This window comes from Heptranchias perlo, chromosome 24 (assembly GCF_035084215.1).
Source record: "Heptranchias perlo isolate sHepPer1 chromosome 24, sHepPer1.hap1, whole genome shotgun sequence".
NCBI lineage: Eukaryota > Metazoa > Chordata > Chondrichthyes > Hexanchiformes > Hexanchidae > Heptranchias > Heptranchias perlo.
In genome coordinates this window covers 48,114,059-48,186,147 of record NC_090348.1, presented here as the reverse complement: position 1 = coordinate 48,186,147, position 72,089 = coordinate 48,114,059, and the positions used below count along the sequence as shown (strand labels likewise).

The following is a 72,089-nucleotide window of genomic DNA, read 5'->3' as shown; positions in this document are numbered from 1 at the left end:
GGAGTCAGGGGCCAGGTAGCAGAATGGATTGAAAGAGGGCTACAAAACAGAGAACACAGGTTAGGAGTTCAGGGAAGTTTGTCGGATTGGCCGACAGTGGGAAGTGGCAGAAATTATTTGACTCAAATTTGGTGCTGAAATTTCCAGATGATACCAATTTGGGGAGTATAGTTAATAATGTGGAGACTGGATCAAAACACAGGAAGACATAACCAGGCTGGCAGAGTGGGCGGGTGAAGCTGTGTAAGAATTCCACACTGTAATGGTCCTGAACAGGTGACAGCAGAGGAGGGTGACATCACTGACTAACTGACCGAGACGGGACAGAAAGTTCTTTCACTCCTCAGTTCTCACTTGTTCAGAAACAGAAGGTGTGGAATTGTTGCAACTTTCAGTCATTGGCTTGAAGCAAACCAGGTCTGTCCAATAGATTGTGTGAGGGGAGTGACGGGAACTGAAATTCCAGATACGATTCCTGATCGTGGAAGGGAACACATTTTTTTATCTGTTCTCAGGATGTGGGTGATGCTGACAAGGCCGCATTTATTGCCCTGAAAAGGTGCAATCATCAGTGAACAGCCCCAGTCCTGACCGTATGGTGGAGAGAAGGTCACTAATGAAGGAGATGAAGATGGTTGGGCCGATGATGCTTCCTTGAGGAACTCCTGCAGTGATGTCCTGGGGCTGCGAGGATTGGTCCCTGACAACCATGACCATCATCCTTTGGGTCAGGTGTGACTCCAGTCACTGGAGGGGTTTCACTTTGAGCCCCATTGACCTCAGTATTGCTCGGGCTCCTTGGTGCCACACTCGGTCGAGTGCTGCCTCTATGTTGAGAGCAGCTCCTCTCACCTCTCTCCTGGCACTCGGCTCTTGTGTCCGTGCCTGGATCAAGGCTCTGACGAGGTCTGGGGCCTCTCAGTGTGAAAGTAGGTGGAGGTGCAGGACCTGCTGAACGATGTATCAGTTACCTGGTTAATGTATCTGTGGGCAGCAAACTGGCCGAGAATGCAGATGATCCCTATGCTGGTCTGGAGGCAGAAACGTTGAGAGGAGGTGACCTTGACTGCAGCTGGCAGTGCCATCCCTGTGGTGTCAGTGGGTTAAGAATTCATCGGATTAAGCAACAGTTATTTGTACAGTCGAGTGTGATGGCGACACAGTGAGAGCACGTGGAAAGGGTTAAAGGAAACTGCGGGGAATTTGAGTGGACAGATTCTGATACTCACATCCAACAACCCCACTCCCCAATACTCACACCCAACAATCCCTCTCCCCAATACTCACACCCAACAATCCCACTCCCCAATACTCACACCCAACAATCCCACTCCACAAAACTCACACCCAACAATCCCTCTCCTCAATACTCACACCCAACAATCCCACTCCCCAATACTCACACCCAACAATCCCTCTCCCCAATACTCACACCCAACAATCCCACTCCTCAATACTCACACCCAACAATCCCACTCCCCAATACTCACACCCAACAATCCCTCTCCCCAATACTCACACCCAACAATCCCACTCCTCAATACTCACACCCAACAATCCCACTCCTCAATACTCACACCCAACAATCCCTCTCCTCAATACTCACACCCAACAATCCCTCTCCCCAATACTCACACCCAACAATCCCACTCCTCAATACTCACACCCAACAATCCCACTCCTCAATACTCACACCCAACAATCCCACTCCTCAATACTCACACCCAACAATCCCTCTCCTCAATACTCACACCCAACAATCCCACTCCCCAATACTCACACCCAACAATCCCACTCCTCAATACTCACACCCAACAATCCCACTCCCCAATACTCACACCCAACAATCCCTCTCCCCAAAACTCACACCCAACAATCCCACTCCCCAATACTCACACCCAACAATCCCACTCCCCAATACTCACACCCAACAATCCCTCTCCTCAATACACACACCCAACAATCCCTCTCCCCAATACTCACACCCAACAATCCCTCTCCCCAATACTCACACCCAACAATCCCACTCCCCAATATTCGTTTGAGCCCCTCTACAATGGCTGAGTTTGTTTTGAGCAAAGATGTTGTTTCCCACTGACAAGTACAAAGACCAAGACAGATCTTTCTAATTAACTATGTTAGTAAAATCAGGTGACTCTCAGATGTTTATTTTCTTACTGCAATTAGTGTCATTGAACAATGACATTATTTACAGTTGCTTATTTCTCCCACTTGTCGATGTAATGTCCCTTAAGGACATATGAGATTCACAGGGATGATACGAAAGGGCAGAGATTTTGACCTCTCTGAGGTAAATGGAATGCATGCAATTCCAAGCTGTCAAGCACACCTGAGCCACTGGGTCTCCTTTAAATATGAAGATTATCAAGGGGTACGGAGCAAAGGAGATTGAGAAAACATTTCACTTACAACTGTGAGCAAACTTTCCCATGAGGGAAATTGCTGAAAATAACAGCACTGCTCATCTTTGTAGAGTTTTTTGGGATCTTTTGCACCCACCTGAGAGTGCAGACGGGGCCATGGTTTAACGTTACATCCGAAAGGCGGCAACTCCGACAGTCTCTCAGTACCCCGTCACCCAACAATCCCACTCCCCAATACTCACACCCAACAATCACTCTCCCCAATACTCACACCCGACAATCCCTCTCCCCAATACTCACACCCGACAATCCCACTCCCCAATACTCACACCCAACAATCCCACTCCCAATACTCACACCCAACAATCCCACTCCCCAATACTCACACCCGACAATCCCTCTCCTCAATACTCACACCCAACATTCCCTCTCCCCAATACTCACACCCAACAATCCCACTCCCCAATACTCACACCCAACATTCCCACTCCCCAATACTCACACCCAACAATCCCACTCCCCAATACTCACACCCAACAATCCCACTCCCCAATACTCACACCCAACAATCCCACTCCCCAATACTCACACCCAACAATCCCTCTCCTCAATACTCACACCCAACAATCCCACTCCACAAAACTCACACCCAACAATCCCTCTCCTCAATACTCACACCCAACAATCCCACTCCCCAATACTCACACCCAACAATCCCTCTCCCCAATACTCACACCCAACAATCCCACTCCTCAATACTCACACCCAACAATCCCACTCCCCAATACTCACACCCAACAATCCCTCTCTCCAATACTCACACCCAACAATCCCACTCCTCAATACTCACACCCAACAATCCCACTCCTCAATACTCACACCCAACAATCCCACTCCTCAATACTCACACCCAACAATCCCTCTCCTCAATACTCACACCCAACAATCCCTCTCCCCAATACTCACACCCAACAATCCCTCTCCTCAATACTCACACCCAACAATCCCTCTCCCCAATACTCACACCCAACAATCCCTCTCCTCAATACACACACCCAACAATCCCTCTCCCCAATACTCACACCCAACAATCCCTCTCCCCAATACTCACACCCAATAATCCCACTCCCCAATATTCGTTTGAGCCCCTCTACAATGGCTGAGTTTGTTTTGAGCAAAGATGTTGTTTCCCACTGACAAGTACAAAGACCAAGACAGATCTTTCTAATTAACTATGTTAGTAAAATCAGGTGACTCTCAGATGTTTATTTTCTTACTGCAATTAGTGTCATTGAACAATGACATTATTTACAGTTGCTTATTTCTCCCACTTGTCGATGTAATGTCCCTTAAGGACATATGAGATTCACAGGGATGATACGAAAGGGCAGAGATTTTGACCTCTCTGAGGTAAATGGAATGCATGCAATTCCAAGCTGTCAAGCACACCTGAGCCACTGGGTCTCCTTTAAATATGAAGATTATCAAGGGGTACGGAGCAAAGGAGATTGAGAAAACATTTCACTTACAACTGTGAGCAAACTTTCCCATGAGGGAAATTGCTGAAAATAACAGCACTGCTCATCTTTGTAGAGTTTTTTGGGATCTTTTGCACCCACCTGAGAGTGCAGACGGGGCCATGGTTTAACGTTACATCCGAAAGGCGGCAACTCCGACAGTCTCTCAGTACCCCGTCACCCAACAATCCCACTCCCCAATACTCACACCCAACAATCACTCTCCCCAATACTCACACCCGACAATCCCTCTCCCCAATACTCACACCCGACAATCCCACTCCCCAATACTCACACCCAACAATCCCACTCCCAATACTCACACCCAACAATCCCACTCCCCAATACTCACACCCGACAATCCCTCTCCTCAATACTCACACCCAACATTCCCTCTCCCCAATACTCACACCCAACAATCCCACTCCCCAATACTCACACCCAACATTCCCACTCCCCAATACTCACACCCAACAATCCCACTCCCCAATACTCACACCCAACAATCCCACTCCCAATACTCACACCCAACAATCCCACTCCCCAATACTCACACCCGACAATCCCTCTCCTCAATACTCACACCCAACATTCCCTCTCCCCAATACTCACACCCAACAATCCCACTCCCCAATACTCACACCCAACATTCCCACTCCCCAATACTCACACCCAACAATCCCACTCCCCAATACTCACACCCAACAATCCCACTCCCCAATACTCACACCCAACAATCCCACTCCCCAATACTCACACCCAACAATCCCTCTCCTCAATACTCACACCCAACAATCCCTCTCCTCAATACTCACACCCAACAATCCCACTCCCCAATACTCACACCCAACAATCCCACTCCCCAATACTCACACCCAACAATCCCTCTCCTCAATACTCACACCCAACAATCCCACTCCCCAATACTCACACCCAACAATCCCACTCCCCAATACTCACACCCAACAATCCCACTCCCCAGTACTCACACCCAACAATCCCACTCCCCAATACTCACACTCAACAATCCCACTCCCCAATACTCACACCCAACAATCCCTCTCCTCAATACTCACACCCAACAATCCCACTCCCCAATACTCACACCCAACATTCCCACTCCCCAATACTCACACCCAACAATCCCTCTCCCCAATACTCACACCCAACATTCCCACTCCCCAATACTCACACCCAACAATCCCACTCCCCAATACTCACACCCAACAATCACTCTCCTCAATACTCACACCCAACAATCCCTCTCCTCAATACTCACACCCAACAATCCCACTCCCCAATACTCACACCCAACAATCCCTCTCCTCAATACACACACCCAACAATCCCACTCCCCAATACTCACACCCAACAATCCCTCTCCCCAATACTCACACCCAACAATCCCTCTCCTCAATACTCACACCCAACAATCCCACTCCCCAATACTCACACCCAACAATCCCACTCCCCAATACTCACACCCAACAATCCCACTCCCCAATACTCACACCCAACAATCCCTCTCCCCAATACTCACACCCAACAATCCCACTCCCCAATACTCACACCCAACAATCCCACTCCCCAATACTCACACCCAACATTCCCACTCCCCAATACTCACACCCAACAATCCCACTCCCCAATACTCACACCCAACAATCCCACTCCCCAATACTCACACCCAACAATCCCACTCCCCAATACTCACACCCAACAATCCCTCTCCTCAATACTCACACCCAACAATCACTCTCCTCAATACTCACACCCAACAATCCCTCTCCTCAATACTCACACCCAACAATCCCACTCCCCAATACTCACACCCAACAATCCCTCTCCTCAATACACACACCCAACAATCCCACTCCCCAATACTCACACCCAACAATCCCTCTCCTCAATACTCACACCCAACAATCCCACTCCCCAATACTCACACCCAACATTCCCACTCCCCAATACTCACACCCAACAATCCCTCTCCCCAATACTCACACCCAACATTCCCACTCCCCAATACTCACACCCAACAATCCCACTCCTCAATACTCACACCCAACAATCCCACTCCCCAATACTCACACCCAACAATCCCACTCCCCAATACTCACACCCAACAATCCCTCTCCCCAATACTCACACCCAACAATCCCACTCCCCAATACTCACACCCAACAATCCCACTCCCCAATACTCACACCCAACAACCTCTCTGGTCAAGCCTCTCACATGCTCCCACCACCCCCTCCCCAACCCGACTCAATTAAAACCACTTCACCCTCCTCCCCAGTCCTTCTTCTCACCCCCTACCCCGCTGCAACCGAGTGCCCCTCCATCCCCCACCATCTTCATTTAGAATGTGAACTTATAAAGAAAATAATATCTCGAGTTGATTGTCTGTGTAAACAGGTTTATTTTTATGATCATAGCCACAGGATTTGTCATCACCATTAACATGTCGGCATAAGGGCACACTTTGAACTGCTATTAATCCCATAATGCCTTGTAATTAACGTGCAATGCAGCTCGTCGTGTTACTGTGAGGCAGTGATAATATAGTGTACCTCACACAGCTAAAGCAAGAGTCCTCAGGCACCATGAGCATTGCCATGGGAAATTGGCAGGTGTGATGGGAAAATCTCAAGTTGCCTGACCACACACACTAAGATCTTCTTTTACTCTTAGACACAGCTTTACACATTAAAGGGCCAAAACTTTCCAGCTGTTCCAGCGGTTTCTTGCTGGCTGTCCTCTGGAAGGGCCAGAAGCTACACTTGCCCTCTGCCTATCCTCCTTCAGGGAGAGCAGCTTAAAGGAGAGGGACAATAACTCTGAGCATCAGACGGTCCTGCGCCCATCCTGCTCAGGGACCAGTCAGGGTTCCACTCTGGAACCCTGACTGGTCAACCGATGAGAAGTTGGTGCCTCCTGGGGTCCAAACTGGGATCGTGGCCTGGGACCCTGAAGATTAAGACAGTTCAATTTGTGTTTTTTTTAAGGCAGTCCCTTTAGTACGGGGCCCCTGCAACACCCGTTGGTGCTGCATATAGAGGGGAGCTTAGTAATGAGCAGAAGAGATGGAGGGGGTTGTACAAGAGACTGGAGATTTTTGGGGGCTGTAATGGTGGAGGAGATTACAGATATAGTGAGGCACTGGGCGAGGGGCAGGAACCAATATAGGTCGGTGAGTGAGACTTGGGGCAGGTCAGAGAGTTTTAGATGAGCTGGGGTTTAGATTGGATGGAGGATGGGCAGGACAGCATTAGAATAGTCAAGAAATGGATGAGGTTTTCTGTGGCGGGTGTGTTGAGACAAGGGCGGAGGTGGGCAATGTTACAGAGGTGGAAGTCGGCAGCTTTTGTGATGGAGAGGATATGGGGCCAGAAATTCAGTATGGGGTCAAATAGGAAGCTGAGGTTTGAGGTCCAGGTAAGGGTATGGAGTTTGTGGCGGGGGCTTAAGATAATGGTTTTGGTGCCCCCAGTGTTGAGCTGGACAGAGGTGGTGATGTGGTAGAGCTGGGTGTCATCAGTCTATCACTGTGTCTGTGGATGATGTCGCCATGGGACAACATGTAATGAGGACAAGGGACAGGCAAAGGGTAGATCTTTGGGGGATGTCGTAGGTGACAGTGCGGGGGTGGGGTTGGGGGGGGCGGGGGGAGATGGTCTGCCTGTGATCAAAGGCAGTCCCACCAAACTGGGCAATGGAGGAGAGTGGGGTTAACGGTGTCAAAGGCAGCAGGGAGGTCGGGGAGGGAGAGGGCACCAAGATCGCAGTCACAGAGAATGTTGATTGTGGATTCGGCAGGTGTTACTGGTGCTGTGGAAGGGTCAGGCACCGGTTTGGAGAGGTTCAAACAGAGAATAGCATCATGAGGGAGACTGCAGAGCACTTCACCGACTGCTGATCTTTGTAAACACGCAAGGAATATTCATTGTTTCCGTTTCGACCGGTGTATCCGGGTCCTGGCCTGATTCCCAGCCCTTCTCCCCAACATTCCTGCTGGGAATGTGCTGGAAGAGCGGTGGATTTTCAGGAGCAGGGTCCCTCACAGCTGAGAGCTGACACATTCACATCTGGTTGGTGTGGAGAGAACCCTGTGTGGTTTGAAGAACTGTGTGAACTCCCGCTGGTGTCATAGAATCATAGAATCATAGAAGTTACAACATGGAAACAGGCCCTTCGGCCCAACATGTCCATGTCGCCCAGTTTATACCACTAAGCTAGTCCCAATTGCCTGCACTTGGCCCATATCCCTCTATATCCATCTTACACATGTAACTGTCCAAATGCTTTTTAAAAGACAAAATTGTACCCGCCTCTACTACTGCCTCTGGCAGCTCGTTCCAGACACTCACCACCCTTTGAGTGAAAACATTGCCCCTCTGGACCCTTTTGTATCTCTCCCCTCTCACCTTAAATCTATGTCCCCTCGTTATAGACTCCCCTACCTTTGGGAAAAGATTTTGACTATCTACCTTATCTATGCCCCTCATTATTTTATAGACTTCTATAAGATCACCCCTTAACCTCCGACTCTCCAGGGAAAAAAGTCCCAGTCTATCTAAACTCTCCCTATCAGTCAAACCATCAAGTCCCGGTAGCATCCTAGTAAATCTTTTCTGCACTCTTTCTAGTTTAATAATATCCTTTCTATAATAGGGTGACCAGAACTGTACACAGTATTCCAAGTGTGGCCTCACCAATGCCCTGTACAACTTCTACAAGACATCCCAACTCCTGTATTCAATGTTCTGACCAGTGAAACCAAGCATGCCGAATGCCTTCTTCACCACCCTATCCACCTGTGACTCCACTTTCAAGGAGCTATGAACCTGTACTCCTAGATCTCTTTGTTCTATAACTCTCCCCAACGCCCTACCATTAACGGAGTCGGTCCTGGCCCGATTTGATCTACCAAAATGCATCACCTCACATTTATCTAAATTAAACTCCATCTGCCATTCATCGGCCCACTGGCCCAATTTATCAAGGTCCCGCTGCAATCCTAGATAACCTTCTTCACTGTCCACAATGCCACCAATCTTGGTGTCATCTGCAAACTTACTAACCATGCCTCCTAAATTCTCATCCAAATCATTAATATAAATAACAAATAACAGCGGACCCAGCACCGATCCCTGAGGCACACCGCTGGTCACAGGCCTCCAGTTTGAAAAACAACCCTCTACAACCACCCTCTGTCTCTGTCGTCAAGCCAATTTTGTATCCAATTGGCTACCTCACCTTGGATCCCATGAGATTTAACCTTATGTAACAACCTACCATGCGGTACCTTGTCAAAGGCTTTGCTGAAGTCCATGTAGACCACGTCTACTGCACAGCCCTCATCTATCTTCTTGGTTACCCCTTCAAAAAACTCAATCAAATTCCTCTCACAAAACCATGCTGACTGTTCCTAATCAGTCCCTGCCTCTCCAAATGCCTGTAGATCCTGTCCCTCAGAATACCCTCTAACAACTTACTCACTACAGATGTCAGGCTCACCGGTCTGTAGTTCCCAGGCTTTTCCCTGCCGCCCTTCTTAAACAAAGGCACAACATTTGCTACCCTCCAATCTTCAGGCACCTCACCTGTAGCTGTCGATGATTCAAATATCTCTGCTAGGGGACCCGCAATTTCCTCCCTAACCTCCCATAACGTCCTGGGATACATTTCATCAGGTCCCGGAGATTTATCTACCTTGATGCGCGTTAAGACTTCCAGCACCTCCCTCTCTGTAATATGTACACTCCTCAAGACATCACTATTTATTTCCCCAAGTTCCCTAACATCCATGGCTTTCTCAACCATAAATACCGATGTGAAATATTAATTCAGGATCTCACCCATCTCTTGTGGTTCCGCACATAGATGACCTTGTTGATCCTTAAGAGGCCCTACTCTCTCCCTAGTTACTCTTTTGCCCTTTATGTACTTGTAGAAGCTCTTTGGATTCTCCTTTGCCTTATCTGCCAAAGCAATCTCATGTCCCCTTTTTGCCCTCCTGATTTCTCTCTTAACTCTACTCCGGCAATCTCTATACTCTTCAAGGGATCCACTTGATCCCAGCTGCCTATGCATGTCATATGCCTCCTTCTTCTTTTTGACTAGGGCCTCAATCTCCCGAGTCATCCAAGGTTCCCTTCTTCTACCAGCCTTGCCCTTCACTTTATAAGGATTGTGCTTACCCTGAACCCTGGTTAACACACTTTTGAAAGCCTCCCACTTACCAGACGTCCCTTTGCCTGCCAACAGACTCTCCCAATCAACTTCTGAAAGTTCCTGTCTAATACCATCAAAATTGGCCTTTCCCCAATTTAGAATTTTAACTTTTGGGCCAGACCTATCATTCTCCATAGCTATCTTAAAACTAATGGAATTATGATCACTGGTCCCAAAGTGATCCCTCACTAACACTTCTGTCACCTGCCCTTCCTTATTTCCCAAGAGGAGGTCAAGTTTTGCCCCCTCTCTAGTCGGGCCATCCACATACTGAATGAGAAATTCCTCCTGAATACACTCAACAAATTTCTCTCCATCCAAGCCCCTAATGCTATGGCTGTCCCAGTCAATGTTGGGAAAGTTAAAGTCCCCTACTATTACCACCCTATTTTTCTTGCAGCTGTCTGTAATCTCCTTACATATTTGCTCCTCAATTTCCCGTTGACTATTTGGGGGTCTGTAGTACAATCCTATCAAAGTGATCTCTCCCTTCTTATTTTTCAGTTCTACCCATATAGACTCAGTGGGCGAACCCTCGGATATATCCCCTCTCACTACTGCCGTGATGTTCTCCCTAATCAAGAACGCAACTCCCCCTCCTCTCTTACCTCCTGCTCTATCTTTCCTATAGCATCTGTACCCTGGAACATTGAGCTGCCAGTCCTGCCCCTCCCTTAGCCATGTTTCAGTAATAGCTATAACATCCCAGTCCCATGTACCCATCCATGCCCTGAGTTCATCTGCCTTGCCCATCAGACTTCTTGCATTGAAATAAATGCAGTTTAATCTAGACTTCCCTTGGTCTTTGCCCTGCTTTCTCAGACCACCTGTCCGGTCATGTTCTGTACACTCTCCCTTACTGCCTTTTGTTTCTGTCACCACTTTACTTCCCACTGACTTCCTGCATCGGTTCCTGGGCACCGTGTAACTCCCGCTGGTGTCCTGGGCACCGTGTAACTCCCGCTGGTGTCCTGGGCACCGTGTAACTCCCGCTGGTGTCCTGGGCACCGTGTAACTCCCGCTGGTGTCCTGGGCACCATGTAACTCCCGCTGGTGTCCTGGGCACCGTGTAACTCCCGCTGGTGTCCTGGGCACCGTGTAACTCCCGCTGGTGTCCTGGGCACCGTGTAACTCCCGCTGGTGTCCTGGGCACCGTGTAACTCCCGCTGGTGTCCTGGGCACCGTGTAACTCCCGCTGGTGTCCTGGGCACCGTGTAACTCCCGCTGGTGTCCTGGGCACCGTGTAACTCCCGCTGGTGTCCTGGGCACCGTGTAACTCCCGCTGGTGTCCTGGGCACCGTGTAACTCCCGCTGGTGTCCTGGGCACCGTGTAACTCCCGCTGGTGTCCTGGGCACCGTGTAACTCCCGCTGGTGTCCTGGGCACCGTGTAACTCCCGCTGGTGTCCTGGGCACCGTGTAACTCCCGCTGGTGTCCTGGGCACCGTGTAACTCCCGCTGGTGTCCTGGGCACCGTGTAACTCCCGCTGGTGTCCTGGGCACCGTGTAACTCCCGCTGGTGTCCTGGGCACCGTGTAACTCCCGCTGGTGTCCTGGGCACCGTGTAACTCCCGCTGGTGTCCTGGGCACCGTGTAACTCCCGCTGGTGTCCTGGGCACCGTGTAACTCCCGCTGGTGTCCTGGGCACCGTGTAACTCCCGCTGGTGTCCTGGGCACCGTGTAACTCCTGCTGGTGTCCTGGGCACCGTGTAACTCCCACTGGTGTCCTGGGCACCGTGTAACAGCTCAGCTCCTCTTTCTTACATGTGTCCCCTTTAAATCTGTTTCCAGAAGAAGGCTGCACACAACAGGAGGCAGTGCTGGTGGACGGGACTGGTGCCCACTAACGAGCGGGAACCCTGACACCTGGGCGTGGAGTCAGTAGAGGGGGGAAGACGCTGGAGCTCTCTAACATGGAGCTCTCACACACAGCTCAGCAGCACCGTGCGTTGCCCACAGTACCTGGTACTTGAGACTGGACCCATTTATCGAGCTACAGGAGGGAACAATGTGCTTAGAGTAAAGAGCCATTGTATATTGGAAATAAATACTGCCGCAGAGAGATTCAGTGGCATGTTTAAAGTTCACCCCCACAGAGTCCTGGGGCTGCTCAATACCCAGCCTCTCAGTGACAGGAGAGGAGCCAAGTGTCCTGGACACGCTGCACAGAGAGAAATGGACACCGCAACTCAGAGCAGCCTGGGGAGCAATCTGGAGCCGGCTGAGCTGGAGGGACACACTCACAACTGAGAGAGAGAGGGAGAGAGAGAGAGAGAGAAAGAGAGAGAAACACAGAGAGAGAGGAGAGAGAAATAGGGACAGAGAGGGAAAGAGAAAGAAAGAGAAATAGAGAGAGAGAAACACAGAGAGAGAGGGATAGAGAAATAGAGACAGAGAAATAGAGACAGAGAGGGAGAGAGAAATATATATAGAGAGAAATAGAGAGAGAGGAGAGGGAGAAATAGAGAGAGAGAGGGAGAAAGAAATATAGAGAGTGAGAAATAGAGACAGAGAGAGGGAGAGAGAAATAGAGACAGAGAGGGAGAGAGGGAGAGGGAGAGAGAGAGAAATAGAGACAGAGAGGGAGAGGGAGAGGGAGAGAGAAATAGAGAGAAACAGAGAAATAGTGAGAGAAACAGTGAGAGAGAGAGAAATAGAGACAGAGAGAGAGAGAAACAGAGAAAGCGAGAGAGACAGAGAGAAGTGAGAGGGAAACAGAGAGAAAAAAATGTTGAAATGCATATGATGAGAGAAGTGAAGGAAAATAATAAAGAAGTTTTTTAGTTATATTAAGAGAAAAAGAAAAACGAGGGATGGAGTGGGGCCACTGAAAGTGGGATTGGGATTGGGATTGGGCAATGACAATTGATACTACACAGGTTGCTAAAGTGCTAATTAAGTTTTCTGCCTTACTTTTTACCAAGGAACAGGATTGGAACGGGATTGAGGGGGTGTTGCGGTAGTGAGTTGTGTGCAACCTTAAGGTGAAGAAATCTCGGGCCGGATAAGATGCATCTGAGGATCCTTAAAGAACTAAGGGAGGAAATTGCAGGAACTCTGAATGCTGGAGAGATCCCTGGGGACTGGAGAAAGGCCGATGTTATTCTTATTATTATAAAAGGTTAGCAAAAGTGACCCAAGAAACTACAGACCAGTGAGTTTGACGTCCATTGTGGGTAAAGTTATGAAAACCCTTCTTAAAGATAAGATCATGCAGCATCCGGATAGAAATAAAATTATTACAGATAACCAATATGGGTTCATGAAGGGGCCGTCTTGTCAATCTATTTGACTGGTTTCTTTGAGGCTGTGATAAAGAAGTTTGGTAGGGGTAAGGCAGTGGATGTGGTTACTTGGATTTCAGTAAGGCCTTTGACACAGTTCCTCTGGAAAGGCTGGTACTGAAAATAAAGAAAGCAGGAATCAGTGGAAATATTTTACAATGGATATGTAATTGGTTGACCAACAGGACCCAGAGGGGAGTAGTACAGGAATTGTCTTCAATCTGGGAGAATGTTACCAGTGGGGTCACAAAGGGGTCTGTTTTTGAATCTCTTTTGTTTAATATCTTCATAAATGATCTGGAACTATGATTCACAAGCACAGTGGCTAAATTTGCAGATGATACAAAGCTAATGAAGGTGGTAGACTCCAAAGCTGAACAGGATGGAGCTTGGGAATTGGACAGACAGGTGGCAGATGGAATTCAATGTAGAGAAATGCAAAGTGCTTCAAATGGTGACAAAAAATCCAGGAAGAGAATATTACTTAAATGGAAAGAAAATAATGTGGAAGGAAAATGCAAGAGATCTGAGGGCCCTGATAGACAATAAATTGAAGCTATTGTAACAATGCTTGGTGGTAGTGAGTAAAGAAAATCAGATGTTGAAATATATATCTCCTGCTGCTCATCGCGGGACAATCAATGCTTTTTCTACGAGCTTCCCACTAAGGTGGACAGTTGTGTCCTTTCTCTCCCTGTGACTGTACGTCGATGATCTCAACAATCAAGGGGTCGACTTGGATCTTTTCTCCGATGACCAGTGAGTGTTGGAGACGAGACTTCTGTTCGTCACTGAGGGAATGGTCTTCATAATGGATCCTAATCCAGGGATCCCCTGCAATGTGAAAATCGAAAAATTAATAAATTGTGGTCCCCAGTCCCTGGGGCGTAAAGGCCCTTTAATATCCCACCCAGTCTAATCCCACTCTCCCCCTCACTCCCCATACCCTTTAATATCCCCCCCAGTCTAATCCCACTCTCCCCCTCACTCCCCATACCCTTTAATATCCCACCCAGTCTAATCCCACTCTCCCCCTCACTCCCCATACCCTTTAATATCCCACCCAGTCTAATCCCACTCTCCCCCTCACTCCCCATACCCTTTAATATCCCCCCCAGTCTAATCCCACTCTCCCCCTCACTCCACATACCCTTTAATATCCCACCCAGTCTAATCCCACTCTCCCTCTCACTCCCCATACCCTTTAATATCCCACCCAGTCTAATCCCACTCTCCCCTCACTCCCCATACCCTTTAATATCCCACCCAGTCTAATCCCACTCTCCCCTCACTCCCCATACCCTTTAATATCCCACCCAGTCTAATCCCACTCTCCCCCTCACTCCCCATACCCTTTAATATCCCACCCAGTCTAATCCCACTCTCCCCCTCACTCCCCATACCCTTTAATATCCCCCCCAGTCTAATCCCACTCTCCCCCTCACTCCCCATACCCTTTAATATCCCACCCAGTCTAATCCCACTCTCCCTCTCACTCCCCATACCCTTTAATATCCCACCCAGTCTAATCCCACTCTCCCCCTCACTCCCCATACCCTTTAATATCCCACCCAGTCTAATCCCACTCTCCCCCCTCACTCCTCATACCCTTTAATATCCCACCCAGTCTAATCCCACTCTCCCCCTCACTCCCCATACCCCTTAATATCCCACCCAGTCTAATCCCACTCTCTCCCTCACTCCCCGTACCCTTTAATATCCCACCCAGTCTAATCCCACTCTCCCCCCTCACTCCTCATACCCTTTAATATCCCACCCAGTCTAATCCCACTCTCCCCCTCCCTCCCCATACCCTTTAATATCCCACCCAGTCTAATCCCACTCTCCCCCTCACTCCCCATACCCCTTAATATCCCACCCAGTCTAATCCCACTCTCTCCCTCACTCCCCGTACCCTTTAATATCCCACCCAGTCTAATCCCACTCTCCCCCCTCACTCCCCATACCCTTTAATATCCCACCCAGTCTAATCCCACTCTCCTCTCACTCCCCGTACCCTTTAATATCCCACCCAGTCTAATCCCACTCTCCTCTCACTCCCCGTACCCTTTAATATCCCACCCAGTCTAATCCCTCTCCCCCCTCACTCCCCGTACCCTTTAATATCCCACCCAGTCTAATCCCACTCTCCTCTCACTCCCCATACCCTTTAATATCCCACCCAGTCTAATCCCACTCTCCCCCTCACTCCCCATACCCTTTAATATCCCACCCAGTCTAATCCCACTCTCCTCTCACTCCCCATACCCTTTAATATCCCACCCAGTCTAATCCCACTCTCCCTCTCACTCCCCATACCCTTTAATATCCCACCCAGTCTAATCCCACTCTCCCCCTCACTCCCCGTACCCTTTAATATCCCACCCAGTCTAATCCCACTCTCCTCTCACTCCCCGTACCCTTTAATATCCCACCCAGTCTAATCCCACTCTCCCCCTCACTCCCCGTACCCTTTAATATCCCACCCAGTCTAATCCCACTCTCCCCCCTCACTCCCCGTACCCTTTAATATCCCACCCAGTCTAATCCCACTCTCCCCCTCACTCCCCATACCCTTTAATATCCCACCCAGTCTAATCCCACTCTCCCCCTCACTCCCCATACCCTTTAATACCCCACCCAGTCTAATCCCACTCTCCCCCTCACTCCCCATACCCTTTAATATCCCACCCAGTCTAATCCCACTCTCCCCCTCACTCCCCATACCCTTTAATATCCCACCCAGTCTAATCCCACTCTCCCCCTCACTCCCCATACCCTTTAATATCCCACCCAGTCTAATCCCACTCTCCCCTCACTCCCCGTACCCTTTAATATCCCACCCAGTCTAATCCCACTCTCCCCCTCACTCCCCATACCCTTTAATATCCCACCCAGTCTAATCCCACTCTCTCCCTCACTCCCCATACCCTTTAATATCCCACCCAGTCTAATCCCACTCTCCCCCTCACTCCCCATACCCTTTAATATCCCACCCAGTCTAATCCCACTCTCCCCTCACTCCCCATACCCTTTAATATCCCACCCAGTCTAATCCCACTCTCCCCTCACTCCCCGTACCCTTTAATATCCCACCCAGTCTAATCCCACTCTCCCCCTCACTCCCCATACCCTTTAATATCCCACCCAGTCTAATCCCACTCTCCCCTCACTCCCCATACCCTTTAATATCCCACCCAGTCTAATCCCACTCTCCCCTCACTCCCCATACCCTTTAATATTCCACCCAGTCTAATCCCACTCTCCCCCCTCACTCCCCATACCCTTTAATATCCCACCCAGTCTAATCCCACTCTCCCCCTCACTCCCCATACCCTTTAATATCCCACCCAGTCTAATCCCACTCTCCCCCTCACTCCCCATACCCTTTAATATCCCACCCAGTCTAATCCCTCTCCCCCCTCACTCCTCATACCCTTTAATATCCCACCCAGTCTAATCCCTCTCCCCCCTCACTCCCCATACCCTTTAATATCCCACCCAGTCTAATCCCTCTCCCCCCTCACTCCCCATACCCTTTAATATCCCACCCAGTCTAATCCCACTCTCCCCCTCACTCCCCATACCCTTTAATATCCCACCCAGTCTAATCCCTCTCCCCCCTCACTCCCCATACCCTTTAATATCCCACCCAGTCTAATCCCACTCTCCCCCTCACTCCCCATACCCTTTAATATCACACCCAGTCTAATCCCACTCTCCCCCTCACTCCCCATACCCTTTAATATCCCACCCAGTCTAATCCCACTCTCCCCCTCACTCCCCATACCCTTTAATATCCCACTCAGTCTAATCCCTCTCCCTCTCACTCCCCGTACCCTTTAATATCCCACCCAGTCTAATCCCACTCTCCCCCTCACTCCCCATACCCTTTAATATCCCACTCAGTCTAATCCCACTCTCCCCCCTCACTCCCCATACCCTTTAATATCCCACCCAGTCTAATCCCACTCTCCCCTCACTCCCCATACCCTTTAATATCCCACCCAGTCTAATCCCACTCTCCCCTCACTCCCCATACCCTTTAATATCCCACCCAGTCTAATCCCACTCTCCCCCTCACTCCCCATACCCTTTAATATCCCACCCAGTCTAATCCCACTCTCCCCTCACTCCCCATACCCTTTAATATCCCACCCAGTCTAATCCCACTCTCCCCCTCACTCCCCATACCCTTTAATATCCCACTCAGTCTAATCCCACTCTCCCCCCTCACTCCCCATACCCCTTAATATCCCACCCAGTCTAATCCCACTCTCCCCCCTCACTCCCCATACCCTTTAATATCCCACCCAGTCTAATCCCACTCTCCCCCTCACTCCCCATACCCTTTAATATCCCACCCAGTCTAATCCCTCTCCCCCCTCACTCCTCATACCCTTTAATATCCCACCCAGTCTAATCCCACTCTCCCCCCTCAATCCCCATACCCTTTAATATCCCACCCAGTCTAATCCCACTCTCCCCTCACTCCCCATACCCTTTAATATCCCACCCAGTCTAATCCCACTCTCCCCCTCACTCCCCATACCCTTTAATATCCCACTCAGTCTAATCCCACTCTCCCCCCTCACTCCCCATACCCCTTAATATCCCACCCAGTCTAATCCCACTCTCCCCCCTCACTCCCCATACCCTTTAATATCCCACCCAGTCTAATCCCACTCTCCCCCTCACTCCCCATACCCTTTAATATCCCACCCAGTCTAATCCCTCTCCCCCCTCACTCCTCATACCCTTTAATATCCCACCCAGTCTAATCCCACTCTCCCCCCTCAATCCCCATACCCTTTAATATCCCACCCAGTCTAATCCCACTCTCCCCTCACTCCCCATACCCTTTAATATCCCACCCAGTCTAATCCCACTCTCCCCCCTCACTCCCCGTACCCTTTAATATCCCACCCAGTCTAATCCCTCTCCCCCCTCACTCCTCATACCCTTTAATATCCCACCCAGTCTAATCCCACTCTCCCCCCTCACTCCCCATACCCTTTAATATCCCACCCAGTCTAATCCCACACTCCAGGCAGGGATTTTCCTGATGGAAGTTCCAATAAAGGAGATGTCACCTTTGTTCAGAGTCTCGCCCACAGTTTTCAGGAGTTCGATTCCAACACTCCAGTTAATCGACTCATCAGGTTGTGTCCGTCCTGCTCCCAGTTCATGGAGCACCTTGGCTAACGGCAAGGCATGAATAGCCTGCACGGCCCCTGAAACAGCGAGTGCAGTTTGAGCCTGTTAGAGTCTGAGGCTTCACAGTGTCGGAGGGCGGGGGAGGGGTGTTCAGGGGGGACAAACCCCACCCCCCCACCCCACCCCCAACAATTACTGTCACCTTTAAAGTCGGACCCACTTTCGAAAGTTCGTGCCTCAGATCACTCGATAGAAACACAGAAACAACATGTTCTTCCAGAGATGGTCAGTTCCGCAATTGGACCAGTGAAAAGCCATTCGTTGGGTTTGGGCTTCTAAATGTTCACTGGGATATTACAGTGAATCGTAGCAAAGTTATTGATAGGCCAGAGCTTGGACTGCAGGCTTAGAGTTTTTATCTGACAAAACTTTGTTTTATTTGAATTGTTCGATTAATGGAAGTGATTTTGGACTGGATTTTGCAGTGAGTGTCAGCTGTGGCTCAGTGGTAGCACTCCAGCCTCTGAGTCGGACGATCCTGGGCCGGATTTTGCTGTGAGTGGCACCGTTCGTTATACTTGCACTTGCTCATAGACTTTCTATGGGGTTTTGCACGGCAAAATTCTATCAACGGGACAGAACAAATGGCATGGCGCTCTCTACAGGGCATCTGGGACCTGTGTGAACAGGGCGAGCAACTGAGTGCCTCCTTAACCAATCAGATTGAAGAATCGCAGAGTCTGAACCAGGAAGTGTGAGTTAGATTAGTGAATTCAAAGTCAAGTCAGGCACAGCAAGCAAAATAAAGAGAGGGAAAGAAAGATTCGATTAAGAGACAGAGATAAAAGAGACAGAAAGAAAAAGTAAGAAAAAAAACGTTACTTAAATATTTTTTTTAAATGTCCAATAATAATTAAAAGCTGAAGGAATGAGACTCCACACTTGTAAAAGTTAATTTTCAGTACCAGAGAGGTTGTTTGGCAGTAACTAAGACTGACCACGCCGTTAAAAGGGGACTTACACTGGAATGGACAAGCCCGATCTTTTCTTGGCGAGTTTAATCCATATCTACGACGTCAGTACAGGAGCTTCACGCCATTTGATACACTTAATCGGTGAGCCAGACGGTGAGATGCTGCATTCGTGCAGCTTACGGAGGGCAGCACATCTGGGACAGCAACGTCTGGATTTTCGCGTTTAGCTGTGCAGGTGTGGTCGCTGGAAGTTACTCTCCGATTTGCACAGAAACAACGGCGAGTGCTGTTAATCTCACCATTATTTTCACAGCAAAATCCAGCCCAAAGTTTCAATTTTAACCTTATTGTGAAATTCCTAATTCAAAAATAGATCTTTTGAAGTATTTTTCTCATTCATTCTCAGGATGTGGGCGTCGCTGGCAAGGCCGGCATTTATTGCCCATCCCTAATTGCCCTGAGAAGATGGTGATGAGCCGCCTTCTTAAAAGCAGTTTAGATGCAACTGAGGGACTCGCTCAGTCACTTCGGAGGGTAGTTAATGGTCAACCACGACGGTGTGGGACTGGAGTCACATATAGGCCCAGACTGGGTAAGGACGGCAGGTTTCCTTCCCTAAAGGTCCTTATTGAACCAGTTGGGTTTTTACGACAATCCGACAGCTTCACGGTCACTTTTACTGAGACCAGATTTTTATAACTGAATTCAAATTCTCAAACTATCAGGGTGAGATTTGAACTCACGTTCTCTGCATTATTAGTCCAGGCCTCTGGATTAATAAGTCGTTTTGTTTGGTCAGGCAACTCATATCCAAACACCCTCCAAAGAAAGTTGTGTCTTAGTCACTGGGTCTTTAGGAATGTCAACATGGAAAGGAAGGTGAAAGAAATCCTGAAAAACTTTCCTCGAGGAGTGGGGAGAAATGATCCAGGTTCTTTTTAAGAGATGAGATAAATGGATACTAGGGATTGGGACACGATGCTTTCTTTAACCAAGGACTGAGGGCGTGCTACAAAGTCCACCCAGCTTCAAACCAGAACAGAGGATGCTTTTCCCATAGCCGAGTGTCCCTACACACTGGCCTCACAGGGACAGCACCGAGAGGCCGATTGTCCTTTACATCGAGTTACATCGAAACTACAGCACAGGAACAGGCCATTCGGCCCAACAGGTCCATGCCGGTGTTTATGCTCCACACGAGCCTCCTCCCTCCCCTCTTCTTCTCACCTTATCAACATATTCCTTTCTCCCTCATGTGTTTATCTAACTGCCCCTTAAATCCATCCACACTATTCACCTCAACCACTCCTTGTGGGAGTGAGTTCCACATTCTCACCACTCTCTGGGGAAAGAAATTTCTCCTGAATTCCCTTTTGGATTTATTAGCGTTACAATCCGGGCGTGGAGTCTCTTTGGGGATCAAGTCCTGTCAATTATGGGCGAATGGAAGGAGTAAGAATGCAGATAAATCCTTTCAGGTACAGTACTCGGCCCACAGCTTATCACCTCTTTTGCCTTCTCCTCGAGCCTGGGAGTCAGGTTTGATCGGCAGTCTTCAGGTACCACGCCCAGGGGGCCATGTCTGGACAGCGAGTGATGAGTGACCACTCAACCACACCAAATGTGGTCACTCAGGGGTCAGTGAGCAGCGATCAGGAGCAATGGCCTCATCTGATAACCTTTCCACTGTCTAACCCGGGGGTCACTGGCTGCACCAGGAGTACCCCCACTGGTGCCTTAACTCACATCAGGAGGGTTTGGACAAGAGGCCTTTCTTGCTGCGTACAGCCCAGTACCCCAACATTGGATAGCATATCTCGGCCAATCACCACGATATTATTCATTACAATCAGCTGGGGTTTGTGCTGTCGATCTCTAACACAACGTAAAAAAAATATACCTCCAGCCTCGGCCTTCAGCTCTTCCTGTTTCTCCGCACGTTTGAGGACTTGAAAGTAACCCTCTCCTCCCTGACACAGTGTCTTGGCCGCGTCAGCGTTCACTCCTTGTGCCACCAGCATGGCTTGGAACTTGCCCAGAGCGCAGCCGTTCTGCAACACGTCCTTGATGCACTTCTCTCCGTCCTTTAAACTCCCGGCCTTGCCGCACATATACAGCAGGTGGCCTCCTATTGAAGGTGGAAAGAAACGTGTTAGTGAAAGTTGTCTGTGTGTTGTGTTTCCACGCGTGCCTTTAAGTGTATATGAACATGTGCCTTTGAGTCTGTATGTGTGAGTGTCCATAGGGGCCTGCCGATGAGGTCCATGTTCTTTCCCAAACCACCTCCCTCTCCCTCGCTCCACTCAGTACAGATGGTGGAGTTTGCTGGCACTATGTGAGTGTTCCAGGTTACAGAGATACTCACCTACACCAGGGGAGTCTCACTCCAAAAACACCCACAGTTCCCAGCTGGGTCATCGCTGAGCAAACGGGAGCAGGAACTCCAGCTAATCAATCTCTCCCTACCCCAGGCCAACTGTACCAATCCCAGCACCATCCAGCTAGCCCAGCACAGGCCAGGAATGAGCCTGGGACTTTCCTGGTCTCTGTGACTCAGTATCATAATGTGTGGCACCTTCACTCACTGGCCCAACCTTCCAACCCTTAATGGGACTGTTGCATTCAGCCCCACAATGTCCACATTGGGCCAAATCCAACCATTCAGCAAATTAACAGACATGGTCAATCCGTAATTTTGGAATGTGGTTCCCACTTGTCCCTATGAAGCACAATAAGGGCCAGAGGCTTCATTTGATGTCCCTTCTCATTGTCTAAGTGACACTGAACAAATGTCATTCCCAAACTGGGCTCAGGATTGTGCTGAGTCCTTGTGGGGTCCCCACTGGCTTCAAGAGCATTGAACTCGAGGAGACAATTCGAAAACCCACAAACCTCAAACAAGATGGGAGATTGGAAGAATTTCTCCCACGGGACAGTGGACATGTATCACAGGTTACCAGAAAAAGTGTTCAATCTGAATCAATTGATGCCTTCACAAAGAAACTAGATCCATAACTGAGGACCGGGGACATTAATAAACCTATCTGATTGGCATGGGAGCTAGGAGAGAGTGTGGAGATCTTGGGTTGGAGGAGAGAGTGTCCATGATTGAGGTGGTCCTCCATGGATTGCAGAAGGAGTGGGACTTATGGCCTAAATGGCCTTTCTCATTCCAAGCTTCCTTGTGTTCTTAGGTTAGCCATGCTATCCATCACTCACACACTGAATGCAGTTCTTGGCGAATGACTGACCTAAGCAGGTGACCAGGCCCTCCAAGTCCTCAGGCCCCTTGCCCTTCAGGCATTCAATGGACTCGATGACTTCTAGAGAGTTTCCAATACATCTCCCGATTGGGTTGTCCATCTTAGAGAGGGCAGCAGCTGTACGAATCCCCAAACGATTCCCAACATCTACCTAAAGGTTTAAAACAAGATATATTGATCCCTCACTGGGGCTCTCACAACAGGAAATGATACATTCACTGCGCCAATGCAAGATCAGTTGTGGCAAAGCTCGTTTGGCAATGGGAAGCCACCATTCGCTAGGAAAGAACCAGGGTCAGGAAGTTTCAGGGGTCCTTTCTCCATTAGGTGAGTGAGTTCATCGCTAGTGCTCCTGAGATTGAAACTGCAATCACAAGCACATAGGATATATAATCTGAGGGAGCGACTAAATCCCCAGCAAACTTTAAGCCGTGCAGTTGAAAGCTTCAAACTTTGAGGCTCATGGTTTCTAGAATTTTCCATCTCCTAAGTTCTACATGTTCTGTCCTTGAATGCGACTCTTTCGTGGGGATAGAAATTCCTTCCCTTTCCTCCCCAGTTCCCTGGTCTCCAATAGGGTGGGAAAGCCCATTTATAGCCCGAGGTGTTGCTGGCCAGCCTGCTCATGGGCCTGCGCCAATACCAACAGGGGTAACTCTCACTCCAATTTATTCCCCTCCTCTGTGCTCTGTTACTCTCTCACCGTAGTGTAATTGAGTTTGTGTGGGGGGTTTTGGAATGGTGTGTGGCTTTCTCCTGGCTACTGACCAGATACTGTGCCAGCTCTCTGGCACCGTTGATGTCCTTGTACAATGCTCCTTCACCAAATTTCACATCCAGAATGAGAGCAGCCAGAGACTCAGCTCCTTTCTTCGATATGATCGAAGCTGAAAATCAGAAACTGAAAGTTACTGAAAAAGCCGACCTTTTATCATTGATTCCATCCCCGAACGGTGATATGGGAACCTCCTCTCCTACAATAACTGCTTATAATCCAAGATCCTTGGAACCGATTGTTCTAACCTGATTTGGTAAATTTGACAATGACATTTTTTCCCCTTGGACCGTTTGGAAAACATTAGACAAATAAAACAAAATGGCAGTAGAGATTGAGGCCAGAAAAAATGTGATGAGAAAGTCTAATGTGACGATGAACTTGAACACAAGAGGCTCAGAATATAAAATCAGGAGATCCGACTGCAGTTATACAGGGCACTGGGCAGGGCTTGTTTGGAACACTGTGTTCAGTTTTCAGTAACCCAACTTAGGAAGGAGATTCTGGGCTCGGAGAAAGTCGGGCAACGATTCACCGGGACGGTACCTGGGATTGGGGGGTGGGGGTGAGCGATGACAATGCTTAAAATAATGAAGGGAATTGACAGGGTCGATAGGGAAGGATTCTTCTCTCCAGTAGTGAATCCAGAACAAGGGGACAGTCTTCGAATTGGAGCTAACCTGAGCCGAGGTAAGATTTTGTCACACAGAGGGTGTGTGAACGTGGAACGCACCGTCCCAGGAGAGAAGGGGTACAGAATCAACTGAGGTGTCTAAAAGGGAGTGGGATATTTACGTGGGGGGTAAGGGGATTAAGGGATTGGAGAGAGGGTAGGGGATGAAGTGGAAAGATATGCAGCTACCATGGGTCACAAGATGGTGAAACAGGCATGATGGGCCGAATGGCCGACTCCTGTTCCTATACGAAGACGTAGCCCGAGAGATACCAGGCACAGTTTCTGTTCATACAGCACCTTCCATGTAATGGCCCTCGCGGAGGGATGCATACCACACAGGAAGTAGGAGACAAGTTAGAGGAAGTGAACCAGAGCTGTGAGAGTTGGAGGCTTATTGGAAGCTTCTGAAAGTGGGGAGAGAGGTCGGAGGTGAGAAGACGGCCCACAGGTTCCTGCTGTGCGGGCCGGGCTGTCAGAGTTTAAGATTAGTGTCTCTCCCTCACCGAATGGAAAACTGTACCACTAACCACCCATCACTGTTCCACTAACCTCCCATCACTGTTCCACTAAACACCCATCACTGTTCCACTAACCTCCCATCACTGTTCCACTAAACACCCATCACTGTTCCACTAAACTCCCATCACTGTTCCACTAAACACCCATCACTGTTCCACTAACCTCCCATCACTGTTCCACTAAACACCCATCACTGTTCCACTAAACTCCCATCACTGTTCCACTAAACACCCATCACTGTTCCACTAAACACCCATCACTGTTCCACTAAACACCCATCACTGTTCCACTAACCTCCCATCACTGTTCCACTAAACACCCATCACTGTTCCACTAAACACCCATCACTGTTCCACTAAACACCCATCACTGTTCCACTAAACACCCATCACTGTTCCACTAAACACCCATCACTGTTCCACTAAACACCCATCACTGTTCCACTAAACACCCATCACTGTTCCACTAAACACCCATCACTGTTCCACTAAACACCCATCACTGTTCCACTAACCTCCCATCACTGTTCCACTAAACACCCATCACTGTTCCACTAAACACCCATCACTGTTCCACTAAACACCCATCACCGTTCCACTAACCTCCCATCACTGTTCCACTAACCTCCCATCACTGTTCCACTAAACACCCATCACTGTTCCACTAAACACCCATCACTGTTCCATTAAACACCCATCACCGTTCCACTAACCTCCCATCACTGTTCCACTAACCTCCCATCACTGTTCCACTAAACACCCATCACTGTTCCACTAAACACCCATCACTGTTCCATTAAACACCCATCACTGTTCCACTAAACACCCATCACTGTTCCACTAACCTCCCATCACTGTTCCACTAAACACCCATCACTGTTCCACTAACCTCCCATCACTGTTCCACTAACCTCCCATCACTGTTCCACTAAACACCCATCACTGTTCCACTAACCTCCCATCACTGTTCCACTAAACACCCATCACTGTTCCACTAACCTCCCATCACTGTTCCACTAAACACCCATCACTGTTCCACTAAACTCCCATCACTGTTCCACTAAACACCCATCACTGTTCCACTAAACACCCATCACTGTTCCATTAAACACCCATCACTGTTCCACTAAACACCCATCACTGTTCCACTAAACACCCATCACCGTTCCACTAAACTCCCATCACTGTTCCATTAAACTCCCATCACTGTTCCACTAAACACCCATCATTGTTCCGTTAAACACCCATCACTGTTCCACTAAACACCCATCACTGTTCCACTAAACTCCCATCACTGTTCCATTAAACACCCATCACTGTTCCACTAAACACCCATCACTGTTCCACTAAACACCCATCACTGTTCCACTAAACTCCCATCACTGTTCCACTAAACACCCATCACTGTTCCATTAAACACCCATCACTGTTCCTCTAAACACCCATCACTGTTCCATTAAACACCCATCACTGTTCCATTAAACACCCATCACTGTTCCACTAAACTCCCATCACTGTTCCATTAAACTCCCATCACTGTTCCACTAAACACCCATCACTGTTCCACTAAACACCCATCACTGTTCCACTAAACTCCCATTACTGTTCCATTAAACACCCATCACTGTTCCACTAAACTCCCATCACTGTTCCACTAAACTCCCATTACTGTTCCATTAAACACCCATCACTGTTCCACTAAACTCCCATCACTGTTCCACTAAACTCCCATCACTGTTCCACTAAACTCCCATCACTGTTCCACTAAACACCCATCACTGTTCCACTAAACACCCATCACTGTTCCACTAAACTCCCATCACTGTTCCATTAAACACCCATCACTGTTCCACTAAACTCCCATCACTGTTCCACTAAACTCCCATCACTGTTCCATTAAACTCCCATCACTGTTCCACTAAACACCCATCACTGTTCCACTAAACTCCCATCACTGTTCCACTAAACTCCCATCACTGTTCCATTAAACTCCCATCACTGTTCCACTAAACACCCATCACTGTTCCACTAAACTCCCATCACTGTTCCATTAAACTCCCATCACTGTTCCATTAAACTCCCATCACTGTTCCACTAAACACCCATCACTGTTCCACTAAACACCCATCACTGTTCCACTAAACTCCCATCACTGTTCCATTAAACTCCCATCACTGTTCCACTAAACATCCATCACTGTTCCACTAACCTCCCATCACTGTTCCACTAAACACCCATCACTGTTCCACTAACCTCCCATCACTGTTCCACTAACCTCCCATCACTGTTCCACTAACCTCTCATCACTGTTCCACTAAACACCCATCACTGTTCCACTAAACTCCCATCACTGTTCCACTAAACACCCATCACTGTTCCACTAAACACCCATCACTGTTCCACTAACCTCCCATCACTGTTCCACTAACCTCCCATCACTGTTCCACTAAACACCCATCACTGTTCCACTAAACACCCATCACTGTTCCACTAAACACCCATCACTGTTCCATTAAACACCCATCACTGTTCCATTAAACACCCATCACTGTTCCACTAAACACCCATCACTGTTCCATTAAACACCCATCACTGTTCCACTAACCTCCCATCACTGTTCCACTGAACACCCATCACTGTTCCACTAAACACCCATCACTGTTCCACTAAACACCCATCACTGTTCCACTAAACTCCCATCACTGTTCCACTAAACTCCCATCACTGTTCCACTAAACACCCATCACTGTTCCACTAAACACCCATCACTGTTCCACTAAACACCCATCACTGTTCCACTAAACACCCATCACTGTTCCACTAAACACCCATCACTGTTCCACTAAACTCCCATCACTGTTCCACTAAACACCCATCACTGTTCCACCAACCTGCTATGAGTGGCAAGCTGTCGACGGTTGCTGTCGCGTCCCTGATAGCATACAGCTTCTTATCGGCTGGCACCAGCTCGGCTGTCTGCCCCACAATACAACAGCCAACGTTAGCCAAGAGCTGCTTCACCTAAAGACATATGAAAGACACTACGAGTAACTCTGTTCAAACACAGCCCCTTCACCACAGGCTCAGCTCAGCCATCTGGGAAAAGCTCACTGTTTATTCAGGGTAAGGGTATCTTACTGTGTAACTGTACAGAGTCCCTGTTTATTCAGGGTAAGGGTCACTCACTGTGTAACTGTACAGAGTCCCTGTTTATTCAGGGTGAGGGTCACTCACTGTAACTGTACAGAGTCCCTGTTTATTCAGGGTAAGGGTCACTCACTATAACTGTACAGAGTCCCTGTTTATTCAGGGTGAGGGTCACTCACTGTGTAACTGTACAGAGTCCCTGTTTATTCAGGGTGAGGGTCACTCACTGTGTAACTGTACAGAGTCCCTGTTTATTCAGGGTGAGGGTCACTCACTGTGTAACTGTACAGAGTCCCTGTTTATTCAGGGTAAGGGTCACTCACTGTAACTGTACAGAGTCCCTTTTTATTCAGGGTAAGGTAACATCTCCATGACGACAAACTCTATCCAACAATGTCTCCAACTTTATTCCCTGGATTCGACATGACTTTAAATTCTTTTTATAGGGGTTCTTGCTTTCAATAAATCTGAAAGATCGTGGATTGGAACCAGAAAAATTACCATGAAAATTGCCGAAATAATTTTAAAACTGGGTGACTGGTGTCCTCAGGGAATGCTGGCGAGGTCGGCATTTATTGCCCATCCCTAATTGCCCTTGAGAAGGTGGTGGTGAGCCGCCTTCTTGAACCGCTGCAGTCCGTGTGGTGACGGTTCTCCCACAGTGCTGTTAGGAAGGGAGTTCCAGGATTTTGACCCAGTGACGATGAAGGAACGGCGATATATTTCCAAGTCAGGATGGTGAGTGACTTGGAGGGGAACGTGCAGGTGGTGTTGTTCCCATGCGCCTGCTGCTCTTGTCCTTCTAGGTGGTAGAGGTCGTGGGTTTGGGAGGTGCTGTCGAAGAAGCCTTGGCGAGTTGCTGCAGTGCATCCTGTGGATGGTGCACACTGCAGCCACAGTGCGCCAGTGGTGAAGGGAGTGAATGTTTAGGGTGGTGGATGGGGTGCCAATCAAGTGGGCTGCTTTGTCCTGGATGGTGTCGAGCTTTTTGAGTGTTGTTGGAGCTGCACTCATCCAAGCAAGTGGAGAGTATTCCATCACACTCCTGACTTGTGCCTTGTAGATGGTGGAAAGGCTTTGGGGAGTCAGGAGGTGAGTCACTCGCCGCAGAATACCCAGCCTCTGACCTGCTGTTGTAGCCACAGTATTTATATGGCTGGTCCAGTTAAGTTTCTGGTCAATGGTGACCCCCAGGATGTTGATGGTGGGGGATTCGGCAATGGTAATGCCGTTGGATGTCAAGGGGAGGTGGTTAGACTTTCTCTTGTTGGAGATGGTCATTGCCTGGCACTTATCTGGCGCGAATGTTACTTACCACTTATGAGCCCAAGCCTGGATGTTGTCCAGGTCTTGTTGCATGCGGGCTCGGACTCCTTCATTATCTGAGGGGTTGCGAATGGAACTGAACACTGTGCATTCAACAGCGAACATTCCCATTTCTGACCTTATGATGGAGGGAAGGTCATTGATGAAGCAGCTGAAGATGGTTGGGACTAGGACACTGCTCTGACGAACTCCTGCAGCAATGCCCTGGGGCTGAGGAGATTGGCCTCCAACAACCACTACCACCTTCCTTTGTGCTAGGTATGACTCCAGTCACTGGAGAGTTTTCCCCCGATTCCCATTGACTTCAATTTTACTAGGGCTCCTTGGTGCCACACTCGGTCAAATGCTGCCTTGATGTCAAGGGCAGTCACTCTCACCTCACCTCTGGAATTCAGCTCTTTTGTCCATTTTTGGACCAAGGATGTAATGAGGTCAGGAGCCGAGTGGTCCTGGCGGAACCCAAACTGAGCATCAGTGAGCAGGTTATTGGTGAGTAAGTGCCGCTTGATAGCACTGTCGACGACACCTTCCATCACTTTGCTGATGATTGAGAGTAGACTGATGGGGCGGTAATTAGCCGGATTGGATTTGTCCTGCTTTTTGTGGACAAGACATACCTGGGCAATTTTTCACATTGTCGGGTAGATGCCAGTGTTGTAGCCGTACTGGAACAGCTTGGCTAGAGGCGCAGCTAGTTCTGGAGCACAAGACTTCAGCACTACAGCTGGGATGTTGTCGGGGCCCATAGCCTTTGCTGTATCCAGTGCACTCAGCCGTTTCTTGATATCACGTGGAGTGAATCAAATTGGCTGAAGACTGGCTTCCGTGATGGTGGGGATATCGGGAGGAGGCCGAGATGGATCATCCACTCGGCACTTCTGGCTGAAGATGGTTGTAAACGCTTCAGCCTTGTCTTTTGCACTCACGTGCTGGACTCCGCCATCATTGAGGATAGGGATGTTTACAGAGCCTCCTCCTCCCGTTAGTTGTTTAATTGTCCACCACCATTCACGACTGGATGTGGCAGGACTGCAGAGCTTTGATCTGATCCATTGGTTGTGGAATCGCTTAGCTCTGTCTATAGCATGTTGCTTCCGCTGTTTGGCATGCATGTAGTCCTGAGTTGTAGCTTCACCAGGTTGGCACCTCATTTTTAGATACGCCTGCTGCTGCTCCTGGCATGCTCTTCTACACTCCTCATTGAACCAGGGTTGATCCCCTGGCTTGTTGGTAATGGTAGAGTGAGGAATATGCCAGGCCACGAGGTTACAGATTGTGCTGGAATACAATTCTGCTGCTGCTGATGGCCCACAGCACCTCATGGATGCCCAGTTTTGAGCTGCTAGATCTGTTCTGAATCTATCCCATTTAGCACGGTGGTAGTGCCACACAACACGTTGGATGGTGTCCTCAGTGTGAAGACAGGACTTCGTCTCCACAAGGACTGTGCAGTGGTCACTCCTACCAATACTGTCATGGACAGATGCATTTGCGACAGGTCGATTGGTGAGGACGAGGTCAAGTAAGATTTTACCTCTTGGTTCGCTCACCACCTGCCGCAGGCCCAGTCTGGCAGCTATGTCCTTCAGGACTCGGCCAGCTCGGTCAGTAGTGGTGCTACCGAGCCACTCTTGGTGATGGACATTGAAGTCCCCCATCCAGAGTACATTTTGTGCCCTTGCTGCCCTCAGTGCTTCCTCCAAGTGGTGTTCAACATGGAGGAGGACTGATTCATCAGCTGAGGGAGGACGGTAGGTGGTAATCAGCAGGAGGTTTCCTTGCCCATGTTTGACCTGATGCCATGAGATTTCATGGGGTCCAGAGTCAATGTTGAGGACTCCCAGGGCCACTCCCTCCTGACTGTATATCACTGTACCGCCACCTCTGGTGGGTCTGTCCTGCCGGTGGGACAGGACATACCCAGGGATGGTGATGGAAGAGTCTGGGACGTTGGCTGAAAGGTATGATTCTGTGAGTATGGCTATGTCAGGCTGTTGCTTGACTGGTCTGTGGGACAGCTCTCCCAATTTTGGCACAAGTCCCCAGATGTTAGTGAGGAGGACTTTGCAGGGTCGACTGGGCTTGGTTTGCCTTTGTCGTGTCTGGTGCCTAGTGGTCCGATGCCGGGTGGTCCGTCCGGTTTTATTCTTATTATGACTTTTTTTAGCGAGATTGTACAACTGAGTGACTTGCTAGGCCATTTCAGAGGACAATTAAGAATCAACCACATTGCTGTGGGTCTGGAGTCACATATAGGCCAGACCGGGTAAGGACGGCAGGTTTCCTTCCCTAAAGGACATTAGTGAACCAGATGGGTTTTTACGACAATCCGTTAGTTTCATGGCCATCATCACTGATACTAGTATTTTAATTCCAGATTTTATCTAAGTGCTCATATCGGGCATCCCTAATGATTCTCTCGAGCATCTTCCCTATTACTGACGTCAAATATAACCACCATGAGATTACACCGCCTCTTGGTAACTCACAGCAATGACGTTAACCTCTCCAAACATCTCTTACCTCCTCCGGGCTCTTCTTAATGTTGAATCCCGGGATGGACTCCAGCTTGTCCAGAGTTCCCCCAGTGTGCCCCAGCCCTCTGCCACTGATCATCGGAACCTACAGAAAAACAACATCAGCTTGGACACTAAGTAAAGAGAAAAATAAAGGACTTTCATCACCTCAGGATGTCCCAAAGCGCTTTACAGCCAATGAAGTACTTTTGAAGTGCAGTCACTGTTGTAATGTAGGAAACGCAGCAACCAATTTACGCACAGCAAGATCCCACAAACAGCGATATGATAACGGCCAGATAATCTGGGGGGTTTTATAGGATAAATATTGGCCAGGACACCGGGGAGAACTCCCCCTGCTCTTCTTTAAAATAGGGCCATGGAATCTTTTACATCCATCTAAGAGGGTAGACAGGGCCTTGGTTTAACGTCTCATCTGAAAGACGGCACCTCCAACAGTGTAGCACTCCCTCGGTACTGCACTGAAGTATCAGCTTGGATTATGTGTTCAAGTCTCTGGAGTGGAACTTGAACCCACGACCTCTCGGGCTCAGAGGCGAGAGGGTTACCTGCTGAGCCACACAAGCTAACACAAGTTGCAGGGAAGTCACTCCTTGGACAGCCAAGTCCTCTTTAAGACTTTTGCGGAGAGTGTGGATTATTTTCATGCAGTGTTTACATCATTCTCCTCTCCCCCTTTACATCCCAAGTCCCAGTAATTGTTTTATTGTTTTTTTCCCCTTCACCTTCCGGAAGTCTCTCGCTCCGGTCCTGAGGACAGGCTGGTCCCAAACCTGCTCCATATCCTTGGAGCTTCACGGGAGGAGCCCGTATCTCTGATTTCCCCTCCCTGTGGGGGGAAACAATTTGCCTCTGACCTGTGCCTCGACATGGCAATGTGCCCGAGATCGGGATCTCACCGTGCTCGGAATCATGTCCCATCATTCCCGCTCACAGCATCCGGCACAATCCACCACAGACTGGAGGTTTCCCCCCGGTCTGCATGACTCGAAGGGCCCTCTACCTGACCGGTCCTAAGGTTCCAAAATATCCCACACTTTACACTCTATCTCTCGGAACCCCCTCGATTCCTTTCTCTACCCAAGTATCTACCCAGCATCCTTATCAAGTCGCTGGCATTACCCGCAGCCTGGCTAGAGTCTGTCCCATTCCCCTCTGGGTGAAATAGTTCAATCAGAATTGTTCACCTTCCACTCCCTGAGTTCGAGCCCATGCCCCCTGGTTGCACAGTTTGTGATTGTGTCAAACAATTGTGTGCGAGAGGGCACAACTGGGAACCTGGTCCCAGGCCTAGCCGATGTTCCCTTGCCAAGAAGCTCATGGTTTCTCGGTCACCAAGACACAGACGATTCATTCAGCTGCCTCTGCTGCCTTCCCCTTCCCCAGCCCACCAAAACTAATCTCCCCCGATCCCCTGCCCTAGCCCTGAACTCCCATCTCTCTCCAGTTTCTCTCCTACCTCCCCTCATGCCCTCTCACAGCTTGTCCCTGGGTCCTTCAACGTGTTGTCGCCTCCCAAATCCGTGCCCATCTTTCCCACAACTCCATGTTTGAATCCCTCCATCAGGTCTCCGTCCCTGCCCCTCCATATCTCTGTAACCTCCTCCAGTCCTACAAGCCCCCGCCCCCCCATAAGCTTTCCGTATCTCTAATTCCTGTCTTTTACACGTCCCCCACTCCCTTTGCCCCACCATTGGCGGCCGTGCCTTCAGCCGCCTAGGCCCTAAGCTCAGGGATTCCCTCCACAAACCACTCCACCACCTTCTCATCTTTTCACACCCTCCTTAAAACCTGCCTCAAACTAAACCTTGCAGAGCAGGAAGATCCCCGGTCAGTGCTGAGACATCTCATTCAACCGGGACAGCAGGAAGGTGTTACAATCAGCCCTGGTGCACCTGGGCCAAGCTTCTCGCTCCTGAGGGCCATCTACCGCCCTCTGCTGAAAGGTGCGTGTTTAGATGTCGGGGTGAGCCCAGGGTTAGGCTTGGATTTGAGGTACCCCATGGTTAAATAGCTTGGCGACATTTACATGGTTATGCTGGCACTTGAAGATTGGTCACTTGGAGGGTAGCAGAAGGAGGCTGGGATGGTGCATTCCAGCCTGAGGCAGCACTTTCAGGGGCACTGGAGAGAAGGTTGGAGGAGAAGAATTCATTACACCCCTTGAGCATCGATGATCAACGAGTCTCGAGTCTCTACATTCCTTACCTTGCAGCCACAGGCAGCCAATGCTGGTGCCAGAGAGAGGCTGACCTTGTCCCCGACTCCTCCTGTCGAGTGCTTGTCAACTACGAACCCAGACCACTCCTTTGGCCATTGCAGGACGACACCAGAGACTTTTATCTCTTTAGTCAGGTGCATGGTCTCCTCCTGGGTCATCCCCTGCAGGCAGATCGCCATTAGCATTGCACCTGACAAAAAGAATCATTGGGTTAAAGGCAGCACAACCAGCCTCTTCTAACGATGGGACACGATTCGTCCTTCGGGTCTGGTGGATTGAGGAGTAATGCAGGTTAGAGACATGCTCTGCTCAGCCCCAGACCTGGGCAGAGTTGGGGTTCAGCACAGTGTAAAGCTGCAGGGCGGTCAGCTCTATGAAACAGGCGGGTTGCCAATGTCTCCAACAACACCAGCCTGATCTCCAGACATCCAGCACACTCCAAGTTCTGGAAATTTTTACAGCCAGGGCCCTGCCTCAGCTTGATAAACCAAGGTAGGTGCAAATTTGAGGATCGCAGGTCAGACAGCAGAAGCCATCAAAGTCAGGACCGGGTCTGTGACAGGACACAACACACCATGGTCCTCCCCAGGCCCCGTCCTCCCCAGGCCCCGTACTCCCCAGGCCCCGTCCTCCCCAGGCCCCGTCCTCCCCAGGCCCCGTACTCCCCAGGCCCCGTCCTCCCCAGGCCCCGTACTCCCCAGGCCCCGTACTCCCCAGGCCCCGTACACCCCAGGCCCCGTCCTCCCCAGGCCCCGTACTCCCCAGGCTCCGTACTCCCCAGGCCCCGTACACCCCACGTCCTCCCCAGGCCCCGTCCTCCCCAGGCCCCGTCCTCCCCAGGCCCCGTCCTCCCCAGGCCCCGTACTCCCCAGGCCCCGTCCTCCCCAGGCCCCGTCCTCCCCAGGCCCCGTACTCCCCAGGCCCCGTCCTCCCCAGGCCCCGTCCTCCCCAGGCCCCGTACTCCCCAGGCCCCGTACTCCCCAGGCCCCGTACACCCCAGGCCCCGTCCTCCCCAGGCAGGGTGGAAGAGGAAGGCTCTGCAAGTCAATCTAGGAATAATGGAATGAGCAGAAATGCCATATACCGGTTGTATACAGTAAGTTAGTGTACACTGGGTTTGTGTACAGTGGGTTAGTGCATATTAGTAGGTTAGTGTACAGTGGGTTAGTGTACAGTGGGTTAGTGTACAGTGGGTTAGTGTACAGTGGGTTAGTGTACAGTGGGTTAGTGTACAGTGGGTTAGTGTACTGTGGGTTAGTGTACAGTGAAGTATAGAACAAGGACACAGGACACTGACACAGTGACCAGACTGAGAGTCCACTGAAGAGTGAGGTCATCAATCAAAGGCTGACTCAGGCCAGTCGGCAAGACATTGTAAAAGGAGAGTCCGAGAGGTGAGCACAGTGTAAAAGGAGAGTCCGAGAGGTGAGCACGGTGTAAAAGGAGAGTCCGAGAGGTGAGCACGGTGTAAAAGGAGAGTCCGAGAGGTGAGCACGGTGTAAAAGGAGAGTCCGAGAGCAGGAGGAGAGTCCGAGAGGTGAGCACAGTGTAAAAGGAGAGTCCGAGAGGTGAGCACGGTGTAAAAGGAGAGTCCGAGAGCGGGAGGAGAGTCCGAGAGGTGAGCACAGTGTAAAAGGAGAGTCCGAGAGGTGAGCACGGTATAAAAGGAGAGTCCGAGAGGTGAGCACGGTGCAAAAGGAGTGTCCGAGAGGTGAGCACGGTGTAAAAGGAGAGTCCGAGAGGTGAGCGCGGTGTAAAAGGAGAGTCCGAGAGCGGGAGGAGAGTCTGAGAGTCTAAGGCAAGTCATGGCAGCACAGCTCACACCTGTGATATGCTCCTCCTGCACTATGTGGGAAGTCATGGACACTACCAGTGCCCCTGGCGACCATGTGTGCAGGAAGTGTGTCCAGCTGCAGCTACTGGCAAACCGTATCTCGGAGCTGGAGCTGCGGGTGGATTCACTGTGGAGCATCCGCGATGCTGAGACTATCGTGGATAGCACGTTCAGTGAGGTGGTCACACCGCAGGTATAGATTACGCAGGCAGAAAGGAAATGGGTGACCGCCAGGCAGAGTAAAAGGACTAGGCAGGTAGAGCAGTCCTCTGTGGCCATCTCCCTCTCAAACAGATATCCCGCTTTGGATACTGTTGGGGGAGATGGCTTATCAGGGGAAAGCAGCAAGAGCCAGGTTCGGGGCACCACGGGTGGCTCTGCTGCACAAGAGGGAAGGAAGAAGAGTGGCAGGGCTATAGTGATAGGGGACTCAATTGTCAGGGCAACAGATAGGCGTTTCTGGGGCCGCAAACGTGACTCCAGGATGGTTTGTTGCCTCCCTGGTGCTAGGGTCAAGGATGTCACAGAGCGGCTGCAGGGCATTCTGGAGGGGGAGGGTGAACAGCCAGTAGTCGTGCTCCATATCGGTACCAACGACATCGGTAAAAAAAGGGATGGGGTCCTACAAGGTGAATTTAAGGAGTTAGGAGATAAATTAAAAAGCAGGACCTCAAAGGTAGTGATCTCAGGATTACTACCAGTGCAATGTGCTAGTGAGTATAGGAACAGGAGAATAGACAGGATGAATGCGTGGCTGCAGGGATGGTGTAGGAGGGAGGGATTTAGATTCCTGGGACATTGGGACCGGTTCTGGGGAAGGTGGGACCTGTACAAGTGGGACGGGTTACACCCGAGCAGGACCGGGACCAATGTCCTCGCGGGGGTGTTTGCTCGTGCTGTTGGGGAAGGTTTAAACTAGAGTGGCAGGGGGATGGGAACCTGAGCAGGGAGACAGAGGAGGGGGGAACAAGGATAGAAACAAAAGACAGAAAGGGAAGAAGCAATAGTGGAAGGCAGAGAAAACAAGGGCAAAAAACAAATAGGGCCATAGTGCAAAATAAAACTCAGATGACTGGCAATCTTAAAAAGACAAGTCTAAAGGCATTGTGTCTTTATGCGCGGAGCATTCACAATAAGGTAGATGAATTAACAGCGCAGATAGATATTAACGGTTATGATATAGTTGCGATTACGGAGACTTGGCTGCAGGGTGACCAAGGATGGGAACTGAACATCCAGGGATATTCAATATTTAGGAAGGACAAGCAAAAAGGGAAAGGAGGAAATCAATGCAATAGTGAGGAAGGATATTGGCTCGGAAAATCACGATGTGGAATCTGTATTGGTGGAGCTAAGAAATGCCAAGGGGCAGAAAACGTTAGTGGGGGTTGTCTATAGGCCCCCAAACAGTAGTGGAGATGTAGGGGAGGGCATTAAACAGGAAATTAGAGACGCATGCAAGACGGGTACAACTATAATCATGGGTGACTTTAATCTACATATAGATTGGTCAAACCAAATTAGCAATAATACTGTGGGGGAGGAATTCCTGGAGTGTGTGTATGTGACGGTTTTCTGGACCAATACGTTGAGGAACCAACTAGAGAACAGGCGATCCCAGACTGGGTATTGTGCAATGAGAAAGGATTAATTAACAATCTTGTTGTGTGGGGTCCCTTAGGGAAGAGTGACCATAACATGATAGAATTCCTCATTAAGATGGAGAGTGAAATAGTTGAATCTGAAACTAGGGTCCTGAATCTAAATAAAGGAAATTATGAAAGTATGAGGTGTGAGTTGGCGATGATAGATTGGGGAACTTTACTAAAAGGGATGACGGTGGATAGGCAATGGCTAATATTTAAAGAACGTGTGCAGGAATTACAACAATTATTCATTCCTGTCTGGCACAAAAATAAAACAGGAAAGGTGGCTCAACCGTGGCTTACAAAAGAAATTAGGGATAGTATTAGATCCAAAGAGGAGACATATAAAATTGCCAGAAAAAGCAGCAAGCCTGAGGATTGGGAGCAGTTTAGAATTCAGCAAAGGAGGACAAAGAGATTGATTAAGAGGGGAAAAATAGAGTATGAGAGTAAACTAGCAGGGAACATAAAAACTGACTGTAAAACCTTCCATAAATATGTCAAGAGATAAAGATTAGTGAAGACAAATGTAGGTCCCGTACAGTCAGAAATGGGGGAAATTATAATGGGGAACAAAGAAATGGCAGAACAATTAAACACATACTTTGGTTCTGTCTTCACAAAGGACACAAATAACCTGCCAGAAATGTTAGGGAACCAAGGGTCTAGTGAGAGGGAGGAACTGAAGGAAATCAGTACTCGTAAAAAAAATAGTGCTAGGGAAATTAATGGGGCTAAAGGCTGACAAATCCCCAGGGCCTGATAATCTACATCCCAGAGTAATAAAGGAAGTGGCCCTGGAAATAGTGGATGTATTGGGGATCATCTTCCAAAATTCTATCGACTCCGGAACAGTTCCTACAGATTGGAGGGTGGCAAATGTAACCCCACTATTTAAAAAAGGAGGGAGAGAAAAAACAGGGAATTACAGACCAGTTAGCCGAACATCAGTAGTGGGGAAAATGCTAGAGTCTATTATAAAGGATGTGATAACAGAACACTTGGAAGGCATTAACGGGATTGGACAACGTCAGCATGGGTTTATGAAAGGGAAATCATGCTTAACAAATCTACTGGAGTTTTTTGAGGATGTAACTAGTAGAATAGATAGGGGAGAACCAGTGGATGTGGTGTATTTGGATTTTGAGAAGGCTTTTGATAAGGTCCCACACAAGAGGATAGTGTGCAAAATTAAAGCACATGAGATTGGGGGGAATATACTGGCATGGATTGAGAATTGGTTGACAGACAGGAAAGAGAGAGTGGGAATAAACGGGTCTTTTTCTGGGTGGCGGGCAGTGACTAGTGGGGTACCGCAGGGATCAGTGCTTGGGCCCCAGCTATTCACAATATATATCAATGATTTGGATGAGGGAACTAAATGTAACATTTCCAAGTTTGCAGACGACACAAAGCTGGGGTGGAATGTGAGCTGTGAGGAGGATGCAAAGAGGCTCCAATGTGATTTAGACAAGTTGGGTGAGTGGGTAAGAACATGGCAGATGCAGTATAACGTGGATAAATGTGAAGTTATCCACTTTGGTTGTAAAAATAGAAAGGCAGATTATTATCTGAATGGTGATAGATTGGGAAAAGGGGAGGTGCAACGAGACCTGGGTGTCCTTGTACACCAGTCGCTGAAAGTGAGCATTCAGGTGCAGCAAGCAGTTAGGAAGGCGAATGGTATGTTGGCCTTCATTGCAAGAGGATTTGAGTACAGGAACAGGGATGTCTTACTGCAGTTATACAGGGCCTTGGTGAGACCACATCTGGAGTATTGTGTGCAGTTTTGGTCTCCTTATCTGAGGAAGGATGTCCTTGCCATGGAGGGAGTGCAACGAAGGTTTACCTGACTGATTCCTGGGATGGCAGGGCTGACGAATGAGGAGAGATTGGGTCGACTAGGCCTATATTCACTAGAGTTTAGAAGAATGAGAGGTGATCTCATCGAAACAAAGAAGTCTAACAGGACCAGACAGACTAGATGCAGGGAGGATGTTCCCGATGGCTGGGGAGTCCAGAACCAGGGGTCACAGTCTCAGGATACGGGGTATGCCATTTAGAACCGAGATGAGGAGAAATTTCTTCACTCAGAGGGTGGTGAACCTGTGGAATTCTCTACCACAGAAGGCAGTGGAGGCCAAGTCATTAGATGTGTTCAAGAAGGAGATAGATATATTTCTTAATGCTAAAGGGATCAAGGGATATGGGGAAAAAGCGGGAACAGGGAACTGAGTTAGACGATCAGCCATGATCATTTTGAATGGCGGAGCAGGCCCGAAGGGCCGAATGGCCTACTCTTGCTCCTATTTTCTTCCCCCCGTGTAGAGTCTCCAGCATTTTTTATTATCCCACCATCATAGTGGCAGATAATTTATTGGAGCCACAAAAATAAACAATAGTTCATCAATTATCCTAATTTAAAAACTCTCAGGTGTTAATTGAGAGTCTGATGGTGAGGCCCTGCAAACTGGTGTCCGCAAACTATGTAAATAACTGCCGTTTCTCATTTAGTTTAACGGTGACTTTTTAAGTCTCTTGCTTGTTTTCTTGCGTTTAATGTTCTAAATTAAAGCTGTGTTTACTGATTTTCACCAAATTAACCTGTTTCTTTTGGCTCCAAATTTTCCTCCTGATTTTCTCTCATTTTTTTAAACACTGAAAATAAAGCCTGAAAAACTCCAAGTTTTAATTTGCCAAAAACCCCTGAATTTACAGATCCTTATAAATAAACAGTTGTGTAAACGCTTGTACTTTAATAGACAACATATCATGTGACTTAATGTGATCCACTGGTGATTTATGTTTACAGAGTCACTGAGTAATAAAGAGTCCATCCTCGGGCATTTATTATAATATCCATATTCAGATCTTAATCCCAGCATCACACATAAATATTAAATGCAATCTGCAAGGACAATGTAACTCTTCCAGTTGTGAGCCAGATTTCCCTTTCTGTTTCACCAAGCCCCTCGCAAATAATTAGTGATTAATTAGTCATTAATCGAGGCGATTAATCGAGATTTGATGGCTCTCAATATAACCACCTGGTAGTTATACCACCAAATGGCCAACCTTCATTTGTGAGCCTGGACAGTGAGTGTCACATGTTTGCCAGCCACCGGGGGTATCACATCTGTGCCTGAAGCGACCTCCATATGCCGACTTTCCATACGGAGAAACTATTTCCTCTGGTGGGAGAATCCCGAACAAGGGGGCATAATCTTAAAATTCGGGCTCGGCCGTTCAGAGTGAAATCAGGAAGCACTTTTTCACACAAAGGGTGGTGGAAATCTGGAACTCTCTTCCCCCAAAAGGCTGTGGATGCAGAGGGTCAATTAAACTTTTCAAGACTGAGATCGATGGATTTATTATTAGGAAAGGGAACCAAGGGACATGGAGCAAAGGCAGGTGAAGGGAGTTGAGGGTCAGATCTGCCATGATCTAAATGAATGGCGGAACAGGCTCGAGGGGCTGAATGGCCTCCTCCTGTCCCTATGTAACAGGATTGAGGGGCTGAATGGCCTCCTTCTGTTCCTATGTTCCAGCAGGGACCCATTGAATGGGCTTTAAGAGTGGGTACCCTGGTTGATTTTCCCGCTCACAACCCACAGATTCTGATGACAATTGTGGATGACGCTATTTTCCTGGTTGAGATCAGCACAAATTGAGAATTGATCAGATCCAGGACTGGACTAGACTGGACTAGACTGGACTGGACTAGACTAGACTAGACTGGACTAGACTAGACTGGACTGGACTAGACTAGACTAGACTAGACTGGACTGGACTGGACTAGACTAGACTGGACTGGAATGCTCAGTTTGTCTCAGTACCGCACTAGACAGTACATTTAAACAAGACATCAGACGAACGCCAATGTGACCTTGCATCAGGCACACACTTGTCATACTACAGATGTCACACTTACAGATTTAAGACAATTAAAAAAGAAAGACAAAGACCGTTTTGAAGTGTTACCTATCTGGCTGTCTTGGATGGTTTGTTTCGTTACACTCTGCGCAAAGTAACGGATTTCTTCCGCCTTCAAAGCCTGTTTGTCTCGTTTCTTCCGAATCATTTCAGTGACATTAACGTGCGGTTCGGTCGTGAACATTTTCTGTGTTTGTCTGAAGAGGAAGAGAAGTCAATTCATTGAGGAACAGGAAGGCTGAACCCAAAGGAGCAGGGGTCAAACATAGAGTAACACACGTCAATCAGGAGTGTGGGGATTAAATGACCCGGTGAGTTTGTGCCCAGTGTAACGACCATGGGTAATTGGAAACATTCCCGCACTTCATTAAAGTGCCAGCTTTTCATCTCAGTTTGAGTTTATAATTTAGAATCTTTCCCTTAACAAACAGTATCTGACAATTAGACGACAGGTTAGATCCGAAATGCAACAGCCAGGTGTCTGCAAGATAGAGATTGGATAGAGTTGCTGCTGTAGATAAATTTATTTCTCATTCAATCTTACATAGAATTACATCGAGTCTACAGCACAGAAACAGGCCATTCGGCCCAACAGGTCTATGCCGGTGTTTATTCTCCACACGAGCCTCCTCCCTCCCTACTTCATCTCACCCTATCCCCCTATCCTTCTATTCCTTTCTCCCTCATGTGTTTATCCAGCTTCCCCTTAAATCCATCCACACTATTCACCTCAACCACTCCTTGTGGGAGTGAGTTCCACATTCTCACCACTCTCTGGGGAAAGAAGTTTCTCCTGAATTCTTTATTGAATTTATTGGTGATTGTTTTATATTTATGATCCTTATTTGGTCTCCCCCACAAGTGGAAACATTTTCAATCAGAATAAACCCTGAAACAAGATCAGAGAAGAAGTGTAGACTTGTGATCTGCCACACAGTGAGTTCCCTATCTCAGTCAAGCTATCCAGGCTTGAAGTGTAAACACAGGAGACCCTTCGACCCGTCGCACAATTGAGCTCCTGCGAGGGGATTGATTTTACACCATGCCATTTTCTGTCTTGCTCTTCAAAATAACCCCATTTTCCTGATTTCTCTCCAGACTCCTTATATTCTCCTGTCAATAATTATCCGCAGCTTTTTTGAATCCTGTAATTGATTTTTAACATCGATCCCCACTTGTGCCAACACGCCCCACATTCAGATAACTCACTGGGAGAAAAGGTTTCTTCGAATCGTCCCCTTTATGTATCCAGTGCTGATCTTGAGATTGTGGCCTTTTGTCTTTACTGAGCCGATCACAGTAGGTACAGCACAGGAGGAGGCCATTCAGCCCATCGTGCCTGTGCTGGCTCTTTGAAAGAGCTATCCAATCAGTCCCATTCCCCTGCCATTTCCCCAGAGCCCTGTACATTTTTTCCCTTCAAGTATTTGTCCAATTCCCTTTTGAAAGTTATTATTGAATCTGCTTCCACCGCCCTTTCAGGCAGCGCATTCCAGATCAGAACAACTCGCTGCATAAAAAAAACTCTCCTCATCTCCCCCTCTGGCTCTTTTGTCGATCACCTTAAATCTGTGTCCTCTGGTCACTGAATCTTCTGCCACTGGAAACAGTTTCTCCTTATTTACTCTGTCAAACCCCCTCATGATTTTGAACACCTCGATCAAATCTCCCCTTAACCTTCTCTGTTTGAAGCAGAACAATCCCAGCTTCTCCAGTCTCTCCACATAACTGAAGTCCCTCATCCCTGGTACCATTCTAGTAAATCTCCTCTGCACCCTCTCTAAGGCCTTCACATCCTTCCTAAAGAGCGGTGACCAGGATTGGACACAATCCTCCAGCTGAGGCCGAACCAGCGTTTTATAAAGGTTTAGCATAACTTCCTTGTTTTTGTACTCTATGCCTCTATTAATAAAGTAAGAATGGGATATGATGCTCGACTCATCGATCGACAGTTCCGATGGGCCACAGCAAAAAAACGCGTAGACCTCCTCAGAAGACTAACACGGGACGCAACCAACAGAGTACCCTTCGTCGTCCAGTACTTCCCCGGAGCGGAGAAACTACGCCATGTTCTCCGCAGCCTTCAACATGTCATCAATGATGACGAACACCTCGCTATGGCCATCCCCACACCTCCACTACTCGCCTTTAAACAGCCACCCAACCTCAAACAGACTATCGTTCGCAGCAAATTACCCAGCTTTCAGGAGAACAGCGTCCACGACACCACACAACCCTGCCACGGCAACCTCTGCAAGACATGCCAGATCATCGACACAGATACCACCATCACACGAGAGGACACCACCCACCAGGTGCACGGTTCATACTCCTGTGACTCGGCCAACGTTGTCTACCTCATACGTTGCAGGAAAGGATGCCCCAGAGCATGGTACATTGGCGAGACCATGCAGACGCTGCGACAACGGATGAACGGACACCGCGCAACAATCGCCAAACAGGAGGGTTCTCTCCCTGTCGGGGAACACTTCAGCAGTCGTGGACATTCAGCCACCGACCTTCGGGTAAGCATACTCCTAGGCGGCCTTCGAGACACACGACAACGCAAAATCGTCGAGCAGAAAATTGATAGCTAAGTTCCGCACCCATGAGGACGGCCTCAACCGGGATCTTGGGTTCATGTCACACTACACGTTACCCCACCAGCGAACAAATGTTATCTGTTTTTAATATAACGGGTCATTGACTGTCTTCCTTCTCTCTCTCTCTTTTTTTTTGGGGGTTTGTATATTCGGTGGCCTTTTAGGTGACACCTTTCTGTCTGCTCACTGTGATTGCCTTGGCAACGGGCAGTAATCACCAGGCATTGTTCTGTGATTTTCAAATGCGAAGGATTCGAAAATTTCATTTCTACACCACCTGAGGAAGGAGGAAGCCTCCGAAAGCTTGTGGAATTTAAAATAAATTTGTTGGACTATAACTTGGTGTTGTAAAATTGTTTACAATCTATTAATAAAGCCCAGGATCCTGTACGCTTTTTAACAGCCTTCTCAAATAGTCCTGCCTCCTTCAAAGATTCGCGTATATGCAAAGGAGATTTTAATAGTTTTTTTATTATTCATTCATGGGATGTGGGCGTCGCTGGCGAGGCCGGCATTTATTGCCCATCCCTAATTGCCCTTGAGAAGGTGGTGGTGAGCCGCCTTCTTGAACCGCTGCAGTCCGTGTGGTGAAGGTTCTCCCACAGTGCTGTTAGGAAGGGAGTTCCAGGATTTTGACCCAGCGACAATGAAGGAACGGCGATATATTTCCAAGTCGGGATGATGTGTGACTTGGAGGGGATCGTGCAGGTGGTGTTGTTCCCATGTACCTGCTGCCCTTGTCCTTCTAGATGGTAGAGGTTGCAGGTTTGGGAGGTGCTGTCAAAGAAGCCTTAGCGAGTTGCTGCAGTGCATCCTGTGGATGGTGCACACTGCAGCCACTGTGCGCCGGTGGTGAAGGGAGTGAATGTTTAGGGTGGTGGATGGGGTGCCAATCAAGCGGGCTGCTTTGTCCTGGATGGTGTCAAGCTTCTTGAGTGTTGTTGGAGCTGCACTCATCCAGGCAAGTGGAGAGTATTCCATCACACTCCTGACTTGTGCCTTGTAGATGGTGGAAAGGCTTTGGGGAGTCAGGAGGTGAGTCACTCGCCGCAGAATACCCAGCCTCTGACCTGCTCTTGTAGCCACAGTATTAAATGGCTGGTCCAGTTAAGTTTCTGGTCAACGGTGACCCCCAGGATGTTGATCGTGGGGGATTCGGCGATGGTAATGCCGTTGAATGTCAAAGGGAGGTGGTTAGACCTTCTCTTGTTGGAGATGGTCATTGCCTGGCACTTAACTGGCGCGAATGTTACTTGCCACTTATCAGCCCAAGCCTGGATGTTGTCCAGGTCTTGCTGCATGCGGGCTCGGACTGCTTCATTATCTGAGGGGTTGCGAATGGAACTGAACACTGTACAATCATCAGCGAACATCCCCATTTCTGACCTGATGATGGAGGGAAGGTCATTGATGAAGCAGCTGAAGATGGTTGGGCCTAGGACACTGCCCTGAGCAACTCCTGCATCAATGTCCTGGGGCTGAGATGATTGGCCTCCAACAACCACTACCATCTTCCTTTTTGCTCGGTATGACTCCAGCCACTGGAGAGTTTTCCCCCTAATTCCCATTGACTTCAATTTTACTTGGGCTCCTTGGTGCCACACTTGGTCAAATGTTGCCTTGATGTCAAGGGCAGTCACTCTCACCTCACCTCTGGAATTCAGCTCTTGTGTCCATGTTTGGACCAAGGCTGTAATGAGGTCTGGAGCCGAGTGGTCCTGGCGGAACCCAAACTGAGCATCGGTGAGCAGGTTATTGGTGAGTAAGTGCCGCTTGATAGCACTGTCGATGACACCTTCCATCGCTTTGCTGATGATTGAGAGTAGACTGATGGGGTAGAGTAATTGGCCAGATTGGATTTGTCCTGCTTTTTGTGGACAGGACATACCTGGGCAATTTTCCACATTGTTGTGTAGCTGTGTTGTAGCTGTTACAGTGTTGTAGTCGGGTACAGTGTTGTAGCTGTACTGGAACAGCTTGGCTGGAGGCGCAGCTAGTTCTAGAGCACAAGTCTTCAGCACTACAGCTGGGATGTTGTTGGGGCCCATAGCCTTTGGTGTATCCAGTGCACTCAGCCGTTTCTTGATATCACGTGGAGTGAATCGAATTCGCTGAAGACTGGCTTCTGTGATGGTGGGGATATCGGGAGGAGGCCGAGATGGATCATCCACTCGGCACTTCTGGCTGAAGATGGTTGCAAACATTTCAGCCTTGTCTTTTGCACTCATGTGCTGGAGTCTGCCATCATTGAGGATGGGGATGTTTACAGAGCCTCCTCCTCCTGTTAGTTGTTTAATTGTCCACCACCATTCATGACTGGATGTGGCCGGACTGCAGAGCTTTGATCTGATCTGTTGGTTGTGGAATCGCTTAGCTCTGTCTATAGCATGTTGCTTCCGCTGTTTAGCATGCATGTAGTCCTGAGTTGTAGCTTCACCAGGTTGGCACCTCATTTTTAGATACGCCTGGTGCTGCTCCTGGCATGCTCTTCTACACTCCTCATTGAACCTCATTAATCGTGTCTATCAAATCCCTCCTCGATCTTCTCGGTTTGAGAGCAAACTGCTCTGGTTGCTCCCCTCTCCTCCTCACTCAGACCCCTCACCCCTGGTCACCTCCTGGTGAATCTGTATTGCACTTTGTCCAGAGCTATTCCTGCCTTCCATAGTGCGGAGCCCAAGTCACCGTGACCTCTGCTTTTGCGTTCAATCCCTTTCGATATAAACCCCCAAAATCCCTTCATAACTTTTTACCCAGTTGACCATCATTCACCTCTTCTGTATCCACTCACCTCTGCATTTAACCATTTGAGGCATATTTACGTTCTTTATTCTTGTCCCAAAATTTAACACCTCATGGTTTTTCTCCGTTAAACTGCCCGTGTTTCTAGTCCTAGAGACTCATTGACAGTCGGCTACTCCTTTCAGTTTGGAATAATCATCACAATTTTCCCACTATGGACATAAAATCCTCGAATTTATAATCTCCACTGACGTTCATTTTCCAACAAGGCCTTGTTTGGATGGTCGTCAGGAGCAGAAAACCCGGCTGTTTTTTTATTTTCCACACATGGCCCAGGGGACATTGTGTCTGGAACTACTGCCCCAGATGAGACCAACTGAATCAGCACAGACAAAACCTGGGACTTTCCTGGTCTGTCTGACTCAGTGCCACAGTGATGTATTAACCCAGTCAACTACAGGACAGGACAGGTCTTTTTAAGAGGGAGTCAGATAACTGAGAAAGGAATGGAAAGGATGAGTCAGTCAGACAGTCTCTGTAAATATAAAGACAAACTAAAATCTTGGGCAATTATGTTTGTTAATAAAATCAACTTAAATCCAAAACCGGTCCTGGCGGGTTATGTGGTGAGCTGGCTGTCAAGATGTTGGGTGGGGACAGGAAGCAACAGAATTGATCTTTATTAATAACTTGGACTTGGGTGTACAGGGCACAATTACAAAATCTGCAGATGACTCAAAACTTGGAAGTGTAGTGAACAGTGAGGAGGATAGTGATAGACTTCAAGATATAGACAGGCTGGTGGGATGGGCGGACAGGGGCAGATGAAATTTAATGCAGAAAAATGCAAAGTGATACATTTCAGAAGGAGGCAATATAAACTAGAGGGCAATATAAAGGGGTACAGGAACAGAGCGATCTGGGAGTGTATGTGCACAAATCATTGAAGGTGGCAGGGCAGGTTGAGAAAGCAGTTAAAAAAGCATACAGGATCCTGGGCTTCATAAAAAAAATTTATTCGTTCATGGGATGTGGGCGTCGCTGGCGAGGCCGGCATTTATTGCCCATCCCTAATTGCCCTTGAGAAGGTGGTGGTGAGCCGCCTTCTTGAACTGCTGCAGTCCGTGTGGTGAAGGTTCTCCCACAGTGCTGTTAGGAAGGGAGTTCCAGGATTTTGACCCAGCAACGATGAAGGAACGGCGATATATTTCCAAGTCAGGATGGTGTGTGACTTGGAGGGGAACGTGCAGGTGGCGGTGTTCCCATGTGCCTGCTGCTCTTGTCCTTCCAGGTGGTAGAGGTCGCGGGTTTGGGAGGTGCTGTCGAAGAAGCCTTGGCGAATTGCTGCAGTGCATCCTGTGGATGGTACACACTGCAGCCACAGTGCGCCGGTGGTGAAGGGAGTGAATGTTTAGGGTGGTGGATGGGGTGCCAATCAAGCAGGCTGCTTTGTCCTGGATGGTGTCGAGCTTTTTGAGTGTTGTTGGAGCTGCACTCATCCAGGCAAGTAGAGAGTATTCCATCACACTCCTGACTTGTGCCTTGTAGATGGTGGAAAGGCTTTGGGGAGTCAGGAGGTGAGTCACTCGCCGCAGAATACCCAGCCTCTGACCTGCTCTCGTAGCCACAGTATTTATGTGGCTGGTCCAGTTAAGTTTCTGGTCAATGGTGACCCCCAGGATGTTGATGGTGGGGGATTCGGCGATGGTAATGCTGTTGAATGTCAAGGGGAGGTGGTTAGACTCTCTCTTGTTGGAGATGGTCATTGCCTGACACTTGTCTGACGCGAACGTTACTTGCCACTTATCAGCCCAAGCCTGGATGGTGTCCAGGTTTTGCTGCATGCAGGCTCGGACTGCTTCATTATCTGAGGGGTTGCGAATGGAACTGAACACTGTGCAATCATCAGCGAACATCCCCATTTCTGACCTTATGATGGAGGGAAGGTCATTGATGAAGCAGCTGACGATGGCTGGGCCTAGGACACTGCCCTGAGGGACTCCTGCATCAATGTCCTGGGGCTGAGATGATTGGCCTCCAACAACCACTACCATCTTCCTTTATGCTAGGTATGACTCCAGCCACTGGAGAGTTTTCCCCCTAATTCCCATTGACTTCAATTTTACTCGGGCTCCTTGGTGCCACACTCTGTCAAATGCTGCCTTGATGTCAAGGGCAGTCACTCTCACCTCACCTTTGGAATGCAGCTCTTTTTTCCATGTTTGGACCAAGGCTGTAATGAGGTCTGGAGCTGTGCGGTCCTGGCGGAACCCAAACTGAGCATCGGTGAGCAGGTTATTGGTGAGTAAGTGCCGCTTGATAGCACTGTCGACGACACCTTCCATCACTTTGCTGATGATTGAGAGTAGACTGATGGGGCGGTAATTGGCCGGATTGGATTTGTCCTTCCTTTTGTGGACAGGACATACCTGGGCAATTTTCCACATTGTCGGGTAGATGCCAGTGTTGTAGCTGTACTGGAACAGCTTGGCTAGAGGCGCGGCTAGTTCTGGAGCACAAGTCCATAGTAAATAGAGGCATAGAGTACAAAAGTATGGAAGTCATGATGAACCTTTATAAAACACTGGAGTATTGTGTCCAGTTCTGGGCACCGCATTTTAGGAAAGATGTGAAGACCTTAGAGAGGGTGCAGAAGAGATTTACTGGAATGATTCCAGCGATGAGGGACTTTAGTTATGTGGATAGACTGGAGAAGCTGGGATGAGAGGAGATTTGATCGAGGTATTCAAAATCATGAAGGGTCTGGACAGAGTAGATAGAGCGAAACTGTTCCCATTGGTGGAAGGGTCAAGGATCAGATGACACAGATTTAAGGTGATTGGCAAAAGAACCAAAGGTGACATGAGGAAAAACCTTTTTACACAGCAAGTGGTTAGGATCTGGAATGCACTGCCCGAGGGGGTGGTGGAGGCAGATTCAATCATGGCCTTCAAAAGGGAACTGGATAAGTACTTGAAAGGAAAAAAATTGCAGGGCTACGGGGATAGGGCGGGGGAGTGGGACTAGCGGGATTGCTCTTGCATAGAGCCAGCACGGACTCGATGGGTCGAATGGCCTCCTTCCATGCTGTAACCTTTCTATGATTCTATGATAATGATTTAAAAGTGTAATTTATTCCAATCAATAAATGTTGACATGCATCTCACAGTTAGCAACAATTGCACAGTTCCTATCCATTATTTCTTATCCATTCCTGTCCCATTGAAGCTCACAATCCATCTTTAACTCATCGGAGGTAATGTTAACTCTATCGCCGGGCGAGAAACCAGTGCTAGCCAACTTTCAAAATTGAGGCGGGGTGTAAAACGGCGGGGGGGGGCGGGGGGTGCCGACTCGCTCTCACCTGATTTTCACCTGGTGAGAAGAGTTAAAATGACCCCCGTCCATTCCAAAGCAGATGAATTCCTCTCTGAGCTGCTCCCCTTCCGCTGCTGTAACTTTGCCAGATGTGCAGCCGAAGTACGTGCGCAAGTGAAGTTTACTCCCGACGGAGTTACGACAGCGGGAGCATGAGCAGCACTGAGGGAATGCCCAGCCTAGTCTCCTTTAACCACTCTGGGCTCTCTTTCCGCATTACTGGTTCTTTGGTCTCTTCCTCGGGGACCAAGGTGGAATAGAGAGGGTTAATGCTGAGCAGCGTTAAAATTAATCCATGACTGTTGGACAAGAGGGCACAGGGACAAACAGGAAAAGGACAGTTCAGGACTGATGTTGAGAACCATTTCTTCACCCAGACTGATCGATACTTGGAATGGGCTCAGGATAAGGGATTGGGGGAAAAATCTCGGGATTGAGGGATATCGAGAGAAGGTGGGTAGGTGCTGCTCAAATCTGTCAAACTGAGATATACGGGTAATTTTAACCCCCCAAGAAAGGGTGGGTTGGGGGGGCGGGTGGGCAGTGAAAATACTAAGTTTTTGGAGTGGGACCGCATCCCGGCTCAAACGCGCCCACTTCCGGGTTTAACCCAGGTGAGTTTGGACGTGTGCGCAACAGAAACCCAGGATTCCTGGCCCCACTTCAAGCCGGTGGACTGATGCTTAGAGGGACAATGTACCTCACTGAAATAGTTGTGATACTTAATGTTTTGTGTCTTACAAAAGGAAAACAACTTTAACTGTACCTGTTTGGGTTTCCCATCGCTTCTGATTCACGTCAGGAGGCAGCAGGCGGGAAGGCCCGGATCATGAGGTGAGGCGAGGGCCTTTATCGCACTGTTTGTGGGCCCGGAGGAGCAGGAGTGCGTCACCCAGGCCCAACAAGCTCACCTGGCCGACAGGGCCCCCCACGATTGGCCACCCCCCCCTCCCCCCCTGATGCTGGACCCCTCCGATCTTATCCAAGGCCCACGATGTCGGCCACCTCTCCCAACCCCTCCGATTTGCCCCACGGCCCATGATCTCTCCCTCCCTCCCCCCCTCTCCGATTCCTGGCTCCATGCCCTCCCAGCAGGGAGCCAGCCTGTTGATCTGACGGCCTGGCCGTGGGAAACTCAGAAGCTCAAATACTCACCGTCGGTTGAGTTGCGATCGCAGATTGCGATGCACTCATTTGGCTTCCAGGTTCCCCACGTGAATACCTAGGGACGGCCTGGGTTCCCGGCTCCCAGTAAAATCATGACCCATGTTTGTTGGCCTTTTCCTACTCCTAAACATTCTTACTTTTTTCTTATGTTGTCGATCCTGATTAGAGACTGAGGGGCCTTACAGGGATAGAGAGAGCCCCCAGGAACCGCCCTACCTGTGTCCCCTGGGAAAACACCTCCCAGTGATGGGTGTTCATATCCTGTGATACTTTGGACCCCGGGATCCAAGGCTGATTCTCCTGTTACAGTAACAAAATTCCACGTCTTTCAGGAAATTTAGATCAGTATTTATCCAGTTCTGATCCTGGTGAGAGAGTTTGTTCACAGCTCCTGCCAAAAAATCTCTTCCCAGCTGAGTCCACAGGGCTCCTCACCATTGATACAGAAACAATGAGAAAACAGAGAGTGAGGCATCTCTGAGGCTTAATATTTGTAATAATTTCAATCAGCAATGGTTCAGAGGTAGATCTGTGGTGGCTTACGGCCAGAACCAGAGTCAGAGGCCAATCAGTTCAAAGTCCTGGGGGGGGGAGGTGGGAGAGGAGAAAGTGCAGAATGACACATGGAAACCTCCAAAAACTGACATTCCCCGAGCCTCAGCCCCAGGGGAGAAAGAGCCGACACAGAAAGTGCCCCCTCCCCGCTACCAGGGTCTGGGAGGTTTGGGAGGGGGCAGGTTACAGGATTAATTGTTATTTTGTTTGACAATCGCTCCTGGGAGGCGCCTGGAGGCTTTTTACTGCGTTAAAGGCGCGATTTAAATGCGGATTGTTGTTTTCTGTCTCGGCTCTTTCTCCCCTGAGGCTGAGGCTCGGGGAATCTCGGTTTCCCGGGGTCTTTCTGCACTTTCCCCCCCCCCGCCCAACAACTGATTGGCGGCCGCTTCCCACTCCCTGACTCCCCGGTCCAAGCCCGGGATCTCCCCGGTCCTATCCCGGGATTTCCCGGTCCTATCCCGATCCTACCCCAGGATTTCCCGGTGTTATCCCAGGATTTCCCGGTGTTATCCCGGGATTTCCCGGTCCTATCCCGGGATTTCCCGATCCTATCCCAGGATTTCCCGGTCCTATCCCGGGATTTCCCGGTGTTATCCCGATCCTACCCCAGGATTTCCCGGTCCTATCCCGGGATTTCCCGGTCCTATCCCGATCCTACCCCAGGATTTCCCGGTCCTATCCCGATCCTACCCCAGGATTTCCCGGTCCTACCCCGGTCCTATCCCGGGATTTCCCGGTCCTATCCCGGTGTTATCCTGGTCCTATCCCAGGATTTCCCGGTGTTATCCCGGGATGTCCCGGTCCAATCCCGGGATTTCCCGGTCCTACCCCAGGATTTCCCGATCCTATCCCGGTGTTATCCCGGTCCTATCCCGATCCTATCCCAGGATTTCCCGGTCCTATCCCGGGATTTCCCGGTGTCATCCCGGGATTTCCCGGTCCTACCCCAGGATTTCCCGGTCCTATCCCGGTGTTATCCCGGTCCTATCCCGATCCTACCCCAGGATTTCCCGGTCCTATCCCGGTGTTATCCCGGTCCTACCCCAGGATTTCCCGGTCCTATCCCGGGATTTCCCGGTGTTATCCCGATCATACCCCAGGATTTCCCGGTCCTATCCCGGGATTTCCCGGTCCTACCCCGGGATTTCCCGGTCCTATCCCGGTCCTATCCCGGTGTTGCGGGGATCTCCCGGTCGAGCGGCCCTTCTCTCACCTGCGAGCCAAGCGGAGGTGGTGGAGATTGTGCGGAGATTTTGCGGAGAGCAGGAGTGCAGTCCCCGCCCGGCCAGCGGGCACCATCCTCCCGGGCCATGCTCCCACACCCAGCCAGTCAATCACCCTGACTTCCGCCCTTCGGCCCGTCATCTCTCGAATTCTGGCTCTTGTCCAAAATAATTACTGCGCGCCTTCGAAATACTTCCCCACAGTGACAGAGCCCGAATGATCACCGCTCTCTGGTGACCAGCCCTCTCTTACTGTATTGCTGACTGTCTTTTCCATTTCAATCTCACTTGCCTCCACTCTCTGAGCTTTCTCTCTCTTACACCATCTCTTTCCTCATAGGAACAGGAGAAGGCCATTCAGCCCATCAAGCCTATCCCGCTGCCTTTGATCCATTTCCCTGCATACCCTTACCCAACAAAAATCTTATCCATCTCAGTCTTCAAAGTTCCAATTGGCCCCCAGCATCCACAGACTTTTGCGACACAGAATTCCACATTTCCACTACCCTTTGTGTGAAAAAGTGCTTTCTGATTTCCCTCCTAAATGGCCCAGCTCTAATTATGAGATTATGTCTCTTTGTTCTGGATTCCCCGCCAAAGGAAGGAGTTTCATAGAATGATTATAGCACAGAAGGAGGCCATTCGGCCCATCGAGTCCATGCCGTCTCTCTGCAAGAGCAATCCAGCTAGTCCCACTCCCCCGCCCTTTCCCCGTAGCCCCGCAAATTTTTTTCCTTCGAGTACTTACTGAATTCCCTTTTGAAAGCCACCATTGAATCTGCCTCCACCACCCCCTCGGGCAGTGCATTCCAGATCCTAACCACTCGCTGTGTAAAAAAAGTTTTTCCTCAAGTCGCCTTTGGTTCTTTTGCCAATCACCTTAAATCTACGTCCTTTGGTTCTTAACCCTTCAGCCAATGGGAACAGTTTCTCTCTATCTACTCTGTCTAGACCCTTCATGATTTTGAATACCTCTATCAAATCTCCTCGCAACCTTCTCTGTTCCATGGAGAACAACCCCAGCTTCTCCAGTCTATCCACGTAACTGGAGTCCCTCATCCCTGGAACCATTCTAGTAAATCTCTTCTGCACCCTCTCTAAGGCCTTCACATCCTTCCTAAAGTGCAGTGTCCAGAATTGGACACAATATTCCAGTTGTGGCCGAACCAGTGTTTTATAAAGGTTCATATAACTTCCTTGCTTTTGTACTCTATGCCTCAATTTATAAAGCCCAGGATTCCGTATGCTTTTTTAACCACTTTCTCAACCTGCCCTGCCACCTTCAACAATTTGTGCACGTATAGCCCCAGATCTCTCTGTTCCTGCACCCCTTTTAGAATTGTACCCTTTAGTTTATATTACCTCTCCTCGTTCTTCCTACCAAAACGTATCACTTCGCACTTTCTGCGTTAAATTTCATCTGCCATGTGTCCGCCCATTCCACCAGCCTGTCGATATCCTCTTGAAGTCTATCACTATCCTCCTCACTGTTCACTACACTTCCAAGTTTTGTGTTATCTGCAAATTTTGTAATAGTGCCCTGTACACCCAAGTCTAAGTCATTAATATATATCAAGAAAAGCAGCAGTCCTGGTACTAACCCCTGGGGAGCACCACTGAATACCTTCCTCCTGTCCGAAAAACAACCGTTCACCACTGCTCTCTGTTTCCTGTTACTTAGTCAATTCTGTATCCATGTTGCTACTGCCCCTTTTATTCCATGGGCTTCAACTTTGATGATAAGCCTATTATGCGGCACTTAATCAAACGCCTTTTGGAAGCGCTTTGGGAAATGCTTCTTTTTTCTTCTGTCACAGTGAGTTATTGCAAATAAACTACAGTTTACCCTCAAACACAATTTTCAGAATCACGTACCGTGGTGCTGTGAAATCCAGCAATTACTTTATTTCACAACCAAGCAGATATCATTGCTTCACCTTCCTGTAATGCATTTTGGGAAATTACATCGCACTAGACGACTCCTGCTGTGTAGCTCCCCATAATAGCGTTGCACAAACTGTTTGCTTTAGAACATGTTTTTCTGCATTTAAATGACATGCTAGAGCTATGGAGCACAAGCAGCCAATAATTATGTCATTTTACCCAGAATACATGAATCCCCTCCTCCCCTGAAGTCGGTGACATGGCGAGGTGCTGTACTCCAATAACCAGCAGCCCTCCAATATCTCCTCTTCATGATCATCAGCAAGCTATTCAGTCGTGGGAGGGGGGGTAATTGCAGTCAAACCTGATTCTGTCCTCAGCTAACATTTCAATACTTTCCATCACTGGACAGGGATAAGAAGTGGAATCTTTGGCAGATTTTCCCTCCCTAGCCAGGCCAACTATACTTTTCCCAATGTTACACTGGCTGAGATCTATTACTTCATTGCTGTGGGCCTTTAAAATTTACATCACATGGGAAATCAACCTAAAATCTACCTAAAAATCTATCTAAAAATCTTAGATGCTCTATATAAAGTGACTACTTCACATTTACTATTATGAAGAATCACATCTATATCTTTTTTAAAGGAGAAAAATACATCAATACATTTGAAATCTCCAACTAATTTAGCTTTGAGAAATCGGGTTTGGAATATTACATATTCTTGCTCTTCAGAGTTTCTCTGTATCAAACCTATCGAATCCATTTACCATTTTAAATACCTGTTAAATCCTCCTTGGATCCCTCTTATGAATTGATTCCATCCCCACCAGGCTGCGCCTTCTCCTCTTCCTTAGTTCAATCATATCTTGAATGTCCTCGTACAAGAAACACAAGAAGTTAACATGCAGGTACAGCAGGCAATTAGGAAGGCAAATGGCATGTCAGCCTTTATTGCAAGGGGATTGGAGTACAAGAATAAGGAAGTCTTACTACAATTGTACAGGGTTTTGGTGAGACCTCACGTGGAGTACTTGGTACAGTTTTGGTCTCCTTATCTAAGGAAACATAGAAACATAGAAAATAGGAGCAGGAGTAGGCCATTCGGCCCTTCGAGCCTGCTCCGCCATTCAATATGATCATGGCTGATCCTCTATCTCAATACCATATTCCCGCTCTCTCCCCATACCCCTTGATGCCTTTTGCGTCTAGAAATCTATCTAGCTCCTTCTTAAATATATTCAGTGACTTGGCCTCCACTGCCTTCTGTGGTAGAGAATTCCACAGGTTCACCACCCTCTGGGTGAAGAAATTTCTCCTCATCTCAGTCCGAAATGTCCTACCCCGTATCCTGAGACTGTGACCCCCTCATTCTGGATCCCCCAGCCAGGGGAAACATCCTCCCTACATCCAGTCTGTCTAGCCCTGCCAGAATCTTATATGTTTCAATGAGATCCCCTCTCATTCCTCTAAACTCGAGTGAATACAGGCCGAGTCGACCCAATCTCTCCTCATACAACAGTCCTGCCGTCCCAGGAATCAGTCTGGTGAACCTTCGCTGCACTCCCTCCATGGCAAGTATATAAAGATATAATTGCCTTAGAGGGGGTGCAACAAAGGTTCACTAGATTAATTCCTGGGATGAGAGGGTTGTCCTATGAGGAGAGATTGTGTAGAATGGGCCTATACCCTCTGGAGTTTAGAAGAATGAGAGGTAATCTCATTGAAACATATAAGATTCTGAGAGGGCTTGACAGGGTTGATGCTGAGAGGCTGTTTTCCTTGGCTGGAGAGTCTAGAACTAGGGGGCACAGTCACAGAATGAGGAGTTGGCCATTTAAGACTGAGATGAGGAGGAATTTCTTCACTCAGAGGGTATGAATCTTTGGAATTCTCTACCCCAGAGGGCTGTGGATGCTCAGTCGTTGAGTATATTCAGGGTTGAAATCGATAGATTTTTGGACTCTAGGGGAATCAAGGGATATGGGGATCGGGCAGGAAAGTGGAGTTGAGGTCAAAGATCAGCCATGACCTGATGAATGGGGGAGCAGGCTCGAGGGGCCGTATGGCCTACTCCTGCTCCTGTTTCTTATGTTCTTATCTCAAAGGCCAGGCCTGTTGATCTGGACTCTGCGTCCTTAACAATCTGATTTATTCCCGGTTTCACTTCCTAATCCACTCGTGTCACCTGTTGGAGTTTAGCGGGACTGCTGGCCTGTTCTCAGTACTGCTTCCCCATTGGTGCATTTAAGATCTACCCACCAATGAGGAAACAGCACTGAGAAATTTTTGAAACTGCCAGACCCACCAAATTCAAACCAGCCAATGGCCTCAAACTGGAACCAGGAACAGCAACAGGGTTAGACAGCGTGAGGGTGACTGAGTGGGTCCTCGTGGGCCATGTGTGGCTTGTGGCTTGTGGCTTGGGGGCTCCAGGGGCTGAACAATATGGAAAAACAATATGGAAATATGGAAAACAAGCTAACAGACTGGGACAGGGAGAGCGAGCAGGAGAGGGCATGTATACAGAGGTTATACTCAGGGTTTACAATGCACAGGGGGAATTCTGTTCAGTTCTGGTGCCCATGATACATTACTGGAGAAGGTGACGAGAGGAGCAACAAAGATGATCGGGAGTGTAAAGGAAATGAACTTTGATGGAACATTGGAGACACTCAGGATCTGCAGTCTAGACAGAGATGGTCAGGGGTCGCCTCACTGATGGGGTAAAAGGCCGTAATATTAAATATTAAAATAAGGTTATCAGAAAACATTTCTTTCCCTAAAAAATGGGAAAGGGCGTATCATCTCCGCTCAGTCACTATCGCTTTCTACCTTCTGAGTCAGAAGCTGATTCGTTTGAGGCTCACCCCAGGGTGTGTGCTGGGGAACTGACTGACACTCGAGTGCGGGACTGAGAGCGTACGGCCGTGCTGGAGGTGCTGTCCTTCACGTGACACTGAATAGATCCTCTGACTGCCTGTTCCAGTGGTTCGGGTGGGTATTAAAGATCCCAGGGCACTATTGGAAGAAGAGTGGGGAGTTCTCCCGGTGTCCTGGGCAACATTTCTCCCACAACCAACACCAGCAGCAGCAGATAAATCTGTCATTCATCTCACGTCTCTTTGTGGGATCTTGCTGTGTACAGAGTGGCTGCCACATCTGCCCAGATAACACTCGCTGCACCTCAAAGTAATTGGTTGTGCGTGAACTGTTTTGAGGAGTTTTGACCCAGGAAGTTGCTGTATAAATGCAAGGATTATTAAATATTGGGACTAACCCGGGGAAAGGCGTATATGGAGGGTAAAGCAGTGAGGCGTGTCCCGCAGATCTGGGGGATAGAGGTGCAGCTGGGATATAAGCTGTTGGCCTTCATTGCAAGAGGATTTGAGTACATGAGCAGGGATGTCTTACTGCAGTTATACAGGGCCTTGGTGAGACCACATCTGGAGTATTGTGTGCAGTTTTGGTCTCCTTACCTAAGAAAGGATATACTTGCCATAGAGGGAGTGCAGCAAAGATTCACCAGACTGATTCCTGGGATGGCAGGACTGTCGTATGAGGAGAGATTGGGTCGACTCGGCCTGTATTCACTCGAGTTTAGAAGAATGAGAGGGGATCTCATTGAAATATATAAAATTCTGACAGGGCTAGACACACTTAATGCAGGGAGGATGTTTCCCCTGGCTGGGGGGTCCAGAACGAGGGGTCACAGTCTCAGGATACGGGGTAGGACATTTCGGACTGAGATGAGGAGAAATTTCTTCACTCAGAGGGTGGTGAACCTGTGGAATTCTCTACCACAGAAGGCTGTGGAGGCCAAGTCAATGAATATATTTAAGAAGGAGCTAGATAGATTTCTAGACACAAAAGGCATCAAGGGGTATGGGGAGAGAGCGGGAATATGGTATTGAGATAGAGGATCAGCCATGATCATATTGAATGGCGGAGCAGGCTCGAAGGGCCGAATGGCCTACTCCTGCTTCTATTTTCTATGTTTCTATAAGTAGGTTAGGTAGGGTGATAATGGTCTGAGGCAAATGGTGAACAGAGAGGGTCGGATAAAGAGGGTTGTTTCACTCACAGGTTAGAGTGGAGCAGGCATGGGTCATACACATGTTGGGTTGGATTTTAGTTGGTGAGGCAGACAGGAAGTATTGGAGCACAGGATATTGGGGTGAGGGATTACTGCAAATTGGAACTGGGGAGGTGATGGGAGTCCAGCAGTAATGGAGGTGCGGGAGAGAAAGGGGGAGGGGGTCAGGGCAAGGAAAGTGACAATTCGAGGGGCAGTTTAGGATACAGGGTGTGAAGAATCAAAAGTGTCACAGGCATATTGTAAGGGGGTGTAGGGGGGTGAATGAGATGCTGTGTCCTCTCCACATCCCCACTGCAGCCCAAACCCTTCCAAGTGCTGGTCAGCCCTTCCCCTCCATCTGTCCTGTCTGGACCCGACATTCCACACCACCATTCCCTTTCTCACTCCCGCTCAGGATGTTTGTATTTTTTCCGGAGTGCTGCTCCGACTCTTGCACATTCCCCATTGTGCCACATAATCCACCTGTCCTTATGAGACACCATGACACCAGATACCCTTTCACCTCACAATGGCCCCTGTCTGAATGGTCAGGTTGGTTTTATTTTTACTCCAGATGTTTCTATATTCACACTCTCACAATATTTCGGAGGCGAGTGGTGAGGACGGGAGTGGAAATGTTTTGCTGAAGTGTGAGGGCAAATTTCCAAAGGAATCGGGATTAACATCATCAATTTCCTTCCAAGACTTTTTTTTACAGTTCCTACACGGAGGGAAAAGATCAGCGACAGAATTCTGTCCAAAGCTGCCACAGCTGTCTTGTCACCTGGGATGAATGTTCGTTATTTTTTACACACTGATTTCTCTCACACGGACTCTGCCCTTAGGATTCTCCAGGGTTTGTTGATGTCTGCGGTTCAAGTTATAAAACTCTGTGTGTTTTCCACTGCCTGCTCTTCACAAATCCTTTCCAGGTTCTCCTGATCCCTACAGACCTGAAAGGACCCTTGTTTCATCTCTGTTTTTAGTGATGTTGGTTGAGGGATAAATATTGGCCAGTACTCCAGGGAGAACTCCCCCTGCTCTTCTTCAAAATAGTGGCTGTGGGATTTTTTACATCCACCTGAGAGCACAGACGGGGCCTCGGTTTAACGTTTCATCTGAAAGACGGCACCTCCGATAGTGCAGCAATCCCTCAGTACTGCACTGGAATGTCGGCCTAGATTATGTGCTCAAACCAGAGGTGGGGTTTGAACCCACGACCTGCTGACTCAGAGGTGAGGGTGCAACCACTGAGTCAAGACTGACACTGTCAATACTTCAGGCACAAGTGATATAACCAGAATTTTCATATTCTTGCTGGTGACAGCCCTGTCTTATTGTGTTGGTGATTGTCTTTGCCATTTGAACCTCACTTGCCTCCATTCTCTGAGCTTTCTCCCTTTTACACTGTGTCTTTCCTCATAGAAACAGGAGGGGGCCATTCGGCCCATCAAGCCTGTTCCGTCATTCAATCAGATCATGGCTGATCTCTACTTGAACCCCATTTACCCGCCTTTGCTCCGTATCCCTCGATACCCTTACCCAATAAAATCTATCGATCTCAAACTAGAAAATTTCAATTCACCCCCAGTGTCCACAGCCTGTTGGAGGAAGAGAGTTCCAGATTTCCACTACCCTTTGTGTGAAAAAGTGCTTCCTGATTTCACTCCCAAATGGATTTCCCATTACTGGATCCAGCAGTGATTCCTCTCTTGTTGGGCTTCTCACATATTGGGTGAGAAAGGAGTCCCAACTTCTTCTTGCCAGTTTATTTGGAGGTAGTTGAAATCTCCCAGGATTATTATTCGATGTTTTTTACTCATTTCATAGATTTGCCTCCATATTTCTTCCTCCGTGTCCCTCCCACTGTTAGGTGGTCTGTAGACGTGCCTATTAACATAATCCATCTGTTCTTAACCTTTGTCTCAATCCATATGGATTCTGTTTCTATCTTATTAATTATGTCCCTTTTTTCTATTGCCATTATACTGTCTCTAATTAGTACAGTTACCCCACCCCCTCTTCCTCCCTAACCTTTCTAAATACATCATGTCCTGCAATATTTAACTGCCAGTCCTGTCCTTTATGTAGCCATGTTTCAGTTATCCCAACTACACCTGGCTCCTCACTATGAATTATTGCCTCCAGTTCCCCTGTTTTGTTTCGGATGCTGTGCACATTGCTGTAAAGGCAATTTAATTTGATTTTAGTCATTGTTCCTGCACTTTTTAAGTCATAGAATCATAGAATCATAGAAGTTTACAACATGGAAACAGGCCCTTCGGCCCAACATGTCCATGTTGCCCAGTTTATACCACTAAGCTAGTCCCAATTGCCTGCACTTGGCCCATATCCCTCTATACCCATCTTACCCATGTAACTGTCCAAATGCTTTTTAAAAGACAAAATTGTACCCGCCTCTGCTACTGCCTCTGGCAGCTCGTTCCAGACACTCACCACCCTTTGAGTGAAAAAATTGCCCCTCTGGACCCTTTTGTATCTCTCCCCTCTCACCTTAAATCTATGCCCCCTCGTTATAGACTCCCCTACCTTTGGGAAAAGATTTTGACTATCTACCTTATCTATGCCCCTCATTATTTTATAGACTTCTATAAGATCACCCTCTCCCTCCTACTCTCCAGGGAAAAAAGTCCCAGTCTATCCAACCTCTCCCTATAAGTGAAACCATCATGTCCCGGTAGCATCCATTATACTGATGTTGTCTAACTGTATGTTTGTTCCCTGACCGATTATGTTACTCTTATTCTTTCCCTTGGTCTGACCTTTTCTCTCACCTCCTATTTCTTTTATCTTCAGCCTCTTGTCATGTTCCCCAGATCCCTTCCCCCCCTCCCAACTTACCAAACCTCTGACCGACTCTGACCAGCCCAGTTTCCCATCAACTGATTCCTCTAACCACTGAGGGATCAGAAATGGCCCATTTCACACCTTGAATGTTTTTTTTGTGTGTGTGTGTGCGGCTGGAAAGGGAAAGCAAATGAATTATTGGAAAAAGAGGCATCAGACTCAGGACGTGCAAGACACTGAACACATGGACCATTGGGAATCCTTGCAACCTTCACCCATCCACGCATCTCTCTTCATGCATTACATTGTTAGCTAAGAAATTGATCAGATTTGATCGCGTCATCAATCTTTCAGTGGCTGTTGCTGGGAGACCGGGGTGACAATGGTGACTGGGCGGGGCGAGGCTCATTGATGAGGCGGGGAGTTTGGAGAGAGGTTCCGCGTGTTTCACTCAATACTCGCTGCAATCCTCGGCAGCATCTGCAGCCGCTCTCTGCTTAAATCCTGGATCGCCAAAAGAGTGAGTGGGAGTTTAAATATCTGGCGTGGAAACCTGTGGATTAAACAGAGCTGGGACATTGTTAAATACCCCGGCTCAATCGGCATATCTTCAGATTCCACACTGACAACCAGTGAAGAGTCTTTCAATAGTCTGCAATGAAACCTTACCTTGGGATCGAAGCCCCACCAGAAAGGGAGGTCGCACCTTGGTTGGACTCTGGTCCCTGGTCCTGATCACTGCCCAGTGACTCTCCCTGCAAAGTGCATGTGTATGGAGGTGGGGTGAGGACAGTATCAGATGTGACACTGGTCCCCCCCTCCCCTCCCCAACAGTCAACCCTCCCGTTAATGGCCATTGTCCAGATTCACACGTAAAGAATAAGCAGTTGGCTGAGCTGCCACTCCTCAGGGGTCTTTACCCCAGCAACAGTGGGTGCCATCGAGAGAGAGCATTGGAAAAATGACCAAAAAACACCAATTTCACAAGATGTAAAATTCAACATTGAAAACACAGTTATAATCTATCCAACTCACTGAATATAATTCTGTCCAACTCAGTGAAGCTAATACTTTCCAACTCAGCTCAAATTAACTCATCTAACTTGTTATGTTAGTTACTGTAAGGATTAGTTTTAGCTCCCAATCAGTGTGTAATTCCTTAGGACTGGCCATATGATATTTTGCTCAATTTTTGACCCAGACTAATGGCTACTGCAGTCCTCGGCCTCATTTCTTTCTCTCTCCCGAGATTCCCAAGTGATGAGAGAGTATATCTCAACCCCAACACATCACTGTCTCACGGGGGGACAGGATTCCCAAGTCATTCAGCACAAGGGTTTTCACCGCAGTGACTATAAATCACTAAACGTTTCAGGGCGTCTAATCATTCTGCCTTGCTTTCAAATTCATGCAGCCAGCTAAATCTATTCACCCACGATGCCTGCTGATCCATGGGTTGGAACATGGAGACCTCACCGCCCAAGAATGGCGATTGCAGCCATGTACAACAGTCCGGGGCCCAAGTACCTGCTGCGTGGGAACACAGGTCTGTATGTCACACGTTATATTTTTGGTCTTCCGCCAAAGTTTCCTCTCACGTTCGGTACAAAAGCCCAGTTCCGTGAGCGAGCGGGAGACATCAGGGGTGTCTTACTGCAGTTATACAGGGCCTTGGTGAGACCACACCTGGAGTATTGTCTGCAGTTTTGGTCTCCTTACGTAAGAAAGGATATACTTGCCATAGAGGGAGTGCAGCGAAGGTTCACCAGACTGATCCCTGGGATGGCAGGACTGTCGTATGAGGAGAGATTGGGTCGACTCGGCCTGTATTCACTAGAGTTTAGAAGAATGAGAGGGGATCTCATTGAAACGTATAAAATTATGACAGGGCTAGACAGACTGGATGCAGGGAGGATGTTTCCCCTGGCTGGGGGGTCTAGAACGAGGGGTCACAGTCTCAGGATACGGGATAGGACATTTCAGACTGAGATGAGGAGAAATTTCCTCACTCAGAGGGTGGTGAACCTGTGGAATTCTCTACCACAGAAGGCTGTGGAGGCCAAGTCACTGAATATATTTAAGGAGATAGATAGATTTCTAGACACAAAAGGCACCAAGGGGTATGAGGAGAGAGTGGGAATATGGTATTGAGATAGAGGATCAGCCATGATCATATTGAATGGCGGAGCAGGCTCGAAGGGCCGAATGGCCTACTCCTGCTCCTATTTTCTATGTTTCTATGAGCGCTGGCTTTCTACAAAGCGCAATGTGACTGTATCTGCTCACTTAGTGATGTCCAGAGGCGAACCAGAAACTCTTGTTTCTGCACTAAGTATTGCACTGACACAAGTCTAGTGTTTCCTGATCTGTGGACAGTGTCAGAGGAAACCTTCTTTTCGACCGTCTTTCTTGGGCTATAAACTACCAATCAGCTTTATTAAAAGTGAATGGTGGCACTAAGTCAGTGCACCGATTACACTTGGTCACGGGGTCTGGGGGTGAATTTCCACACGGATTCTCCCGCTCATCATTGGAAGAGCCGCGGAGAAACGCCGTAAACAGTTTGCATTGTTTTTCCGAGATTTCCACAGACAAACGGGAGAACCTCGGTGGAAATTCAGGCCCAGGAATGTTAACTTTAACCTCCCTCGGAGATGTGACACTTTGCTAACTCACTTAGGAACATTTGAACGGGACCAGTGTCTGCGACACACGTTAGACACCAGGCTTGTCCATTCACACCGACTCTCCAGACAATATCCTGAGCCCAGAAGAAATGTTGAACCGAGAAGGCTGCCATTTAGCCGATAGAATTTGTAGCCTCTGGCCACCAAATTGTCTGTCGAGTGACCTTGACAGCACCAGCACCCTTCCCCCTCACATCACTCACTGGCAAATACCTCGGCTCTTCTCCCCATTGGTTTCCGTCGTAACGTCAGTGGAAACCCCAGATAAACCGCGCAAATGGATCTTCCACCAAAGTTAGGAAACCCACGATAACTGGGGCCTGACACTGGTCAGTGACAGTGCCACTAGAACAGGCTGTTGTTTTGTCAAAATTAGTTGTGCTCAGCAACCCATAATATTCAGAGTAGAATTCAGTAAGAGCCCTGGAAGGTCTGATGGCAGTTGGAATGCTACAGTCGGTCACTGCGCTACATTAATTACATTGCCTCTGAGCTAAGGATGGTAAATTATAGTCTATTGATGCCCGATGGAGGTGCTAATGTGTGGACAGTGGATGAGGATGTAGAGTCAGAGATCACTGTACAGGAGGAGTCATTCAACCCATAGGTCTTCAACGGGACTCCTCGACTCTCATCCCATGTCTTGCCCTTTGCTCATATTTAAGCATGGCCAGCCTTGGGTCAGACATGAAAAACAGCCAGTTGGGTGGGTGATGGGGGACAGGTATCTCAGTATGAAGTGGTACGTTGAGAAATTGGGGTGGGTGGGGGATGGGTGAGTTGGGGTGGGGGGGGGATGGGTGAGTTGGGGTGGGGGGGATGGGTGAGTTGGGGTGGGGGGGGGATGGGTGAGTTGGGGTGGGGGGGATGGGTGAGTTGGGGTGGGGGGGGGATGGGTGAGTTGGGGTGGGGGGGATGGGTGAGTTGGGGTGGGGGGGGATGAGTGAGTTGGGGTGGGGGGGATGGGTGAGTTGGGGTGGGGGGGGATGGGTGAGTTGGGGTGGGGGGGGGATGGGTGAGTTGGGGTGGGGGGGGGATGGGTGAGTTGGGGTGGGGGGGGGATGGGTGAGTTGGGGTGGGGGGGGATGGGTGAGTTGGGGTGGGGGGGGGATGGGTGAGTTGGGGTGGGGGGGGGATGGGTGAGTTGAGGTGGGGGGGGGATGGGTGAGTTGGGGTGGGGGGGGGATGGGTGAGTTGGGGTGGGGGGGGGGATGGGTGAGTTGGGGTGGGGGGGGGATGGGTGAGTTGGGGTGGGGGGGGATGGGTGAGTTGGGGTGGGGGGGTGGGAGTTATCAACATTACCAACATTATCTTCAAGCTGAAGTTGTGTTCAGATCCTGCGGAGTAACTCGGAAGCTCCTGACGTTTCCTGTCTGCGTAACTGCTGCATTTTCTTTTTGCAGGTTACAATGACCATGATACAACAAGGCTCAGGGCACCTGCTTATTCCATGGCCAAACGCCTTCCAGGCCTGAAAGATAGCAATACACCTGCACCAAGAACACTGCCAGAAAAGATGACTCACCATGGGAAGGATACCGTCCCTGCATGGACAATGGCCCACCGCCAAAAGGACTTTGACCCTAGTAGAACTCCAGGACCAGGTCAGTGCTAAATATCCATTGGTTTCTACATTACAACAGTAACTACACTTTAAAAGTACTGCATTGGTTGTAAAGTGCTTTGGGACATCCTGAGGTCGTGAAAGGTGCAATATAAATGCAAGTCTTTCTTTTGGGGAATGAGGAGACGATAAGGTGACAAATATGAGGAAGGGGATAATTGGCAAACCAACTGGTCTATTACTGGTCCAATTCTGGCCTCTTGCGCATCCCCGATTTTAATCGCTCCACCATTGGCGGCCGTGCCTTCAGCTGCCTAGACCCTAAGCTCTGGAATTCCCTCCCTAAACCTCTCCATCTCTCCGCCTCTCTCTCCTCCCTTAAGACGTTCCTTAAAACCTACCTCAGTGACCAAGCTTTTAGTCACTTATCCTGATATCTCCTTATGTTGCTCGGTGTCAAATTTTGTTTGATGATCGCTCCTGTGAAGCGCCTTAGGACGTTTTACTATGTTAAAGGCACTATATAAATGCAAGTTGTTGTTGTTGTTGTTGTTGTCGTCGTCGTCGTCGTCGTCTGTAGTGAGACCCTTCTGATTTTGACGTTGAATGACGGCGACTGCATCACGTTCCCGGTGGTTTGCTGGCTTGAGCAGAGCATATTTGTGTTTTGGCTTGATTCAGTTTGTAGCAATCTCCCCTGAGCACTTAATTTATGTTTACTCTTCAGTGTAGTGAGGGAGTGCTACATTTTGAACACGCTGTCTTTCAGATAAAATATTGAACTCGGAGCCCTATCTGCGGACTCACACGGATGTTAAAGATCTAATGGCATCATCCAAAGGGAGCAGGAAGTTCTCCCGGTGTCCTGGCCAACATTCCTCCCTCAACCATCACCATAAAAATCAAATGAACTAGTCTTTCATCTCACTGCTGTTTATGGGATCTTGCTCTGCGCAAAATAGCAGCTACATTTGCCTGAATGACAACAGCCACAGCACTTCTCATGCAAAGAATTGCTTTTGAAGAACTTTGAGCTGTTAATGGAAGGCCTGATGAGGTGCTATATTAATGCAATTCTTCCTTTCTATCCAATTGGTACAAGTATGGGTTCTCCTAATTGTGCATCAAATGTTAATTGAGGTGAAACTGAGATTTCACACATGGAGTCATGTCTCAGGCCCTCAGAATGTGACAAAATATCAGACAGCAGTCAAGTGGGAATGAAAACTTCAAACACGTTTGGCTCAATTCAGTAGGTTTTATTGGTGACTAAATAAACTTGCACTGAAAACACTAGTCCCAGGAGATGGTTCCTTCTGTTTCCAAAGCTAACATTCCATTCAAGAGCTTTTCTTGGGGGTAGCAAGGGATGCAGTACAAAATACTACAGCTGTCACTGTGACCACTCTCAGCCCTCCTCTTCAACACAGGAACATACGCCTCCTGACTCTCTAGTCTCCTCTTCCAAATGGAGTCATCAACCACTCCGTTATTGTGGACCTTTGTTTCACACCTGTAACTCCCATGTGCAGCTTGCACCAAGCATCTGTAGTTCAGGGAATAAAGAACCAAATTGCCAACACACCAACCTCTACTACATGACTTTTCTTCAGGCAATGCCCTTTCTGCCATTGGCCCATCAAGTCTGCTTCTACTGGGCATGCCTGACCTCTTCAGCCATAGAATTACATCGAATGTACAGCACAGAACCAGGCCATTCGGCCCAACCGGTCCATGCCAGTGTTTATGCTGCACACGAGCCTCCTCCCACCCTACTTCAACTCATTTAAGAATCATGAACTCTTCCTCTTCCTCCAGATCTGTACACTCTCGTCCTCACTGGGGAAGAAGCAGGCTTGATGGACTGAACGACCCTTTTGTCGTTCCAACTAGTTTGCTTGTTACAACAGCTGCAGTGCTCCTGCAGGTCATAGTGGACAGATGCCATTGGGAAGTGCCTGCAGCTGCTAACAGTACGTGTGAGCCAGGCAGCCGTATGTGCGAGGGGAACAGCCTAGGGAGGAGGGTGCAATGAGGTTGAGCAGTAAAACACCAATTACTGAGTTTGGGAAGAGAGTAAAGGATTGTGAGAAAACTGAATGAAAGATTAGATTAGAGCATGACTGAGATGAGAGGTGGAGTGGGGGAAGGAAGGATCAATTAAGAGTATGAACGTGGAAGAGAATATCAGGAGCAGCACCAGGCATACCTTAGAATAGGAACATAGGAACAGGAGTAGGCCATTCAGCCTCTCGTGTCTGCTCCGCCATTTGATAAGATCATGGCTGATCTGTGATCTAACTCCATATACCTGCCTTTGGCCCATATCCCTTAATACCTTTGGTTGCCAAAAAGCTGTCTATCTCACATTTAAATTTAGCAATTGAGCTAGTATCAATTGCCGTTTGTGGAAGAGAGTTCCAAACTTCTACAACCCTTTGTGTGTAGAAATGTTTTCTAATCTCACTCCTGAAAGGTCTGGCTCTAATTTTTAGACTGTGCCCCCTACTCCTAGAATCCCCAACCAGCGGAAATAGTTTCTCTCTATCCACCCTATGCGTTCCCCTTAATATCTTATAAACTTCGATCAGATCACCCCTTAACCTTCAAAACTCTGGAGAACACAATCCCAATTTGTGTAATCTCGCCTCGTAACTTAACCCTTGAAGTCCGGGTATCATTCTAGTAAACCTACGCTGCACTCCCTCCAAGGCCAATATGTCCTTCCGAAGGTGCGGTGCCCAGAACTGCTCACAGTACTCCAGGTGCGGTCTAACCAGGGTTTTGTATAGCTGCAGCATAACTTCTGCCCCCTTGTACTCCAGTCCTCTAGATATAAAGGCCAGCATTCCATTAGCCCTCTTGATTATTTTCTGCACCTGTTCATGACACTTCAATGATCTATGTACCTGAACCCCTAAGTCCCTTTGGACATCCACAGTTTTTAACTTTTTACTATTTGGAAAGTAAATGAGGTGCAAACCTCATAAAACGTGGGAAATGGTGGACAAAAAAAGACCATGGTCCATCTGGATCGTCTCCTACCATCCTGGTCATCACATGATACAATGATAGTGGAGTTGGGCAGTAATACAATTACACAGGACTACCTGGAGGCTAAACACCAAAATCAGCAGGCTAGAGACCGAGCTAAGTTTGTGCCACATTCGAAGTCCTGTAACCCAACCACATCCAATGGACCTCCTGGGAGGAGGAGGCTCTGTGAACATCCCCATCCTCAGCCATGGTGGACCCTAGCATGAGAGACCAGCCTGAGGTGTTCGTCAGTACCTTCGGGCAAAAGTGCCGACTGGATGATTCTACTCAGCCCTCTCCCCAGGTCCCCACCATCGTAGGTCCCAACGTCCAGCCAATTCGGTTCCCTCACACAGTACGTGTGTGTGCAGTCACTATCTGTCACATCACAGTTCCTATTTCACCTTCCGTGGCCATAACTGTAAGCACATTCCTTTCAGCTGATTGGCTCATATTTTATTCTTAATGTTCAGAAAACACCAAGCTGACAGAACAAGGAAATTTGCAAGTAAAATCAACAATTAAAACACAACAAACCCATAAAAAAAAATCATTCATTCTTAATTGTTATTTTATACACCGACCAGCACATTATTCTAAATCTCTGGAAAACCTTCACTTCATTATTCCCAGATCAGGGACCTGAGCCTCAATTCTCTGCTTCTCGAGTGCGGCTGTGCTGTTCCAACTCCTCTCCCACCCTCCCCGCCCCAGTCCAACTCGTCCCCCCACCCCCACCACGAGACCCTCCCCGCCCCAGTCCAACTCCTCTCCCCACCCCCACCACGAGACCCTCCCCATCCCGGTCCAACTCCTCTCCCCACCCCCACCACGAGACCCTCCCCATCCCGGTCCAACTCCTCTCCCCACCCCCACCACGAGACCCTCCCCGCCCCAGTCCAACTCCTCTCCCCACCCCCACCACGAGACCCTCCCCGCCCCAGTCCAACTCCTCTCCCCACCCCCACCACGAGACCCTCCCCATCCTGGTCCAACTCCTCTCCCCACCCCCACCACGAGACCCTCCCCATCCCGGTCCAACTCCTCTCCCCACCCCCACCACGAGACCCTCCCCATCCCGGTCCAACTCGTCCCCCCACCCCCACCACGAGACCCTCCCCGCCCCAGTCCAACTCCTCTCCCCACCCCCACCACGAGACCCTCCCCATCCCGGTCCAACTCCTCTCCCCACCCCCACCACGAGACCCTCCCTGCCCCAGTCCAACTCCTCTCCCCACCCCCACCACGAGACCCTCCCCATCCCGGTCCAACTCGTCCCCCCACCCCCACCACGAGACCCTCCCTGCCCCAGTCCAACTTGTCTCCCCACCCCCCCATTCCCATTACAGTTACGATTTTCTACAGTCTGAGCTCTGTGGCCACTCCATTTCCTCTCCACCTTTAGCTGGAGCCTCTCATTCCCCTCCTAATAAAATTCTTATTGTTGCTCATTTCCTTTCCTCTAACATGTTCTAAATCCCTGGTAAACATTTTCTCTGCGTTATCAACTCCTATCCGTTTCCCTCAGCCCTTCATTCTCCATTGACCATGGCATTACCACAAGCAGGCTCTTACCAGCTGAATACAAATTCCTTTTGCTGTTCAATTTTTTCCCCTCCTGTTCTATTGTGTAGAAAATTAACTTGGTAAATTAATTTTTCTTTAAAATGGATTGATGACACAGTTTTGTTCAATTTGTTCAGCTGAATATTGAAACTAACCAGACACCAACTCTTGTGAATTTTTGTCCGAAATATCTCTCCTCGATCCTCTGTCTCTCCTCCTTGATCCTCTGTCTCTCCTCCTTGATCCTCTGTCTCTCCTCGATCCTCTCTCTCTCTCCTTGATCCTCTGTCTCTCCTCCTTGATCCTCTGTCTCTCCTCGATCCTCTGTCTCTCTCTCCTCGATCCTCTGTCTCTCTCTCCTTGATCCTCTGTCTCTCCTCCTTGATCCTCTGTCTCTCCTCGATCCTCTCTCTCTCCTCCTTGATCCTCTGTCTCTCCTCCTTGATCCTCTGTCTCTCCTCGATCCTCTCTCTCTCCTCCTTGATCCTCTGTCTCTCCTCCTTGATCCTCTGTCTCTCCTCGATCCTCTCTCTCTCCTCCTTGATCCTCTGTCTCTCCTCCTTGATCCTCTGTCTCTCCTCGATCCTCTCTCTCTCTCCTCGATCTTCTGTCTCTCCTCCTTGATCCTACACCTCCCAGCGATTGCAAGTAGATGCCACTCACTCACTGAGTGCTGTCCCTTTTATAGCTAATCCTGTTCTGATTCATCTTTCAGTTTCCTCAAAGCAAGGACATTAACACTAGTTCACCTATTTTTAGCTGATGCTGCACATAAAACATACAAAAAACACTTTTAGACAGTGAAAGTGACACTGAAAATTTATAAATCACTGGTTAGGCCTCAGCTGGAGTATTGTGTGCAATCCTGGGCACCGCACTTTAGGAAGGATGTCAAGGCCTTGGAGAGGGTGCAGAGGAGGTTTATCAGGAAAGTCCCAAAATCCTTCAAGGTGATCTGTTTTGTAATGGTTTTGTCTGAGTGTAAGTGTAAAGGCATGAGACACTGCAGCACTTCCTCAGCACTGCACTGAAGTGTCGGCCTGGATTATGGGCCCAAATCTCTGGACCGGGACTCGATCCCACAAACCAGTGTGTCACAATCCCTGCACAAGCAGCAAAGTTATTTAAGTCGTTGGTAACTGCCAGGTAGCGTGGAAAGCCCCTGTCAGCAGATCCACACAACGGTGGGGGGGGGGGGAGGAAGGTGGTGGAGAGACAACGAGGGGGAGGGAGGGGAGGAAATGGGGGGGGGGGGGCGGGGAGTGGGGAGGACAATGGGGGGGAAGAACAACGGTGGGGGAAAGGACAACAGGGAGAGGGGAGGGGAACGGGGAGGGGAACGGAGGGAGGGGAGGACAATGGGG

The 72,089-nt window shown here is 48.8% G+C and overlaps 1 protein-coding gene across 1 annotated transcript; it reads right to left on the bottom strand.

Annotated features, from left to right (window-relative positions):
• Window positions 1-13,569: 13,569 nt before the first annotated feature.
• tymp (thymidine phosphorylase) lies at window positions 13,570-53,256 on the bottom strand. Its single transcript, XM_068005397.1, has 10 exons — window positions 53,089-53,256; window positions 41,476-41,624; window positions 34,002-34,204; window positions 31,780-31,878; window positions 27,675-27,804; window positions 23,583-23,701; window positions 22,803-22,965; window positions 21,452-21,679; window positions 18,514-18,654; window positions 13,570-14,254 (listed from the first exon to the last, which is right to left on the bottom strand). The coding sequence occupies exons 1-10, from the start codon at window positions 53,238-53,240 to the stop codon at window positions 14,085-14,087; spliced, it is 1,554 nt and encodes a 517-aa protein (XP_067861498.1). The 5' UTR covers window positions 53,241-53,256; the 3' UTR covers window positions 13,570-14,084.
• Between the last annotated feature and the right edge of the window lie 18,833 nt (window positions 53,257-72,089).

Coding starts and splice junctions, on each gene's coding strand:
- tymp (XM_068005397.1), bottom strand. CDS start 53,240: ATGACGGGCCGAAGGGCGGAAGTCAGGGTGATTGACTGGCTGGGTGTG. Junction 34,205..41,475: donor CATCCAAGACAGCCAGATAG/GTAACACTTCAA, acceptor TCTTTTTGTCAG/GTGCAATGCTAATGGCGATC. Junction 31,879..34,001: donor TGGCTGCCTGTGGCTGCAAG/GTAAGGAATGTA, acceptor GTTTTTCTGTAG/GTTCCGATGATCAGTGGCAG.